A 72089-nucleotide genomic window follows, 5' to 3' on the forward strand; every position below is an offset into this window, starting at 1 on the left:
GTAGACACGTAGAATCTAGAGATTTGAGACAGTAGAATAATGATTGCTGTTTTGATCAGTCTACTACTTTTTCTACATGAATTTGGGACTAAGCACTTACTACATACACAGTGGTGTGAAAAAGTGTTTGCCCGCTTCCTGGTTTCTTATTTTTTTGCATGTTTGTCACACTTTATTGTTTCAGATCATCAAACTAATTTAAATATTAGTAAAAAATAACAAAAATTGTCAGGAATCCTCCTGCCATGCCCCTTTGGCGGCTGTCAAACCTCGGTGCGTCAGGAAAAGCCCTGCTCCTCATGGAGCTCATCTCAATCGGGCTTCATTCAGAACACCTGAGACCTGTTCCAAGCGCTCATCGCACCGCCTATATAAACCCCTCATTCACCCACACTCAGGGTCCGTTATTATATGTTCATGCATGTTCGTGTAGGTTCATGTACGTGTGTATAGGCGTATGCGCGTTTCCGCTATGTACCTGTTTTCTCGGACTCCTCTCTCTCCGTGGCTGCGCTTGCCCTTCCGGAGTGCACCCCGGATTACCCCGATCCTCCCAGTACGGCTGCATTTGTGTTCTCGGTGTGGATTAAGTTCCTGTGTTCCTGCCCAGCACCGCGCTTTCCGAAGCGCATCAGTGGATTACTCGTCCCGAGCGGATATTTACTTTCAGTTTGTGACTCTCCATATCCGTGTGAGTGTTTTGTGTTGGATTTTGCCTTTTTTTTAAAATAAACTTTGTTTGCTGTTAGTACAGCTTCCGCCTCCGTTTCCCGCATAACAGAATAATGGACCCCTGAAAAGGAATATACGAACAAAAGAAAAAACAAAAAATAAATAAATACAAAAAACCAAAAAAAAAAAAGAAAAAAAAAAAAAAAGGAAGAAGACATGATCGGATTAACGCCGTGGTCCCGGCGCGAACCGAACTTTGGAGGTCGGGTTTGCTCGGCCGCAATCACACGCAGCTGTTTCTCTGTCATGCTCGGCAGCGCTACACCATCTCGATGACGTCACGGGACTCCCGGCTCGCTTCTCCGGCAACAGGGCTGAGTGGAGCGTGTTTTTACGGAGTGTGGAAAGTTATATGGAGTCGGATCCGTCCAGCTTCCAGACGGAGAGAGCAAGGATCGCATTGCACATTTCTCTACTGACGGTGGAAACCCTCTCTCTCGCCAGGGAGTTGTGGGACGCGACTGGAGGTGAGTTTGGCTCATGTGCCCGGTTCCTCCAGCTTCTCACCAGGGAACTCGGGATGACCACGGCTGATCTCCAACTCCTCACCCCCGCCTCCGAGAGTGCCATTCCACACCAGAGGTTCCTGGAGATCTCCGCCCTGCTTCAGGCTCTCCAGGAAAGCTCCGCTCTGCTTTAGGTTCTCCAAGGGATCTCCACCGTGCTCCAGGCCATCCAAGACAGCTCCGTCCCGCTCCAGGACCTCCAGGAGCTCTCCACCCTGCTCCAGAATCTCCGAGATGGTTCCGTTGTGCTCCAGATTCCTGAGGAGAGCTCGGTCCCGTTTCAGAGAGTCCCCGAGAGCTCGGTCCCGCTCCAGCGTCCCGAGGAGAGCTCTGTTTTGCTCCAGAACCTCCGTGAGAGCTTGGCTCCATCCCAGAGAGTTCCCGAGAGTACCTCTCTGCTCCAGGGTCTCCAGGCGAGCTCAGTTCCGCTCCTAGGCTCCCAGGAGAACCCCTCTCTGCTCCTAGGCTTCCAGGAGAGTTCAGCTCCGCACCAGGTCTCCAAGGAGAGCTCAGCTCCGCTCCAGGTGTCCAAGGAGAGCTCAGCTCCGCTCCAGGTCTCCAAGGAGAGCTCCGTTCCGCTCCAGAGAGTCCCCGAGAGCTCCGTTCTGATCCAAAGTCCTGAAGAGAGCTCTGTTCTGCTCCAGGGTCCTGAAGAAAGCTCGGCTTCGCTCCAGAGTCCTGAAGAGAGCTTGGCTTCGCCCCAGGACCTCCAGGAGAGCTCGGCTTCATCCCAGGACCTCCAGGAGAGCCTGGCTTCGTCCCAGGACCTCCAGCCAAGCTCCTCTCCGCTCCAGGGTCTCCAGGCGAGCTCCTCTCCGCCCAAGGGGTCCCCCGAGCACACGAACCAGTTTCAGGACTACAAAGGGAAGTCGAACCGCTGCCCCCGGGCTCCACCGAAGGCGACGGCTCACCCCACAGTCCCTCAGAAGGCGAGGCCATGTCACAGAGTTCCCATGAAGGCGAAGTCATGCCTCCGAATCCCTCTCCGGCTGACGTCTCGCTCCTGAGCTCCGTCGACAGCAACGTCTAGTCCCAGAGCCACACTGGAGGTGACACCAGGCCTCCAGGAGCATGTAAGGATGGCCTGGCAGTCCCAAGGCCCTCAGAGAGGGAAGACACCAGCCCAGGTCAGAAGGAGGACACTATCGGTTGGCTGGACCTCTCCGAGGAGGAGGAAGTGGATAAAGGCCCTGTGGAAACATCACCGTCCAAGGCCCCTCTGACAGCCTCAGGCCGTTCCCAGAGCCACCTGATTGGGATGTCGCAGGCCCAGAGACCCCCAAGGGCAACCCCACAGACCGATGTCTCGCTCCTGAGCTCCACCCAAGGCGACGTCTTGCTCCCGAGCTACACCCAGGGTGACGTCTCGCTCCCGAGCTCCACCCAGGGCGACGTCTCGCTCCCGAGCTACACCCAGGGTGACGTCTCGCTCCTGAGCTCCGTCGACAGCAACGTCTAGTCCCAGAGCCACACTGGAGGTGACACCAGGCCTCCAGGAGCATGTAAGGATGGCCTGGCAGTCCCAAGGCCCTCAGAGAGGGAAGACACCAGCCCAGGTCAGAAGGAGGACACTATCGGTTGGCTGGACCTCTCCGAGGAGGAGGAAGTGGATAAAGGCCCTGTGGAAACATCACCGTCCAAGGCCCCTCTGACAGCCTCAGGCCGTTCCCAGAGCCACCTGATTGGGATGTCGCAGGCCCAGAGACCCCCAAGGGCAACCCCACAGACCGATGTCTCGCTCCTGAGCTCCACCCAAGGCGACGTCTTGCTCCCGAGCTCCACCCAGGGCGACGTCTCGCTCCCGAGCTCCACCCAGGGCGACGTCTGGCTCTCGAGCTCCTCCCACGGTGGTGTCTCGTCCCTGAGCTCCCCGGAGGGCGACATCGCACCCATATCCTCCGCCGAGGACCCATATCCTCCTTCCAGGCTCCGCTGAGGACGTGGTTCCGTCTCCGGGCTTTGCTGAGGGCGTCGCTCCTCTCCAGGCCTCTGTGGTGGGCGTCTCTCAGCTTCCTGTCTCCACCAGGGGCGTTGCTCTGTCTCTGGTCTCCATCCAGGGGGTTTCCCAGCCTGTAAGCCCCGTTCAGAGCTCCACCTCCGCCTCCGGTGATTGCCAGGGTGGTCGTTCCGTTCCAAGTCCCCGTGGGTGAAGAGGCTCCTGTCCAGACCTAGAAGACATCGGTCCATTCCAGGGCGCCGTGTTGGACGTCTCTTAGCTCCAGACCTCTGAGTACGTCATGCCGCCTCCAGTTTCCGCTGTGGGCGGTGCTCCGCTCCAGGTCTTTAGGGGGTCATCTGTCCGCCTCCAGTCTCAGCCGAGGGCGTCAGTCCGCTCCAGAGCTCCGTGGAGGACGTCTCTCCGCCTCTTGTCTCCGCCGAGGGCGTTGCTCCGCTCCAGGTTTCCAGGGGGGTTGTCTCTCCGCCGAGGGCGTCGCTCCACTCCAGGTCTCCAGAGGGGGTCGTCTCTCCGCCTCCTGTTTCCGCTGAGGCTGTCGCTCTGCTCCGGGTCTCTGCCTCTAGTCTGCGCCGAGGACGTCGCCCTATTCCTGGCCTCCGCGTGGGGCTGTGCTCTGTTCCGGGACCCTGCTGGGGTCGTTGTCCCGTTCCGGCTCTCCGCAGTGGTGGTCGCTTTGCCTCGGGCCCTTCCCTGCGGCTACGTGGTGGTTCCGGCCGGGTCCCCTTCGACCCTTGACGATTAGAGGGGCCCTCCTCCGAGTGCCCTGGCCCGCCGGGCTTTCTGTGGGTTGGGGGCGTCTGGAGCCGCCCCTTTGGCGGCTGTCAAACCTTGTTGCGTCGGGAAAAGCCCTGCTCCTTCGCTCTTGCGTGCCCCGCCCACATGGAGCTCATCGCAATCGGGCTTCATTCAGAACACCTGACACCTGTTCCAAGCACTCATCGCACCGCCTATATAAACCCTGTTTCCGCTACGTACCTGTTTTCTCGGACTCCTCTCTCCACGGCTGCGCTTGCCCTTCCAGAGCGCACCCCGGATTACCCCGATCCACCCGGTACGGCTGCATTTGTGTTCTCGGTGTGGATTAAGTTCCTGTGTTCCTGCCCAGCACCGCGCTTTCTGAAGCGCATCAGTGGATTACTCGTCCCGAGCGGATATTTACTTTCAGTTTGTGACTCTCCGTACCCGGTGTGAGTGTTTTGTGTTGGCTTTTGCCTTTTTTGGAAATGAACTTTGTTTGCTGTTACTACGGCTTCCGCCTCCATTTCCCGCATAACACAAATGAACACAACATGCAGTTTTTAAATGAAGGTTTTTATTATTTTGGGAAAACAAATCTCAAAACTACATGGCCCTGTGTGAAAAAGTTCATCACACCTGAGTTCAAATTACAATCTATTTTACTCCCGGTTTCTGACTCCTGGTCCATCTGTGACAGAAGATCGGACCTTAAAAAACCTACCTCGATGGATCCCCAACCAGCTCTAATCTCAGATCCATTCAAGGTACTCATCACCACTCTCCAGGAGGCATCCAGCTCATGCTAGCACGGCTGCACCGCTTGCCTTCTACAGCTCAATAGCACTTCCATTTTTCTACTCTGGCAAAGCGGCCAAGTGCAACAGCTTCCTGCGACAAGTCAGTCACTACGTCAAGATACAACCTGCAAGATACAACCTACCTTTCCTCATCTCGATACTAACTGGGAAGGCTCTGTCATGGACGAGCGCGATGTGGAATGCCGAACGGGACTTCATCAGTGCATACAGAAGACCTAACAGTTTCTGGAACTGCTTGACAGTGAGAGGCTGCCCTTCTTTGACCTTCCTGACAGGCATAAGGATGGCCACAATGTGGGCAGGGAAAAGCAGCGCACGCAAAGTAGTTGAATCCCATATGACACCAAGATAGGTGGTTCTCTGTAATGGAAAAAGCACACTCTTCCCGGCATTCAGCCGAAACCCCAACGCCTTCATGTGGGCGAGAACAACATCTCGATGCCGGACCGCCAACTGCTCTGACTGAGCTTGGATCAACTAATCGTCGATGTAGTTGAGGATGCAGATGCCCTGAGACCTCAGGGGAACCAGAGCCGCATCCACACATTTCGTGAAGGTACAGGGTAAAAGGGCAAGGCCAAATGGAAGAACCCGGTATTGGTAAGCTTTGGCCCCGCAAGCGAACCTCAGGAACTTCCTGTAAGAAGGTAGGATGGATACGTGAAAGTATGCATCCTTTAGATCTACCGTGACAAACCAGTCCTCGGATCTGATTTGAAGCACAACCTGCTTGAGGGTCAGCATCTTGAACCTGAGTCTCATAAGAGAGCACCCTGAGACGGCTCTAGGGGAGGCGAGATCTCCAGGACCACAACAATGCCGGGTGGAGACCAAGGAGAGAGCTCGTTGGAGCTGGTTGTGCCCTGAAGCACAGAGGGTAGCAGGGTTAACAAACCATTAACAGACCACCGGAACAGGAAGGGCAACGGATAGAGCGGTGTGGCATGCCCCTTCATAGCCAGATCCCCAGAAAGTTCTGTGTCAGGATCTCTTAGTCCAAGCCTTCCTGTTGAAGATGACAGTCCTCAGATCTGTCACCTCACGAGTCGCGACACTGTGTTTCTGCACCTCCCGATGGGAGAGGGAGGGCTGTGGTTGGGGTTGCGCCCACCGAACAGCCCCCTGTGAGCAGCGTGGGAGGTAACGCTGGAACGCTGCTACCTGTTTTTCATTTTCCTGAAACCTCTCGACCACTGAGCTTACGAAATCGCCGAAGAGGCCAGAAGGGGTTAGCGGGGCGTCCAGCAGTACGGCCATGTCCCTATCAGACATGTCTGACAGTATGAGCCACAGGTGCCTTTCTGTAGACAACAGGGCAGCCATAGACCAGCCAATGGCCCTAGCGGCCTCCTTAGTGGCTCTGAGAGCCAGATCCACCGTATGGCGAAGCTCATCAAAACGGCAGTCCACGTCACCTCCCACATCCAACTCATGCAGCAGGTCAGCCTGAGATGCCTGCAACACCGCCATGGTGTGCAGGGAAGCAGCGGTTTGACCTGCTGAAGCATAGGCTTTACCCACAAACGCTGATGTATTGCATAGGGGCTTCGTGGGTAATGTCGGGGTCTTAAGGGAGGAGACGATTCTGGGAGGGAGATAGGTGGCAAGCATCTCTTCAACCCGTGGCATCACCTCATAACCATATTCTTTCCGGCCCATAATGTGGTAATACACAGTAGAACTGGGGGTGAAGCGGCGGGCCGAATAAGGTTTAACCCATGACCTGGACACCTCGGTGTCAAGAACCGACTTCACATGCGCCGCTCCCAACCAAGCGACACACAAGCTGTCCCAATATATATAGCGGGGGCAGGGAGGAATGCACGTCCGAAAAGTGTGCTTAATTTTCTTGCTTGCTTTCATCTTTTTTGTCTTTTCTTTTTTTTTGACAAACAATATGACAAACAATATCACACAAACACACAGAACGCTTTCCGAAAAACGAAAACTGCTGCTGCCTTCACTTATATGTGCTTTATACTCCTGGTTGTGACGTCACCTCATCGGTGATGGCCAGCGTCCAATTTTTTACTAATTACACACATTATTTCAGAGCATGAACATTTAGGCATGTTCTCAAAGCGTTTCGAGGCAGCTCGAGTTCATGAAAGGGAACTGCAGGCCCCACTTGCCTCAGATAAGGTCAGTGTTCATGACTCCACTATAAGAAAGAGACTGGGCAAAAATGGTCTGCATGGCAGAGTTCCAAGACGATAACCGCTGCTGAGCAAAGATAACATAAAGGCTCATTTTAGATTTGCCAGAAAAAATCTTGATGATCCCCAGACTTTTAGGGAAATACTCTTGAGAAAATAATTGAGACAAAAGTTTAACTTTTTGGAAGGTGTGTGTCCCATTATGTTTGATGTAAAAGTAACACCGCATTTCAGAAAAAGACCATCATACCATCAGTAAAATATGGTGGTGGTAGTGTGAAGGTCTGGCTGTTTTGCTGCTTCAGGACCTGGAAGACTTGCTGTGATAAATGGAAACATGCTGTTTACCAAAAAATCCTGAAGGAGAATGTCCAGCCATCTGTTTGTGACCTCAAGCTGAAGCAAACTTGGGTTCTGCAGCAGGATAATAATTTAAAACACACCAGCAAGTCTACCTCTGAATGGCTAAAGAAAAACAAAATGAAGACTTGGCGAGGCCTAGTCAAAGTCCTGACCTGAATCCTATTGAGATGCTGTGGCAAGGCGGTTCATGCTCGAAAACCCTCCAATGTGGCTGAATTACAACAATTCTGCATAGATGAGTAGACCAAAATTTCTCCACAGCGCTGTAACAGACTTTTTGCAAGTTATCGCAAACGCTTGATTGCAGTTGTTGCTGCTAAGGGTGGCCCAACAAGTTATTAGGTTTAGGGGGCAATTACACACACAGGGCCATACAGTTTTTGATTTTGTTTTCCCTCAATAATAAAAACCTTAATTTAAAAACTGTATGTTGTGTTCGCTTGTGTTATCTTTTACTAATATTTAAATCAGATGATCTGATTTGATGATCTGAAACATTAAAGTGTGACAAACATGCAAAAAGTTAAGAAATGAGAAAAGGGCACTTTTTTATACCACTGCAATGTTGCAAGTAAAGAAAATTATTATGTTAGCACATGCAGGAAAAAAAACCAAAGTAAAGACAAAATAAAGAAAATTATGCCCAAAGACTCAAATCACAAAGTGGTAACAAGTCACTTACTATTTGGCTAGTAATCTTATTTTAAATAAATCAAACTTTTTTTAAGAGAATGTGCAAAGCATGGTAAAATGCCAAAAAAATGTGTGAACTTGCTGCACTAGTTCTCCATATGCATGAGCTCCCAAATGTCTTTAAATTGTTGGTCAAATTGTGATTGACAGGTGAGAGAGCAAATCAACTTCAATCTGGTTCTCCAGTTCTCAGACATCAGTGCATCAACCTTTTTGCATTTCATGTTTCCTTTTCAATTCATTTGCAACATAACCTTGACTGAAACAAAGCCACTTCCTGGACAGACCCTTCTAACTTATCATCATCTAACCTTGCCTTTGACCTCAGGAGCATATCCTGAACATGAAAACGTCTTTGAGCATGCTTTATACTTGCTGTTTACCTTGAGCTTCATAAATATATATTACGTTCGACCGCGATTTCATCCGTCGAGCTCTCGACGTGCGACAAGTTCCTTGTACCCGAAACAGATGAGGAAAGATGCAGAGTGACAGAGGGGACAAATTTCATTTCGCTGCCAGGAGCTTTTTCAATTTCTCCTGCCCTCGGCTGCTCACGCCTCTTGACCCTTGAGGAGTGTGTGTGTGTGTGCGTGTGTGTGTGTGCGTGTGTGTGTGTGTGTGTGTGTGTGTGTGTAATTGTGTGTATATGCACATCCTTGCCTCGCATGTCCAAATTGCTCAATGTACATTGTGGCATGTCTGCCAGAGTTCATTTATCAATTCATTGTGAGGAGTAAAAATGTGTCATTTAGATGAAGGAATACACACAAACAGACACAGCAGTCATTATTATCTACAATCCGAACACCATCTGCACCATCTGAATACAATCTCAACACAAAACAACACAACACAACAAACCAGGGTGCTGGCATAATAAAATCAGCAGTTCCAGCCTGGTACAATCAAGTGGAGTTGATTTTTAGCTTATATATTGTCAGTGTTTTATTCCATTTATATAATGGCAATTTGTCAATTATTACTATTTATTTAAAACCCCAATTCCAAAACAAGTTGAAATGTTATGAAGAATGTAAATAAAAACAAAAAGCAATTTATATACTAATCTCATTATTCTATATTTTTCCAGAAGAGAACATTGAAAACATGTACCTTTAAAAAAAAAATGGTAATTAAGATTTTAATAAAAGGTTGTAAAAAGCTTTCCTAAAAAAACAAAAAACAAAAAACAAAAAAACAGGTAAAGATTTTGCAACTAATTATGTTAGTTACCAACTGGTCAGTAACCAACATGACTGGGTATACAATGGGTATCTTGGAGAGCCAGAATCTCTCAGATGTAAAGATATACAGAGGTTTACCAATTTGTGAAAAACTGTCTACACCAATTGTGTAACAATTTCAGAATTATGCTAATTGATCACAGCCCTTCATAATTTAACCATACAAAGCCAACTGTCATCATGTTCATGTTTTTTGCATGACAGGACCATACAAAATCTTGTATTACAGCAGCTAAAATTGTTTGCTTTGAGGACAATTATCTCATACTGACCACTGTATGTTTGACCTGGCACCTCATGACAAAGAACCCTCTGGGGATTTGAGCATTAGTATTGTTGCTCTCCACAAAGATGGCCTAGGCAATAAGATGATCCTTAAAACCCTGAAACTAAGTTACAGTACAGTGGCAAGGGTCACACAAAGGTTTTCCATGATGGGCTTCACTCGGAAATCGCCCGTTCACTGTGGACTACTAATCCAGCTCAGCCAGCAGCGAGATCACACCGTTGGCACAGAGACTTTAAAGAAAGGTGGGGGATGTGAGTTGGCATTAGGGCTAGGCTAAGGCTAAACACTCATCAACCATCTCTCCTAAACATCTTCCTTGCTAATGTATAGTCTCTTGCAAACAAATTGCATGAACTGCTCAAGCAAGAATATCTATATATATCTATTTACTAGATATCTATATATCTAGTAAATTATATACACAAATTAAATATAAAAATTACTGCAATCTCCAAAGCTCCTCTGGACACACTGGGAAACCTCTTTACTGCCACTGTAATAGACAAAAATCACAGCTATATTTTAAAGCGGTGGTTCACCACATACCAACATATAAACATTAAACAATGCACACATCAGTAATGGCAAATATGAGATCAAGTATGCTTGCTTGAAGTATGAGGATGAATATTTGGTTCATAAAAAAATAAAAGCCTAAATTAAATATGTTCGTCATATAAAGTGCTTGATGAATATGAATTAGTTTTCTGATCTTTTTATGAACTTTTTGATAGCTGTGTAGACTGTCAATTGAGGGACAAAAATCATTTTATTTGTGTTTCTGAATTAAAGTCTTGTGGGTTTCGAATAACATTAGGTTGTACATATCTCATATGTAGGGATGCACCGATACTATTGTCTTCCAGAACGAGTCAAATACTTTTATTTTTTGTACTTGTCAATACTGATACCTGCATTTTCATAGCATTTGTTATAAAAAAAATTAATACTGGAAACAAAAACAAATAATAATAAAAACATAAACCATATTAGCTAACTTCATTTAGGAAACAGATATTTCCTTCAGTTTTTTTTACACTTAATTATACCAGTTATAATGGTTTCCACTCAGCGTGCTTTGCTACAGCTCCTTCACATAAGCTATACAGTCATGAATAGTGAATGTTACCATTAACAATTACATACATGTACATATAATCTTTAATTATTCCATGCTGCTCTCTGTTCTTCAGTTGTCTGTGTTTCTTTGTTTGGATATAGCACTGTTCACATGCTGTGTGGTATCGGTGCATACCAACTCATATGTATGCATGTATGTGAAAAACAGTAGGTCAACAGAGTAGCAAGTTCGAATTAACAAAATTATGTAAAGAAAGATTATGAATGGTAGGAAGGGATGCCAATGATGCTGGTAAGTCAAGTGACTAACAATGTGGCTAATTTAGTAAGTAGAAATTTTATTTGTATAGAATATTTTTTTTTTGTGGTTACATAGTAAGTTCAAATTGAAATGTAGCACCTACACACACAGTATGCGACTTTAGACGCACATCAAGTCTTCACTTACCATATGTAGCTGCCATGATTTTCTGGTCAAGAGCAGTCCTCCACTCAGCACCACTCTCAGTCCTCCTACAATAGACAAAACAAGAAGCATGAACATTTGAATAGGGTACAAAGGACATGCAATACTGTCTTCTGACTAATACAATTTCCAAAAAGTTTTGTTTATCTTAACATTGGAACTATACACATATAGATATGCTATTAGGAGATATTTTATGGTACCTTTTAGACATTAAAAGAGGAAATAAAAGAGAATTAGAATTTGCGTTTTTAAAGCACTTGGCTTGTTTACTACCGTCTCCTGTCTTCAGCCCTAAAGGTGGGAATTCGCACCTCAGGCAATAGTGAAATAAATAAATAAATAAATAAATAAATAAATAAATAAATAAATAAATAAATAAAAGAAACTTTTTTTATTTATTAAATTATTATTATTTTTTTTTTATATAAACAGAAATGTGGATTTTTTTTTGCATCTATATTACTTTCTTTGGGATTCCTTTAATATTTCCTTTTTTATTTTTAACATTTAATTTTAAAGTATTAATGTCACCAGGGCATTGTGCATGCGCAGACTCTGTTGCACACATTAACTTACAGATCTTAATGCAATGTGATATATTTTTACAAAGTGATTTCAAAGTAATTTATATATAACAATATTAATTCTGTCTTATCATTAAAAAAAACACAATTAATTTAATATTTAATGGCAAAAAGTCAAATACATTTCATAAACTTTGTATTTAAACAACTGGCTCTGTTTTATTTGTAGCCATTTTTATGTACATAAGATGCATATCTGTTACTGTACTGTTAACTATTTTACAGTGCAGTTTGTCTTTTTTAATTTTTTTTATTATTATTTTATTTTTTTATTACGTTAAAAACATTTTAAATAGTGGATACTTTGATCTCCAGCCTCGTTCTACTGTAAGGTTGGAAATGCATTTTCTTGAACCTAAAATATATATATTTTTAAATATATATTGGTTTTAATTAAATATATTTTCGATTTAAAAAAATATTTTATTGAGCATCACAACATACCACATATATTTAACATATATTTAAAATATCTTTTTACCAAATAAATATATATATATTTTACCGAACAGTTAATGTCATTAATTGGAAATGATTTTGGATATGGAAACATGGCTCAACAACAACATTCCCAGCAGCGCCATTTTTTGTTTCGGATCAACAGGATGGCAGTGGACTCTGGTAAGCGCAAGGGTATAGGTTTGTGCGTTTATGTTAACAAATCATGGTGCACAGACTCTATTGTTAATGAAAGTCATTGCTTTGCTTTAGCATCCAGAGGAATGTACACTGCAGTCACAGCAATGCCTGAGAAGAGTCTACACATCCCGAAAGAAGCTTTTATCATTGCTGGAGACTTTAACCCCTCAAAGCTAAGACCTGTACAAACAAAATTTTATCTGAATGTCTCCTGTTTTACAAGAGGGGACACCACACTGGATCAGGTATATGCAAACATACCTGAGGCATACACAACCATTTCCCTCCCCCATTTGGAACAGTTTGATCAGCTCTCTTTGTTCCTGTTACCCAAATATACACCACTGATCAAACAGGTGAAACCAGCTGTCAGGACAGTAATGGTACAGCCATTTCTTCTCTACAGCAATAGTTTCAGGATACTGACTGGAACGTATTTGCCTCACAGGCCACGCTGGACTACAAACCAACACCACAATCTCTACCAACCAGCAGTGCCCTTCTACCACACAAACTCAATCACTTTTTTGCTCATTTCAGTCAAGGCATAGGAAATTGCACTTCAATTGCTGACTGTTTTTTCTAGTCACAGCATGCTCTGGTCAGCTGGCAGAGGTCTTCACTGATATTTTCAATCTGTCACTGGCCCAAGCCATGGTTCCCACATGCCTGAAGACTACAACCAAAATGAAATGAAATACACAACAAAGTAGACATGGGCCTGAGCAGGTAGAATCCTGCATCAGACACAAATAGGACTATATCTCCAAAAACTTCAGCTACTAGTCAGTTCCCAAATGTACTGGATACATATTGTTCCCAGATGTACAGGGGGTGCTACACAATGGGAAAAATGGCTCTGTCCCAACTTTTTTGAGATGTGTTGTAGCCATTAAATTCTAAATTACCCAATATGTATAATGTTACATTTTCTCAGTTTACACGTTTGATATATGTTCAAAATTGGGCTGGTAGTAAACAATAAAATCTTTTTTCAATCAAATCACATTAATAGGAATCTTTAGGTCAATCAGAATTTAACAGTTCTGTGATAAATATTTGCAATGCAGTTATAATGATTATGATGATTAATCATTATTTTTCTTGCATGTGTAAAACAAACAGGGTGTATGATCTTATTTAGAGAAATATTTGGAGATACCTTCATGTTGGTGCTAATTTCGAAAAAAAAATCTCAAACATCGCTCAAAACAAATCTATTGAGAAAACATAGATCTTCTTTTCCTCCCCCTGCTTTCACCTTAAAAACTTTATCATCTCTTCCTCCTACAATCAAGCTTGTGCCATCGCATATTAATGATGGTCAAAATTATATCATTACTCTAAATCAGGTTTTACACCGACAGGATCGTTTTCTGTTTATTGCCTCTGCGAGGTAAAAGGCACAGCTGGACAAAAATGAGGGATACATTTCAACATTTTGAATAAGAGAAACATAAAGAGATTTTGTTTTAAGGACAAATCTTCAAAAAGCCACCTAACCAATGTAAATTTAATGTAAATCCAATCCAATTTGCTTTTTTAATAAATAATAATAAAAAAAAGGAATATTTAGTTACTGTTTCCCCCTTTAAAACATGACTTTTTATACCCTAATAATAACTTTAAGCATTATATGTAAAATCTTTAATGTTTAAAATATATTTAAATTTTATTATTTAAGTATTTACATTTGCTGAAAAATTGTGAAAATATTGTGGGCATTAGTGCTGTGATAGAGCATACTGCAAGTCACATGACATAGGTGTTGAATTAAATGTTAAATCAAATTAAGTATTGAGCTTTCCGGAAAGTCTGCTGTTACTTAACGTTAATAAAAGGCGCTTTAAATCAGAGTGTATAAAAGAATCCTGGCTCGGATCTTTTCAGTTCTTTCACTCTCTGTGATTTAACTCATCACCTAAAAGCAGCGTATTGATTTTCCTGTAATAGCTTTTAGAAATCTGTAAAACTTTCAGTGGGGCATTTAAAAGTGTGTGGTTATGATACATCATGTAAAGTTTTCAGCATCCAGGAAAAAACTACAGCAGGTTCAACTTAAAGTTGAAATAGTTAAAAAAAAGTTAAAATAAATTATTTTATATAAACTGCAAGCATACACTGGTAACTATAAAATAAGTATGCATAAGTATAATACAAAAATTTTGTTGAGTTGTGGAATAAATCATTGACGAATGTAACAACTTTCATGTCCTGGATTCCAACTTGACATATGGTTACAAACTGCAACTTAATTTTCTTTTGAGCTTGAGTTCTCTCTTAGAGTTTGTTGCCCTATTGTGCCCTATCTGTTTTGAGTTTAGTCCTTGGATTGTTTAGTTTACGTAAACTCAGTTGGGTTGTTGAAATGAAATGAGTCTTGGGTCTACTTAGGTTTTTTATGTTTTTTCACTGTTAATACAAAAGTTGATTAGTCAGACTGTGCTCTGTTGGTTTGTTAATTTTCTGGTACAGTAGCTCCTACAGTAGTGCTATAAAATTTTGTTACAAAATAAAACCAAAAAGATCTTTCTCATTTCTGAACAGAAAATTAAAGCAAAACCAAGGGGATGCCTGTGTGTGCATTTCGCAGCATCCTGTGAGACTAATGTTTCTGTAATATGTTGGAAATAAACCACCACAAGTAACTTTATTAGAGAAATAATTCCAGGACCTGCGATCCGTCGACTGAATAATTAAGCATTTTAAACCAGAGTCATTAAAGTCTGAATGCAGGGCCGGGGAAATGAGAGGAGGTAAATTACAGCAAAAAGAAACGTCTCCAAAGTTGACGAGGTGAAACCATGTATGATTCAGTGAATCATGAGTTTTAGCCCGTAGGATGTGGATATAATTATTTCAGAACGCTGCGCTACAGGCTGCATACATTTGCATGATCTGGATGACGAATGGACCTTTTAGTGCATGTCACAGGATCGTGAGAAGTGTGTGTATATGTGTGTGTGTGTGTGTGTGTGTGGAAATCCGCTCCCTCGTCCATGTCATAATTACATCAAACTGTGGAATTAGTGTTTCTCTGCAGGCATCTTTTCAATTTCTCACTTTCTACTCTGTAGATAAAGCACAGATCGACTCTATAAATTTACCAGCTCAGCTTTCACTCCACTCGTCATGCACACATCAAGTAAATCATTGAAATTAAACCCTGGCTGTAAGAGAGTAAGTGGAAATGTCTCATTTTTAGAACTTCAGGTTTCTTAAAATTCACAGTTTAAAGCATCAGGATTCTGTTCTTCAGGGTTTTATGCTTCAGGTTTCTGAGCTTTAGAGACTGATTTCCTTAAGAGACCATCTGACAAGCAGGCTCTGGTCATGGAACTGGAACCCTGACTCTCCTGAGGAAGGTGGCCATCAAGGCGGTCCCTTCATCAGACAGAGAGACCGGGTTCTACAAGCGGTACTTCATAGTTCACAAAAAGGACGGTGGGTTGCGTCCGATACGGGACCTGCATCAGCTAAACCGCTCACTTTTAAAACTCAGGTTCAAAATTCTGACCCTGAAGCAGGTCATGTCCCAAATCAGGCCCGAGGACTGGTTTATGACTATAGAAGGATATATTGAAGGATGTTTACGTTCACATATCCATCCTTCCAGCTCACAGGAAGTTCTTGAGATTTGCTTTCGGGCCGAAGCTTACCAGTATCGGGTCCTTCCGTTTAGTCTTGCCCTCTCACCCCGCACGATATAGACGATTGGTTCATATTGGCTCAATCACAGCAACTGGCAGTACGGCATCGAGATGTCATTCTTGCCCACATGAAGAAACTGGGGTTAAGGCTGAATGCAATCAGGAAGGGCAATCCACTTTGTACAAATAAGGTCATGCTGTGAGCCCTACATGCCTTACATATGTAGATAGACCGCCAGTTCCTGTCTCAGGTCCCCATGCTGGGAGTTCCTGGGCATCGCAAAACGATTACGACAGATGTGTTTCTCACAAAGTGGGGAGCGGTCATGAGTGGCCGCTACTCTCGAGGCCTCTGGGGGAGGTCACATCAAATGTGGCACATAAATTGCCTCAGGGTGCTGGATGTGCTTCAAGCTTTAAGGCATTTTCTCCATACCTCAGAGGTCACCATGTATTGGTCCATACAGATGACACCTCTGTTTCTGTATGCCTTTCCCCCTATTACACTGCTTCCAGAAGTTCTGGAAAGAGTTCACCAGGACGGAGTCCGTATCCTCCTGGTGGCCCCATGGTGGACGGGCAGGCTATGGATTGTGGACCTGGTAGCCCTTCTCGAACACCCTGACTGGGAGCTTCCTCTTAGGAGTTATCTTCTATCTCAGACAGGGGGCACAATAATACACCCCCACCCAGAGCTATGGAGGCTATGGCTATGCTAGACAATTTAGCTAAATACTTTTTTTGATAGCACTTTGTCTTCTTTTGCAACCCTTTAAACCTCTTAAACTTGAACAACCTTCTGATTGGCAACCCAACACCCTAACCACTGAGCTATCACTACCACTAACAAATAAATATACAGAACATTGAACAGTACTTGAGTTTTTTACTCATATTGACAGTAGGCCAAACAAGTCTTTGAAAAAAAAAGACAAAGAAATAAAGCAATCATTTAAACAGGTCTCTTCAATTAACAAATAAACCCCTGACCTTCTGATCAGTAACCAACACCTTAACCACTGAGCTACCATCCCCCACCTGTGCAAGCAGTCAATGGACCTAATGAACCAACATGACTTCTTTTCCATACTTTAACAGCATGTAATTCTGTCTGGACTGCGGCTATTCGGAACCAACTTTACCACAACCTGTGCTGTAAAGATTTTCTGACAATCCTACTTGTGTGAAACTATTAAAACCTTACTGCAAAACTTATTTCATTACAAGTTACCAATTCCAGTATGATGATGAAAATGTAGAGTATGTGATTTGAACAGTGTGGCAGCGGGGCGCGAGTGGAGGGCGGAGCCGGACGGAACGAGCGGTAAGAAACACCTGCAGCTGATGAGAGTAATCAGTGCGCTCTGTTTCAGTCCGGCAACACCAATAAAGAGGAGAGAGATGCCAACCTCGAGGAGAGTGCCACCAAGCAGAGAGACGTGAGGAAGGGTCACCGAACGGGGATTAAGCGTGAGCCAGTGGAAAGACGTGTCGGCCGGCGAGTGATCTCTGGTGGATGCGAGAAAAGGCGTGCCAGCCCGTGAGGAAACTCGGGCGGCGCTAAGAGAGAAAGCGGCCGATCCACGAGTGAGACGGGCGGACGCCGAAGGAAGCGCGTGTCGATCGGGAAGAGACTGCCGGCGAACGTCGGGAAGGAAGGGCGTCCCGAGCCGCGAGTATGTGGGTGAGCCCTGGCGTGAATACTGGAAGGGAAAGCGCCAGGGTGAAAACGAAAGTAAATAAAGACGGCTCTGCTTGGTGAACTATTGCCTGTCTGTCTTCCTTCCAGTCCGGGGTCATTGAGTTTGTTACAGCAGGTAAGCGGGGATTTGCCTCACCTGCAACTAATAAAACCTGATGTCTGTGCTCTCTTTTCAGTGATCAGAAGGCACATAAAAGCAGAGGGAGCGGAGTGCCGTGTAAGCAGACACCAGACACCAGTCTGACTAATAAACAAAGTATTGAATAAAGAACGGCGGTTACGCCTGTAAACCGACCTGTTGTGGCTGTCCTTTTTCTTCCCTCCCACTCGCTCTCCCACAAACAGTACTTAAATATTTAACTCATATTAAACATGGGGCAAACAAGTCTTTGAAAAAAGACAAAGAAATAAAGCAATCATTTAAACAGGTCTCTTCAATTAACAAATAAACCCCTGACCTTCTGATCGGTAACCAACACCTTAACCACTGAGCTACCATCCCCCACCTGTGCAAGCAGTCAATGGATCTAATGAACCAACATGGCTTCTTTTCCATACTTTAACAGCATGTAATTCTGTCTGGACTGCGGCTAATTGGAACCAACTTCACCACAATCTGTGCTGTAATGACTTCCTGACAATCCTACTTGTGTAAAACCTTACTGCAAAACCGACTCCATTTCAAGTTATGTGACTAACAGTATGACTTGAGTAAAATGTAGAGTATGTGATTTAAACAGTACTTGTGTATTTTATTCATATTTAAAGTACACCAAACAAGTCTTTGAAAAAGACAAAGTAATAAAGCAATTATTTAAACAGGTCTTTTTAACTAACAAATAAATGTAAAATTTAATGTCACAAAGTGGACAAATCATTAGAATTCAATAGACAAATGAAAATAAAGTAACTTAGGTTATATATAAAAATATAGTGAAATAAATAATACATATATTGAATCACAATTGCAGTTGAATAGAATTCAATGGACAAAGAAAAATAAATTAACAAAGGATAGATATACAAATATAGTGGATTAAAAAATACATATATTACATCACAATTGTAGTTTAATAGAGAGCACAGTGCAAATTCAGCAAAGGCAATTGGGTAGGCCTGCTGTGGGATCGGTGAACCCCATGAAGGTGCTGCTTAATAAAATAATCAGCTTCGATTGTTAATTGAGAACAACAAAAACAATGTACTGAAGCTTGGGTAATAGTGTTGGTCATAACTCTCAGTAAATGATCGAATCCATAATTAAAGATATTTAAATATAAATGAATTTGTTTTGAATATTAATATTTGTACATTTAATGAATAATTAGTTAGGTTTATATATATATAGTTTATGTGACTGAATAAATAAATCATTTGCATTTAAACTTGTGCTTATTATTTAAAAATAAAAATATTCTGTGGAAAGTTAGACAATTGGTGGTGAAGAATAAAATGAAAAGTTCTGGACAATATTAAAAGCTATTATATTTTTGGCTTAAAAAGAGAACAATGTCCATTGGAGGGAAGGCCCTCTTAAAAAACACTAAATCACCTTTGGCTTGCTCATAAGGATACACTTGTGAATGTAAAATGTGTTGTTGCTATTTTATAATTGTCATTTTTACAACATGTAACTGATTTTAATTTACAGCCTAGTCAATAAATCAGCATGCCAACATTGTACAGACCTGCAGCGCAACTAACGGTTTAAAAGTTTTCTCAGCAAGCCACATGGCAGGCAATGATTTTACTGCTCTCCATGATTAGGTGTGAAAAATATGAAAGGACTGTCTTGGAAACTGGTTCAGGCATCCAGGTTGCTTCCCTTACAGGAGACATATACACAATTTAGGGAAAATGGATGTTAAACAAAAAACTAAGCCTGCTGTTATAAGCTCCAACAGTTTAAAAATGTATGTCAATAAAGTGTTCAAATTCTTTATAATTTCTATAGTAACAGTTTGTTCTCAGGGGCTTTAAAAGATGCACAATCACTAAACAAAACATTTATAAAACGTAAGTCAGGACCCTGACCTTGTGCTGTTTCTGCAATTTGTATCGCACTAAACTATTTATAATATAATGAACATGATCTTCATGTTTGTTTTGAATTTCTTGATTGATTTGATATTCATTGTCAGGTCCTGCATTTATCTACAATCTATATATTTTCAGATCAAAAACAAATTGACAAGTACAGAAATGTCATGCATCCTACAGTAACTATGTTAGTAAAATTTTAATCAATTTTAATATCCACAGTTTTTCCAAGCTCAGAGGAAAATTCACAGTGAGTGATGACTAATTTGCACAACACCTGACAAGGTGAATTAACACAAGGGGCTTTTTTGTAATGCATGAGTCTCTCGCAGGTGTAATTAACCTTCCAGCTGCACTAATTAATTTGATTCCAACAAGGTCAAGCTCTTTAATTTTAACAATTAAGCTCCTTCCTGGTTTGCGAAAGTAACTTAGTTAGTATGTTGTTTTCATAATCCACAAATGAGTGAAAGTGTGTGTGTGTGGTGGGGGACGGGCAGCACAGTTGGCACTCATATCATGAGAGTTCTATCTTCATCCATCTGCTCAAAAAATGGCAATATTGCATGTGATGCTGGCACTGATGCATTTGAGTTTGATGGTGTTTGGAGAGTCAGGCCTGCTACACCAGGGTAATGAAGCAGTTGGGCACAAAAGTTGGGCAAAAGCGGTGCTAATAACTACATATCGTCTTCAACAGCACCCCCTTCAAGACCTACCCCAATCCTGTCTAACAGCGCGTAACATGCCAAATGTGACTGCCAACTGTTACTCAGGCTGCATCCCAATTTGGCTCCAATACAAAACTGGAACGTGACATAAACCTCCATTGTGGAATCGATACTGGTGCTTTTGGTCCTCCAGACCAGCCATGTTTTTATTTTGTGCACATCTTCCAATGACCTGGGGTTAAAAGAATGCCGCTGCTTTTCTATGGATTATTTTAGTCAGACTCATCCATTATGGCTATAAAAAAAATATGAATGAATGTCATGAATACACCATCCACTTCCTTTACAGACCTGAGCTGAACACAAAATGACCTGAAAATGTAAAGGTAAAGGGTTGATATCCTTCTGATGGCCAAGGGCAAGCACACATACTTTTTTGCATTCAGGCTGTAATGTTGCTTTTCATGGCGTGATTTATCATACGATAATCTGTCGCAGGACAACACGGGCTGTAAAGCAGTTCTTTTATGAACACGCCATAAATAAACCTGTGATGTTGCTTGGTATTCAGCACATAAAAGAAATTGAGGAGACGAGAGAAAAAAAAGTAAGGATAAGAGAAAAAAAGGAAGAAGACACAGACTGGTTACAATTTACAACAGATAATTATTTATATATTTCCACCATCACATTTTATTAGAAGAATTGCAGCAAGAAAAGTGAGACCCTGCAGATCTGTGGGTTAATTAGCTCATTACGTATTCATTTTAGAGAGAGAGCGAGAGAGAGAAAGAAAGGGAAAGATCCACTATTCCCAATCACTGTCCCTACTTTATTAAACACTACTTTAACACAACTTGAAAGATGGATTTGCACGTCCAGCACTGTATTACAAAATAGGAAGGGTCTCGTAAGAGTAATGTCCAGATTTCCCCAAGAAACTATGCATTTTCTAATTCGTACCATTTTCTGGTAGCACATGCATGATAAGATTAATGACATACAGGAACCAGTTGTTTAAAACCGAACACAATTCTGAGAGATGCAGGTTCATCAGTGAGAAAGACTAACAAACTGCCTACATAGCTAAATACCATGCATGAATATTAAAGGCCAGTGCTGCTAACAAGGCAAAGAGGGAGCAGGAATGTGATTAAGGATAGTGAAGGAATACAATTATAAATAACACAATAAACAGATACAGATAGCATTTGTATGCGTTTGTTTCAGAGCATGATAGTTAAGTTTTGCACTGAAAAGCCTCACATTTTATAATGTTTTTCTTAAAAGCTGCATGTTGGATTAATTTCCGGAAGTTGTTAATTTTCATTTCTTTTCATAGGTTTTTTCTCAGGTACACAGTCCAACCAAGAGTTTCATCACGTCACATCATGTGGTCAAAATAATCTGCCTTAAGCCTTCAGAATAAACACTGTGGGCACTCATAACTTACAAATCATGTTGCTTTAAGATGTTGCTTTAACCAATCAGATTATGATAAAATATTATTATTATATATGATTATTATATAACAGGTATACAACAAAGTGAACATTTTCATTTGACTGGTCCATTGATTGGATGGTTACTATTCAGTGGTTAAACTGCATCAATAGCAAAGTGCACAAGCTTAAATTGCTGTTTGTTTTTTTATTCCACAATGGCCATTTTTAAAATGGACTAATCGAAGAAAAAAAGACAAAAAAAAAAAGCTGGACATTGTGGGGAATGGTCAGATAAATCAATTGAAAACAGTTATTGAGCATTTACATTGAACCATTTATACATTTGCATGTTCTTTCCTGTAGAATTTGCACAACAAACACATTTTGCCTTAATTAAAAGTGCCAAAGAAAACCATAATGCATTGAATAATGCACAAATACACAGAAAATACTTTGAGGGTAAATTGAGCTTCAGCTAAAAATGATGTAGGGCAACTGTGGCTGCAGTAAAAGGAGACTTGGTGAATTGTGTTCATTGGGTTTCTTTCTTTAGTAATGGCATAATTCTCACTGCATGTAAGATACAAGATACTTGTACATACTTGTTTATGATGCAGTGCACTGTTATACTGTGTTTCTGTATATAATCGATGGTTTCTATAGCCATAGCATCATACTGACGGTATTAGGAGGTGGATTGATTCAATAACTTTTTCTAAAGTGAACATTTACTTTACAAAACTGTGGAGGTTGGTTAAAACTTGTTTGTTGGTTGTCCTCAGATTGAAAATCTTTATGGAATATACTATAATAAATAAAGATACCATTAGATATGTTTTTCTACATCAAACTTCAGTGGGTTTAACTTCTCAAATCAAATCAAATCAAATTGTATTCGTCACATACACATACATACAGAGTACGACATGCAGTGAAATGCTTTATACAACTGACCGGCATGAGGGAATAGGGTGGGGGGAAGAAATAAAACAAGGGAAAAAGAAGGCAGATAAATAAAACCAATAAACTATGTAAAATATAAAATATATAAAGATAAAGATACCCTGATACAGGTATGCTTATGATACAGGTATGCTTATGATACAGGGTATGCAGGGTATGCTTATGATAAAGGGTATGCTTATGATACAGGTATGCTTATGATACAGGGTATGCAGGGTATGCTTATGATACAGGGTATGCTTATGACACAGGTATGCTTATTATACAGGGTATGCTTATGTATAGTAAACAGTAATCACATAAGGTGGTTGATGTGATTGTCTTTAAAGTGAACACGTGCGGTATGGTGTGGTATAAAGTGCACTGTGCCATGCAAGTCCACAGTTAAAGTGACTGTCCAGGGTTTAAAGTGTTGTAGTGCGAGAAAAAAATAAAAATAAAAATATATGCAGAAGTGTGATGATGGAGAGATAGTGACCAGCTTTTAGATCAAGTTTTTAGATCCTGGGTGTTCCCTGGTTTAAACTCCGAATGGCCTGCGGGAAGAAGCTCCTCCTTATTCTCTCTGTGTTCACTTTCAGGGAGCGGAAGCATTTCCCTGAACGCAACAAAGAAAAGAGTCCATTGTTGGGATGGGAATTCTCACTTTTATTAGATTGGATATTTTCCCTAAACATTCCAAAACCATGGAGCATTTCTCCCCAGTGTGAGAACCCTTCGAAACTCCTTGATAACATATTTATTTACAGATTAGAGGATGTTGATCCCCATTATGTTTGTTCAGCTCAACTATATTCTTTAGAAATCAACATTTAAACTGAAAAATATTTAGCTTTACTTAAGATAAGTAAAATCAGATATTTTAAGATGGCCAAAAGGAACAACAAGACCTGGGGGCAGTGTGTATATGGCCATTAATGAATTAAAGATTTATTTTACATCCATAAAACATATCTTGGAAATATCTGATGTAATGTTATGCACGGTATGGGAATAATCTTACTCAGAAAACAAGTATGTATTTGCTGAGAGGAGGTTTTTTTTTCCCTTAAAAGGTCAGTCTACTGTAAAATAAACAAATTGCTTTAATAAAAGAAACTGCACACACACACACACACACACACACACACACACACACACGCACACACGCACCATGTGCCATACTCTCCATCTTTCTTTCTGCCAAATATTTATTGATTTTCATTCATATTTATTATAGTGACGGTCCTTTGAGATTTACACAAAATTGAGTTTTTATGGTTTCTGGGTTGTAAGGGCAGTGTTACTGTAAGTGTTGCTTTAAGCTAGAAACCAGAGTAACCCAGGGGCCAAAGTACTATCTTCTTCACCCAAAGTGCCTTCCTGTGAATTCCAGCACAGTTTTGTGACTTTTCACTTCTGCTGAATTTATTTTAGATAACGTCTTAGCTCTCAAGGATGCTGGGAAGCATCCTAGTCGTGAATCCAGAGCCATAATTTGTTGTCCAGCTTTTCCCACTAGCTAAGATCACTCATCTGTGATAAGAGCACTATAACTACCCATTTTTTGTAAAAGATTTGTTTACGTTCCTGGGTGGTGACTGGAGGAAAAACATTAAAAAAAATTCAGCACAAAATTAATTTCAGCACTGACATATTATTTATTTTGCTTATCAGTTTAAGCTCTATCTGGAACTCCAGTAGATGAAAGTCTCCCAGTAAGTTATTCAGAGAAGAGAATCCAATCCAACTTCTATAAAAAATGAACGATAAAAAGTTTACAAATTACCAAATGTAGGTTTAAAATATAAAGCAGGGTCTTCAACTAAAATTGCTTCAGGTCAAGTAAACAATCCCTCATTGCTAACTGAGGTCTGGGCAATTATATACCTAAAAACATAAATTAATGCTTTTTGTCACACTAAAGTAATGAGTATAAACAACATTTTTATATGACACATTATACATGAATTGATAAAAGAAAAAATAAAAGATAAAAAAAAAGCTAAAGTCCTTCTGCTTCTGCTAACAAAATGTATCTAATGTTTAACATTGCTATCATCTATGCTTCAAGTTGCATTGGTAAAATATCATCAGCAATATCATTCAGAAAGTGAAACAGGCAAAAATAAAATGCCTGTGTTGAAAAAATTTTAAAGTTCAAGAAACACTTGAAGAAATCTGTTCATTTGTACGGTTCCTTTAAGTCCATACATTTTAAATAACCTCAAATGAAAATTAAATAAAATCTGTAAAGGGCCTGTTATGTTTTCCTAAAAATTCACTGTATTCTCAGTGAACACTCATATGCTCACTATTGGGCTGTGAGTGAGTGAGTGAGTGAGTGAGTGAGTGAGTGAGTGAGTGAGTGAGTGAGTGAGTGAGTGAGTGAGTGAGCGAGCGAGCGAGCGAGTGAGAGAGAACCCATGTAGATCGCTTTGATCTCATTTATTTTCCGTGCCCTTATTTTGGACTGCTGAGGGTAAGTTTCTTCAGTGTCTATATTTAGATTCGTAATGGCGTTTAATGTTTCCACTTTTGACAACCGCAACAGACTCCGAGCAAATGAGTCACACAGGCCTCGTACAGCTCGATGCAGAAAGAATAAATGCGTATTTTTCCACCCATTCATCTCGAAAAACTCGTTTTTTAGCATCAACTTTCCTTATTTTTGGGAATTGCATTGTTTTTCACTCACTGAAAGTTTTATCTGTGCATCGCTCTCTGCTGTCTTCACTGCACGCACAGCTGCACGTCTTATTGTAGCACCGGTGAGCATCGTAATTGTAGTAACCACCAGTGGCACCATAGAACCCAAACGGCTCAACTGAGCTGACCTTGATGTGTCTGATATCAATGTGATTTCATTAGAAAATAGCGTTTGGCATATATTTATTTCATTATGTGAAAAGGCTTCGCAATCCGGCTGGCGACCCCTGAATAGAGGAAGATTCCGTGAATTACTCGCATATAGTGATGATTTCACCCTGCAATTCCACACAGCAGTATTTCACAGGACTCCAGATGTTTATAAGTTATGCAGAATTTGCACATGTAGATGTCTCATATATGCAGAATTATAACCTTGAACTATAGCAACATTTTTTATACAACTATTTCACAATTACATGCACAGAGAACATTGTAGGTGATGTGTTAAATATATTTTTATTTGGACAAAACAATGAATTTTCTAAAACTGATCAACATCAGGCAGCCTTCAATGGTTTCTGAAATGGTGGAAACCTAGTTGTGTTTCTTATCCAATGTGCTTAACTGATAGATGAAGATGAAAGATATAAAACTGTTTATGGGTTTTCATTCTCCAAATAGATTCTGTATAAAATGAAGGACAAACTAAATAACTTCCTTATGGTGCTAGATAGAGCCTTTGTTCTATCTTAGAGTTTAAGGTTCTCCATAAATGCTAAGAAAAATGGATCATAAGAGGGTTTTTTAATTGATCTTGTTTAATGATCATTTTGCTCCTTCAGGCTTGAAGGTCCTCCCTCAAATGGCCATCTCAAAACAATGATTGCTGAAGAGGGACTCCTGGGTCTTGCATGGTGTCTGGCCCAATTATTTAATGGAGTACAAAGTTTGTTTAATTCAATGATCCTAGCAAGGATCTCACATGAGTATAGGTTGATCTCAAATCCATAAAGCTTAAAAAGCCTTTTTTTTCCCCAGCTAATTTGGTGGAGACATTTATTTAACATTAGTGTTTTTGTTTTTTAATCTATGCCAATCAGAAATGTAGAACAATCAGAAAAAAGTCAAGCAACAGAAGGTTTTGGAGTGTGTGGAGTGTGTGTGTATGTGTGTGCATGTGTTGGAGATTTGTAACTCAGCACCAGGATGTTTTATCAGGATGGAAGATTGTGTGGCTTGCAATACCACCTACTGACCGAGTGATTTATGGTGCTGCGGAAGTCTGAGTTGATCCACGGCAAATTAAAGGTTTCCACTGAAAGTTCTTATCTGGGAAAGAAACCTCTCTCTCTCTCTCTCTCTCTCTCTCTCTCTCTCTCTCTCTCTCTCTCTCCCTCTGCTAAAAGATTTGTCAGGCAGCATGTGATTTAAGCCATGCCATATCAGATGGTGGAAATGCCCAGGGACTGGGTGTGAGGTATGAACGCCTTTCAGCAGGGGGTACAGGAGGAATAAATAAAGTTGCTGAGTTATGATGAGATCACTCACATCATTATCAAGCATCTCGGGCCATGTTGCACATGCTGCCTACCAACTCCTGATGATTCTGTCAAAGGAATGCAAGTTAATGTTGCCAACTTAGCAGATCGGCCTTGTGTTTTGCTGATGCACCAAGCATAAAAAAAACTCCTAATAAAAAAGAAAAAACTTCGGTTGACAAGTCATTACTGTGAAATGAGCTTCATTGTTCCCAGGAAATGACAAGAGAAATAAGTTCATTTATTCATTCATTCATTCATTATCTCTCTCTCTCTCTCGTGCTTGCAATATGAGCTGAAAAGGAAGTAGAAAATTGCACCACAGAGTGCAATTAGAAAAAAGAAACATTTGGATTTTGTTTTAGACATACACAAAAAAGACTGGTCAGTTTTTCATTCAGGCTAGGCTATTTCATGGCTATCTAAACTATGTTTAATGAACTCTAAGCATAAAAATATTTAACTTCTGTTCTATAACCACCTGCTTTGCAAATCTGAACTGAATTTCTACTCCCAGCTTATACCTAGCTATACAACAGATGATTTCTGCATGGATTCTGACTGTTCGAAAGGTGTTCACTACTTTTTAAAACATCAGCTCTATGTGTTAGAGAAAAACGGGTGATTGAGTGTTTTTAGCTGCTATACCGTGTGTAAACACAGGAACTAACTTCAACAGGAAAGTTATTCAAGAAGAGACTTTTTTTCACAGGTAATTATTATATTTTTTTTCACATGCCAAACAGGCAATCACAGCACATCACAGTTAATGCTTTATAACCAAGAAGGTTTCAAAAGCTGACATTTAAACCCAAAGCTGAGGCTGATTTGCAATTTGTGGCTTAATGTGACCTGGCGTCTTCAGATGATCATTATTCTTCCTGTGCTTATGAAGTTCTCGCATGAACTTGAAATGTAAATGTGATGATAATCAGGCTGTGGGTCCACACCTGAAAGTGTCTTGTCATATCAGAGGTCACAAACAAATTGGACAAAGCCACCAGAGTAAACAGCCCTCCATGCCTCATTAGGACTTGAGCAGGTCCACTGTTCAAATGAAACGAATTGACCCAGAGTTGATGTTTCCTCTCTGAGAAATGCAGGATGAGTTTTAAAAAAGTGTTAACGTGTGATTTCCTAATTGTTCTCATTTCCCTGCCTCAATTTGCATCTCATCATCAAGGGCTGTTTGTTAAAATGTAGAAATAGGTTATTTAGACAGAACAGTTTTGTTTTATTAAAGGAGGAAAATTTGCTCTGGTTAGGACACACAAAAAAAAAACCCCTTTACAAAGAGGTTCGACTTACTGGTTCCCCTTCAGGACTTGAGCTGTGTCAACAATGGTTTAGGGATGTTTCCATGTTGTACACCTCCACACCGGTCACCACCATCATGCCGGGGTCTGCCTTTTCTTCAGTCCTAAGGTCTCACTATATGCTAACATAGTTAAACTTACAGAGTGCGGTTATTGGATGACGCCCAGAGTTGAAAAGACGCTGACTGGCTATCTCTCCCCGGGTGTCACATCGACCCTAAAGACCCCGGCACTGACCACCAAGCTCCTTCATACTACCTAGGTGTTGGTGGGCAAGGCTTATGCCTCAGCAGTTCAAGCCATGGCTGCACACCATGGCTGTGCTCCAAGCTTATCAAGCCGACCTGTTATAGGAGCTTGACGTGGGAGACAGCCTTGGTAGTCAGGAAGTCTGAAGCTTCGTTGAGCTTCAGACGTGGTTTTCAACGCATCAAAAGAGACCACTAGGGCCATTGACTCGTCCATGTCCACTCTGGAGTCCACCGAAAGGCATTATTGGCTCACCCTCTTTCCGGGGCCCCCCCTGGTGCCAACTGTTCGGCGACGCGCTTAATACAGTCGTCGATAGATTTCAAGTGGCCAAAAAGCAGTCGGTGGTGTTCTATCGCTTTCTCCCGCTTGTAGGGGCTGCTCAACGGGCACAGCCCCAACCCCAACCTAGCACCTCTAGGGCACAGAGAGCACCAGAGATCAATCTCTAGAGACTGATTCCCTTAAGAGACTATCTAGCAGCCTGACAAGTCCGGTCAGATGTGTCTCAATCAGACCTGCACATTGTAGACAGAGGCTATATGATTTAGTTTGTTGAACCCACCCTACGTCAGCTGAACCGCTCACTTTTGAGACTTTTGGAGTTCAGGATGCTGACCCTGATTGACACTTTGTAACAGTCAGAGGAAAACCTATAACCTATAAGCCATTTTATAAGCTTTAAAAACGTTAGCAATATACAGCTTTAAAATCTAAATGAAAGTTGTTTACTATGTGTTACATACTCGACTGCATACTAGCTGCAGTCTCAAGTCAAGTCAAGTCAAGAAGCTTTTATTGTCATTTCAACCATATATAGCTGATGCAGTACACAGTGAAATGAAACAACGTTCCTCCTGAACCCAGGTGCTAAATAAAACAACATAAAACAACAGTCACAGAACAGAAGAACACAGGGCCAAGAACTAAGATCCTCGCAAAATAAAGTCCATGTGTGCAACTGGTGCAAACAGTGCAAAAGACAACACAAGACAGTGCAAGACAACACAGGACAATACACAATACACAAAATATAAAAATAAAAACAGCAATAACTCCACCAGTAAAACCTGTCGTGACAGAATAAGGTGCACAGTAGCAGAAAAATGTAAACAGAATTGTGCAATTCTACAATAGCAGAAAAATGTAAACAGAATTGTGCAATTCAACAATAGCAGCAATCAAAATAAACTAAACAGTGACCAAAGGATTGGAAAGAATATTGTGCAAAGAGAGCAAGTCCTGGAAGATCAGCAACAAACGGCATGTAAACATTTTGCGATAATGAAAGGTGTTAATGGTGCTGAAACCTGGGTGTGCGAAGTGTATGATGTGTGTTGAGTCCGGTTGTACAGATCAGTCACACAGTTGTGTGTGTGTGTGAGTGTGTGTGTGTGTGTGTGTGTGTGTGTGTGTGTGTGTGTGTGTGTGTGTGTGTGTGTGTGTGTGTGTGAGAGAGTTCAGTTCAGATGTTTGTTGAGGAGCCTGATGGTTTGCGGGAAAAAACTGTTGCACAGTCTTGATGTGACGGCCCGAATGCTTCGGAACCGTTTCCCTGATGGTAGGAGGGTGAAGTGTGTATGTGACGGGTGTGTGTGGTCATCCACAATGCTGTCCATGATAGAGGGGAGAGAGACTCCGATGATCTTCTCAGCTGTCCTCACTATCCTCTGTCGGGTGTTGCGATCCGAGACGGTGCAGTTCCCAAACCAGGCAGTGATGCAGCTGCTCAAGATGCTCTCGATGGTCCCTCTGTAGAACATGGTCAGGATGGGGGGAGGGAGATGAGCTTTCCTCAGCCTTCTCAGGAATTAGAGACGCTGCTGGGGTTTCTTGGTGATGGAGCTGGTGTTAAGTGACCAGGTGAGGTTGTCCGCCAGCTGAACACCAAGGAATTTGGTGCTCTTGACGATCTCCACTGAGGATCCATCGATGATCAGTGGAGAATGGTCACTCTGTGTTCTCCTGAAGTCAACAACCATCTCTTTAGTTTTGTCGACGTTCAGAGACAGGTTGTTGGCTCCACACCAGGCTGTTAACCGTTGCACCAATCCTCAATATATTGGCAAATAAAATAATTTGTACATTTGTCTTGTATTTCTGCAGAACTGTTTGCTGGTTTACATACCTAATCAGCTCTAATTGTGATGCTTAAATTTGTTGTCACATCAACAAAAATAGGTCTTCCTTTACTTTTAGCTGCTTTATACTATATAAACTATTAAACAGTATAGACAGCGGTTGCTCAATGGGGAAGATGTAAAGATCATCAGCACTACCAAGCTGCCACTGCTGAGCTCTTAAACAAGGCCCTTAACCCTCTATGCAAATAATTTAAATGCATGATGCTCTACATAAGGGAGTCTGCCAAGTGGAGTAAATGCAAAAAAAAATTGTAATGTTAGCAATTAAGAGTACATTTTACATTTTGAGTTAAGATTATGCACTAATATTTAAAGCTCATGAAATCAGAGTGGGAGTTAAGGGTTAGGGTTAGGGCTAGAAATAGGCCATGCAGTTTCAAAGTCTCTTTTTAGGCCATGCAAGTCTTTTTTTTTTTTCATCTTTTATAGTTTTTTTTTTTTTTTTCTTATAGTCATAACAAACTGACAATACCAGTCTGTAATGTTATATTTATCTTTAAACCTTTGTAATGCTATACAGTTATACTGTTATATTGCACTACACTACACTCACATGCACAATGCTTCCATAAATATAAAGAGAGTGAGTGTGATGTAGCTGCTGGTGTTGCTGTGCGTCCACCGATAGGTTTTCCATCACACTGATTGCTCGCTGAATTAAAGAAGCTGCTCACTGCACCATCGTCCATCTTTCAGGATGCCAGCAGATGATGAAGCTTCAACCTCTGCTGTGATTTATGAGCTAAACACCACCATGTTCCTGAGAAAAGGAGAAATCATTGAAGGAAAAATTAAAAGGGGATAAAAATTTATGTAGCAGACATTATATAACATTTTCATCCAAATAATATTTAAATTATCATCTTTATTAAAAGGATATACATAGTTGTAATACAATGTAATACATTGTTATTAAATGTAATATGGTGTCAGGGATCCAGCAGCCACACCCACACCAACCCCTCCAATCACTCCAAGCAGCTCACCAACTTACTAATCATCCACACCTGGTCCATATCAGTCACCACACTATAAAGACCCTGTTTTTCCACATTCCCACCGTCCGTTCTACAGCTTAGGCTTATGAACCTACCGGACTGCCCAAAACTACTCAGTTATAGTTGTGTTCCAGCTTACTTGCTTCAGTGTGTTTCGTCTGTGTTTTCTGCCTTGCCCATTTTGCTTTTTTCATTAAAGAAAAGCCCTTTTTGGAATTCAATCGGTCTCAGAACATTCTTTGCGCCTGACAGAAGAACGGACCGACACAAAACAAGAGAAAGAACCGCGTTACCTCAACATGGAGGACCAGCCCGCTGCTGCGTCTGGTCTCGTGGAGGACCAGCCTGCTGCCATGTCCGAGTTCGTGAGGGAGCTCACCGCCGCGCTCCGGGAGGCGTTCCGACCGGCGACCGCCAACCAAGCTCCACCACCTTCCGGCGGCCCGATGGCTCTCCGGCGTCTTTTCCGGAGAAGCGGCGGAATGTCATGGATTCCTGCTCCAGGTTTCCTTTATATCGAGATGCACCCTCACAGCTTCCCGAACGAACGGGCTAAGGTTGCGTTCCTGATCTCGCTGCTCACCGGAAGAGCGCTAGCATGGGCTAGAGCGCTCTGGAGCGCAGCAAGCCCGGCGCTGACGACATACGCGGCCTTTACGAGACACTTCACCGAGGTCTTTAGCACCGCCCCCGGGGATACGTCGACTGCCGATCAGCTGCTGAATATCCACCAAGGAAGAGACAGTGTGTCGGGTTACAGCCTCCGCTTCCGCACTCTGGCGGCATCTGCTGGCTGGAACGAGAAAGCGCTGCTGGCTGTATACAGAAAGGGATTGAATCAGGAGCTCAGGCTGGCAATGGCCACATATGATGATTCTCTGGGGCTTGAGGCTTTCATCCAGAGATCCATCCGTGTTTCTCAGCACCTGGCGGCCTGCAAATCCCCAGAGGTCGAATCAGTTCCAACTACTGCAGTCTCATCGGCTCCTGAACCTGAACCCATGCAACTCGGTTCACAGCGGCTGTCTCGTCAGGAAAGGGAGCGTCGGTGGGCGGCTGGAGCTTGCCTCTACTGCGGTGAGGGAGGACATCGTGTGGCCCAATGTCCTGTAAGGCCTCCTCGTCGGACGGTGAGTACGGTTACGCTTTCTTCTGACATCACTCACCTGTCCACGCCATGGTCACCCTGGTAACCCCTGCTCTTTCTCTGTCTGCGGTTGCCCTAGTCGACTCTGGATCCGCGGGGAACTTCATCTCCCAGGCGTGTCTAGAACGCCTCCAGCTACGCCGGCAGAGGGGATCTCAGGAACTAGCTGTTCAGACCATTCAGGGACGACCCTTGGGAAAAGGCAAGGTGAAGTACTGCGCACCACTTCTTGTCCTCCAAGTCGGGGTTCTACATCAAGAAGAGATACAACTTCTCATACTGGAGGATTCGACCGTGGATGTGATCCTGGGTCGTCCCTGGTTGGCCAAGCACTCCCCCATATGTTCCTGGGACCCGTGTGACATCTTGGAGTGGGGCCCCGCCTGCCGGCAGAAGTGTTTACTCCCACTCCCGACTCCCATCCAGAAGACCCTGACCCTGGCAGCTACTCAGGTGGAAGGAGCTCCCAGCCTGTTCAGGTGGACGTCCCACAGGAATACCAGGCTTTCTCAGATGTCTTCAGTGAGGAAGCAGCCACTCTGTTGCCCCCACACCGGCCATGGGACTGCGCCATTGATCTGAAACCGGGGGCCAAACTGCCTAAGGGTCGGGTTTATCCCCTGTCAGCTCCAGAACACCAAGCGATGGAGAGCTACATCCAACAGGCCCTCCGCCAGGGCTTTATCACCCAGTCCTCCTCCCCGGCAGCTTCTAGCTTCTTTTTTGTGTCAAAGAAGGACGGAGGATTACGCCCCTGCATCGACTACAGGGCCCTCAATGCACTGATCTCCCCGCTTCCGTATCCGCTTCCACTGGTCCCCGCAGCTCTAGAAGATCTACGTGAGGCCCGCATCTTCACCAAGCTGGACCTCCGTAGTGCATACAACCTGGTGCGTATCCGTAAAGGCGATGAATGGAAGACGGCGTTCATTACCCCCTCTGGTCACTATGAGTATCGGGTCATGCCGTATGGCCTTTCCATTGCTCCGGCGGTTTTTCAGAATTTCATGAATGAGGTGTTCCGCCCCTTCCTCCATCGGTTTGTGATTGTCTACATTGATGACATCCTGGTCTACTCGAGGTCGCTGCAAGAACACCATCAGCACGTCACCCAGATCCTGGCACTGCTTGAAACACCGACTGTATCTTAACCTCCCTAAGTGTGAGTTCCACCGTTCAGAGATACAGTTCCTGGGTTACGCCATCGACGCAGCAGGCATCAGGATGGATGAGAGGAAGGTGGCTGCCGTACGGGACTGGCCAGTTCCCGCCTCAATAAAGGAGCTCCAGAGGTTTCTCGGATTCGCAAACTTCTACCGCCGGTTCATTGGAGGCTTCAGCCTGGTTTCCACTCCACTTACGCCTCTTCTGGGAAAAGCCAAGACCCTCTCCTGGACCCCAGAGGCTCAACGGGCATTTGAGGAGTTGCGCAAGAGGTTCTGTGCCGCCCACTTTACGCCATCCAGACCCCAGCTCCCGTTTGTCGCCGAGGTAGATGCATCGTCCACAGGCGTAGGGGCCACCCTCTCAGCAGGTGGAACCCCCGCTGCTCCATCCCTGCGCCTATTTCTCCAAGAAACTGTCCCCGGCCGAACAGAACTATGACATCGAACAGAGAGCTCCTAGCCATCAAGCTGGCCCTGGAGGAATGGAGACACTGGTTGGAAGGAGCCGCTCATCCTTTCACAGTAATCACAGATCACAAGAACCTCCAGTACCTCCGTGAAGCCAAGCGACTAAACCCACGACAAGCACGGTGGGCTCTCTTCTTCACGCGGTTTAACTTCAGCATTACCTATCGGCCAGGGACAAGGAACTGTAAGGCTGATGCCCTCTCCAGGATCTATGGGCCCGAGGAACCCGCCGAGCCGGACCCATCCTGCCTCCGGCGCTCATTCTGAGCCCCATCGTCTGGGATTTGGACGAGGCTATTCGCACGGCCACACGACGAGAACCGGCACCCCCTGGTTGTCCTAGGAACCGAACCTTTGTTCCTCGAGAATGTCAACAGGCCTTACTAAAGGCGGTTCATGAAGTCCCCGGCTCAGGGCACCCGGGCAGAAGGCAGACTCTACGCCTGGTGCAGGGGCGGTACTGGTGGCCAGGAATGAGCAACACGGTGGCCGAGTTTGTCCGGGCTGTAACATCTGCGCCATCTCAAAGACTCCTCGGCACTTACCGGTGGGCAAGCTCATCCCCCTGCCTACTCCACAGAGGCCATGGTCACACATCGGCATTGACTTCGTGACCGACTTGCCACGGTCGGAGGGCTTTACCTGTATTCTAGTGGTCGTCGACCCGGTTCTCAAAGGCCTGCAGATTTGTTCCTCTCCGAGGCCTCCCACGGCTCTGGAAACAGCAGAAGCGCTCTTCCACCATGTCTTCCGCAACTTTGGCCTCCCGGAGGAGATAGTATCAGACCGGGCTCTCAGTTCACCTCACATGTCTGGAGGGCGTTTTCCAGCTGCTGGGAGTGACCGTCAATCTGTCGTCCGCTACCACCCCAGTCCAACGGCCAAACCGAGCGGAAGATCCAAGAGCTGGGAGGTACTTGAGGACGATTGTCACCAAGAGGAGGAGAGTGAGGACTGAAAGAAGAATAAGATGGTGGAAACTGAAGGAGGAAGAGTGTAGTGTGAGGTTCAGGGAAGAGGTCAGAGAGAGGCTCAGTGGTGTTAAGGAGGTGTTGGATGATTGGGCAACTACTGCAGGAGTGATGAGGGAGGCAGCTAGAAAAGTACTTGGTGTGACATCTGGAAATAGAAAGGAAGACAAGGAGACGTGGTGGTGGAATGAGGAAGTGCAGGAGAGCATAAGGAGAAAGAGGTTGGCAAAACAGAAGTGGGATAGACAGAGTGATGAGAAAAGTAGGCAGGAGTACAAGGAGATGCGGCAGCAGGTTAAGAGGGATGTGGCGAAAGCCAAGGAAAAGGCATATGAGGAGCTGTATGAGAGGTTGGACACTAAGGAAGGAGAAAAGGATTTGTACCGATTGGCCAGGCAGAGGGACCGAGCTGGAAAGGATGTACTGCAAGTTAGAGCAGTAAAGGATGGAGAGGGAAATGTGTTGACTAGTGAGGAGAGTGTGTTGAGAAGGTGGAGGGAGTATTTTGAGCAGCTGATGAATGAGGAAAATCAGAGAGAGAGAAGGTTGGATGATGTGGAGATGGTGAAGCAGGATGTAGATAAGATTAGTAAGGAGGAAGTGAGAGCAGCGATTAAGAGGATGAAGAGTGGAAAGTCGGTTGGACCAGATGACATACCGTGGAAGCGTGAGATGTTTAGGAGAGATGGCAGTGGGGTTTTGACCAGATTGTTTAACAGGATTTTGGAAGGTGAGAAGATGCCTGAGGAATGGAGAAAGAGTGTGCTGGTACCGATCTTTAAGCATAAAGGAGATGTGCAGACCTGCAGTAACTACAGGGGTATTAAGTTGATCAGTCACACCATGAAGTTATGGGAAAGAGTAGTGGAAGCCAGGCTGAGAGAAGAGGTGACCATCTGTGAGCAACAGTATGGTTTCATGCCGAGGAAGAGCACCACAGATGCCATATTTGCTTTGAGAATGTTGATGGAGAAGTATAGAGAAGGACAGAAGGAATTGCATTGTGTATTTGTGGATTTAGAGAAGGCGACGACAGGGTGCCAAGAGAGGAGTTGTGGTACTGTATGAGGAAGTCAGGTGTGTCGGAGAAGTATGTAAGGGTGGTGCAGGACATGTATGAGGACAGTGTGACGGCAGTGAAGTGTGCAGTAGGTACGACAGACTGGTTTAGAGTGAAGGTTGGACTGCATCAAGGATCGGCCCTGAGCCCTTTCCTGTTTGCAGTGGTGATGGACAGGTTGACGGACGAGGTCAGACAGGAGTCTCCTGGACTATGATGTTTGCGGATGATATTGTGATTTGTTGTGAGAGTAGGGAGCAGGTTGAGAAGAGCCTGGAGAGGTGGAGATATGCACTGGAGAGAAGGGGAATGAAACTCAGTAGGAGTAAGACAGAGTACATGTGTGTGAATGAGAGGGAGGGCAGTGGAGTGGTGCGGTTGCAGGAGAAGAGCTTCAGAAGGTGGAGGAATTCAGGTACCTGGGTTCAACAGTGCAAAGTAATGGAGAGTGTGTTAGAGAAAATTGAAAGGGAAAGTTTATAGGACTGTGGTGAGACCTGCGATGTTGTATGGTTTAGAGACAGTGGCATTGAGTAAAAGACAGGAGGTGGAGCTGGAGGTAGCAGAGCTAAAGATGTTGAGGTTTTCGTTGGGAGTGACGAGGATGGATAAGATTAGAAATGAGTTTATTAGAGGGACAGCGCATGTAGGATGTTTTGGTGACAAGGTGAGGGAGGCGAGATTGAGATGGTTTGGACATGTGCAGAGGAGGGACATAAATTATATTGGTAGAAGAATGCTGAGGATGGAGCCACCAGGTAGGAGGAAAAGAGGAAGGCCAAAAAGGAGGTTCATGGATGTGGTGAGGGAAGACATGCAGGTAGTTGGTGTAAAAGAGGCAGATGTAGAGGACAGGGTGGTGTGGAGACGGATGATCCGCTGTGGCGACCCCTAATGGGAGCAGCCGAAAGAAGAAGAAGAAGAAGAAGAAGATACTATATAAACTATTAAACAGTATAGACAGCGGTTGCTCAATGGGGAAGATGTAAAGATCATCAGCACTACCAAGCTGCCACTGCTGAGCTCTTAAACAAGGCCCTTAACCCTCTATGCAAATAATTTAAATGCATGATGCTCTACATAAGGGAGTCTGCCAAGTGGAGTAAATGCAAAAAAAAATTGTAATGTTAGCAATTAAGAGTACATTTTACATTTTGAGTTAAGATTATGCACTAATATTTAAAGCTCATGAAATCAGAGTGGGAGCTAAGGGTTAGGGTTAGGGCTAGAAATAGGCCATGCAGTTTCAAAGTCTCTTTTTTTTAGGCCATGCAAGTTTTTTTTTTTTTTTTTCATCTTTTATAGTTTTTTTTTTTTTTTTCTTATAGTCATAACAAACTGACAATACCAGTCTGTAATGTTATATTTATCTTTAAACCTTTGTAATGCTATACAGTTATACTGTTATATTGCACTACACTACACTCACATGCACAATGCTTCCATAAATATAAAGAGAGTGAGTGTGATGTAGCCGCTGGTGTTGCTGTGCGTCCACCCGATAGGTTTTCCATCACACTGATTGCTCGCTGAATTAAAGAAGCTGCTCACTGCACCATCGTCCATCTTTCTGTGGATGCCAGCAGATGATGAAGCTTCAACCTCTGCTGTGATTTATGAGCTAAACACCACCATGTTCCTGAGAAAAGGAGAAATCATTGAAGGAAAAATTAAAAGGGGATAAAAATTTATGTAGCAGACATTATATAACATTTTCATCCAAATAATATTTAAATTATCATCTTTATTAAAAGGATATACATAGTTGTAATACAATGTAATACATTGTTATTAAATGTAATATGGTTACTGTAAAATTATAAATGTAATATTGATGCTGCATCAACCCAGCCATTAGGGTTGCACAAGCCAGTACACTCTGACTTCGAAGATTTACGTAATTTAAAACACTGTAATTACTTTAAAACCTTTACGAGAACATTTTGTTTTCATGCTCTATGTTAAGTTTGGTTTCTCTAATAATAAACATAGATTTGCATAAACCATCAATATTGGAATTGAATATTTGAATTGAAAATTTAATATTTAAGAAAATTTGAATATTGTGAAAAAGTTCTATATTGGAGACTCTTGGTGTAACACTCTAATCAGCTAATTAAACCCAAACACCTGCAAAGGTTTCCTGAGCCTTTAAAAGGTCTTTCAGTCTGGTTCAGGCTACACAATCATGGGGGAAGACTGCTGACTTGACAGTTGTCCAGAAGAAGATCATTGACACCATGCACATGGAGGGAAAGACACAAAAGGTCATCACTAAAGAAGCTGGATGTTTACAGAGTGTTGTGTACAAGCACATTAATGGAAAGTTGAATAGAAGGAAAATATTTGGTAGAAAAAGGTGAAATGAAGCCCATTCAAGAATTTGGGGGAGATTCACAAAGAGTGGACTGCAGCTGGAGTCAGTGATTCAAAAGCCACAACGCACAGATGTATTTATGGGCTACAACTGATGCACTTTTTGTGTCAAGCCACTGCTGAACCAGAGACAACATCAGAGGTTGACAAAGGACAAAAAAGACTGGACTATTGCTCAGTGGGCCAAAGTTTTCTTTTCAGATGAAAGGAAATACATTTTTTATTTCATTTGGAAATCAAGGTCCCAGAGTCTAGAAGAGAGGAGGAGAGGCACAGAGTTGCTTAAGGTCTACAGGGAGTGCAGAATTATTAGGCAAATGAGTATTTTGACCACATCATCCTCGTTATGCATGTTGTCTTACTCCAAGCTGTATAGGCTGGAAAGCCTACTACCAATTAAGCATATTAGGTGATGTGCATCTCTGTAATGAGAAGGGGTGTGGTCTAATGACATCAACACCCTATATCAGGTGTGCATAATTATTAGGCAAATGAGTATTTTGACCACATCATCCTCGTTATGCATGTTGTCTTACTCAAGCTGTATAGGCTGGAAAGCCTACTACCAATTAAGCATATTAGGTGATGTGCATCTCTGTAATGAGAAGGGGTGTGGTCTAATGACATCAACACCCTATATCAGGTGTGCATAATTATTAGGCAAATGAGTATTTTGACCACATCATCCTCGTTATGCATGTTGTCTTACTCAAGCTGTATAGGCTGGAAAGCCTACTACCAATTAAGCATATTAGGTGATGTGCATCTCTGTAATGAGAAGGGGTGTGGTCTAATGACATCAACACCCTATATCAGGTGTGCATAATTATTAGGCAAATGAGTACATTTTACATTTTGAGTTAAGATTATGCACTAATATTTAAAGCTCATGAAATCAGAGTGGGAGCTAAGGGTTAGGGTTAGGGCTAGAAATAGGCCATGCAGTTTCAAAGTCTCTTTTTTAGGCCATGCAAGTTTTTTTTTTTTTCATCTTTTATAGTTTTTTTTTTTTCATCTTTTATAGTTTTTTTTTTTTTCATCTTTTATAGTTTTTTTTTTTTTTTCATCTTTTATAGTTTTTTTTTTTTTTTCTTATAGTCATAACAAACTGACAATACCAGTCTGTAATGTTATATTTATCTTTAAACCTTTGTAATGCTATACAGTTATACTGTTATATTGCACTACACTACACTCACATGCACAATGCTTCCATAAATATAAAGAGAGTGAGTGTGATGTAGCCGCTGGTGTTGCTGTGCGTCCACCCGATAGGTTTTCCATCACACTGATTGCTCGCTGAATTAAAGAAGCTGCTCACTGCACCATCGTCCATCTTTCAGGATGCCAGCAGATGATGAAGCTTCAACCTCTGCTGTGATTTATGAGCTAAACACCACCATGTTCCTGAGAAAAGGAGAAATCATTGAAGGAAAAATTAAAAGGGGATAAAAATTTATGTAGCAGACATTATATAACATTTTCATCCAAATAATATTTAAATTATCATCTTTATTAAAAGGATATACATAGTTGTAATACAATGTAATACATTGTTATTAAATGTAATATGGTTACTGTAAAATTATAAATGTAATATTGATGCTGCATCAACCCAGCCATTAGGGTTGCACAAGCCAGTACACTCTGACTTCGAAGATTTACGTAATTTAAAACACTGTAATTACTTTAAAACCTTTACGAGAACATTTTGTTTTCATGCTCTATGTTAAGTTTGGTTTCTCTAATAATAAACATAGATTTGCATAAACCATCAATATTGGAATTGAATATTTGAATTGAAAATTTAATATTTAAGAAAATTTGAATATTGTGAAAAAGTTCTATATTGGTTACTGGTGTAACACTCTAATCAGCTAATTAAACCCAAACACCTGCAAAGGTTTCCTGAGCCTTTAAAAGGTCTTTCAGTCTGGTTCAGGCTACACAATCATGGGGGAAGACTGCTGACTTGACAGTTGTCCAGAAGAAGATAATTGACACCATGCACATGGAGGGAAAGACTCATGGACACATGGAGGGAAAGGTCATCACTAAAGAAGCTGGATGTTTACAGAGTGTTGTGTCCAAGCACATTAATGGAAAGTTGAATAGAAGGAAAATATTTGGTAGAAAAAGGTGAAATGAAGCCCATTCAAGAATTTGGGGGAGATTCACAAAGAGTGGACTGCAGCTGGAGTCAGTGCTTCAAAAGCCACAACGCACAGATGTATTTATGGGCTACAACTGATGCACTTTTTGTGTCAAGCCACTGCTGAACCAGAGACAACATCAGAGGTTGACAAAGGACAAAAAAGACTGGACTATTGCTCAATGGGCCAAAGTTTTCTTTTCAGATGAAAGGAAATACATTTTTTATTTCATTTGGAAATCAAGGTCCCAGAGTCTAGAAGAGAGGAGGAGAGGCACAGAGTTGCTTAAGGTCTAGTGCAGGGGTCACCAATGTGGTGCCCGCAGGCACCAGGTAGCCTTTCTAAAAATAGCTGTTTCCTACTTTGTTAAATCATTGTTGATAATTATTGTAAGTAATCATTAACATGATCAGTGTCTTCACATAGATGAATATCCTTAATTATTAATAATAACATATAATAAACAGTAAATTAAGCAAATTTGTTATTTCACATCAAACTAAAAACTGTGTATCAAACAGGTAGCCCTTCACATTATTCGTTACCCAAGAAGTAGCTCTCAGTTTCAAAAAGGTTGGTGACCCCTGGTCTAGTGTAAAGTTTGCACAGTCATTGGTGGTTTGGGGAGTCATGTCTGCTGGTAGTGGTCCAATGTGTTTTATCAAGTCCAAGATCAGCAAAGCCATCTACAAGAAACTTTTAGAGAGCTTTATGGAGATGCTGATTTAATTTTCCAGCAAGATATGGCACATGCCCACACTGCCAAAGCACCAAAAGTTGGTTAATTGACCATTGCATTGTCTGCTTGACTGGCAGCAATCTTACCAGACCTGAACCCCAAAGAGAACCAAAAAATGCAAACGAGCTGAAGGCCACTGTCAAAGAATTCTGGGCTTCCATACCACCCCAGCAGTGCCACAGAATGATCACCTCCATGCCACACCAAGTATTGAGTGCATATAAGAAAAATGAACATACTTTCCAGAAGGCCAACAATTCAATTTTTTTTCTTTTTATATTTATTAAGTATTCACATTTTTTGAGATTTTGTTTTCCTTTAATGTAAGCCAAAATCACACAGTCTGTGTGTGATGAATCTATAAAATATATGGGTTCCACTTTTTGTATTGAATGACTAAAATGAATAAACTTTTAAATGATTTTCTAATTTATTGAGATAAACCTGTATATATATTGAAATACAGTACATACCAAAAGTTTGGACATACCTTCTCATTCAAAGAGTTTTCTTTATTTTCATGACTATGAAAATTGTAGAGTCACACTGAAGGCATCAAGGGCTATTTGACCAAGAAGGAGAGTGATGGGGTGCTGCGCCAGATGACCTGGCCTCCACAGTCACCGGACCTGAACCCAATCGAGATGTTTAGGGGTGAGCTGGACCACACAGTGAAGGCAAAAGGGCCAACAAGTGCCAAGCATCTCTCGGGGAACTCCTTCAAGATTGTTGGAAGACCATTTCAGGTGACTACCTCTTGAAGCTCATCAAGAGAATGCCAAGAGTGTGCAAAGCAGTAATTAAAGCAAAAGGTGGCTACTTTGAAGAACCTAGAATATGACATTTTCAGTTGTTTCACACTTCCAACGGCAAGGCGCAACATCACCGGCGGGGTGAAGTCACGATCAGGACGCTGCAAAATGCACATGAAGTGGAGCTGACGCTAGCTTCTGAAAAATGAGAAGGGAAGCACGGCAGGGATGTAGGGACTGTGGCTTGGAGACACATTGTCCTGTTTCCTCAGGAAACTAAAGTAACATACATAACCTAGAGACGTTCCCTTTTGGGAACTCGAGCCGCATCACAACGCTTTGGAAATGAGTGTCCAATCATGCCACACTGACCAGTATGTGAGAGCACAACCAGAGCACAGGACAGAGGAGCCGAAGGTCAGCGGGATGGACAAGCAGACTCTCAATAGGTGGATTGTGGATGCTATTTCATCTTTATATGAGCCCTCTGGTCTCCCCACTCCTTTTGGGGTCAAGGCTAACTCCACTCAAGAGTGTGGCGGCCTCTATGGAGTCACAAACAGATCCACTCATGACCGCTCCCCACCCCGTCCATTGTTAGAATTACATGAGACAGAGCGGAATCCCTCTGGATGCTGCTGCCATGTGTCCCAGCAGCCTCTGGAGCTGCTTCACAGTGAGTGACTAACCTTCTCTCACTCACTTGACTGTCGATTGGGTATCATCAATCCAAGTTGGAGACAGTTGTGCCCACATAATCGTTGAGTCTCCCACCATTGCAAAAAGGGTGTTTCTCTGTACTGGAGAAAGCACACTCTTCTTGGTGTTTTAGTCTTAACCCCAGTTCCTTCATACAGGTGACAATGACTTCTCGATGCCGGATTGCCAAAATCTCTGATCAAGCTTATATCAATCAATCATTGACATAGTTCCGAATGCGGATGCCCCGAAGCCTGGGCAGGGACAAAGCCGCATAAGTGCATTCTGTGAAGGTGCGGGGTGAGTGCCACATTGAGACAGGAACACAGTTTTTTCCATATCGAATGCTCTTGATAGTAAAGAGTGGATTGCCCTATCTGGAAAATCCTCTGTCTCTAAACTAATGGGTTCTCGTGTGCAGGAGACCGAGTGGAAACACCATGATTCCATAAGTCCCAGCCTCTGGGTCTGCTTTACAGTGAGTGACTGACCTTCTCTCACTATCTTGACTGTCGTGGGGATAGCTAAGAAGGTGGTTCTCTGTACTGGAGAAAGAACACTCTTCTTGGTGTATAGTCTTAACTCCAGTTCTTGACAAACTGGTCCTCATGCCTGATCTGAGACACAACCTGCTTAGGAGTGAGCATCCTGAAACTGAGCCTCATAAGCGAGTGGTTCCAGGAGCATGGATCTAGAACTGAATGCAAACCCCAAACCCCAGGCTGCAGGAAGTCTTTTAAGGGAACCAGTCTCTCAAAGCTGCTCTTTGGCCCTTCCAGAGCAGCTGAAGCATTGCCCTGCAGCCATTGGAGCCTTCTAAAAGAGGCGGCAGGTCTTCTCCATCTGCTACGAGACCAGGCGGAGTTGGAGGAAGACACCCGCTGGAGGTGGGTGTGCCCTGAAGCACATCCTGTGGCAGGGTCTTCTCCATCTGCTACGAGACCAGGTGGAGGTGGAGGTGGAGGGAGACACCCGTTGGAGGTGAGTGTGTCCTGAAGCACATCCTGTGGCAGGGTTAACAGCCTGACCTTTTGGTGGTGCTAAGGAGGAACGGGCACTGTGTAATCTCCCTCCTAAGGCTGAGGCTTTCTGGTTGTCTGGGCCTGCGTGTGACGGCTCACTTGCTGGAGAGGCGACCCTTAGGTCCGCTGGCTCCTTGGTCTTGGGCCTAGAGCGTCGCTGAGGGCTCTTGGGCCCCTCTGGAAACCCGCTGACCCGCTGACGCGTAAGCCTTGCCCACGAGAACCGAAGTGCTCGCAAAGGTTTAGTGGGCAGTACTGGGGCCTTAAGGGATGATGCTACACCCAGGGAGAGATAGCTAGCTAGCATTTCTTGCACTCATGGCATCATCCCATAGCCGCACTCCTTCGTCCCCACGACGGTCACATACTTCGAGGTTTGTGGGGTAAAGAGGTGGGTCGCATATGGGCTATTGACACCTCAGTGTGCAGTTCCGGGGGAAAAAGGCAAACCCCGGTGTGGAGACGGGGTGCTGCTACACACGGCTGTCACACCCCCAAATGAAGCAGGGGCAAGGAGTAACACACAGTCGGAAATTCTGCTTCCTCTAAAAGCTTAGGCCGGATTTCACACGTGATTTAGAGCATGAGCAACATGGAGGCGTTCCCAAATTGTTGTGATGCAGCTCGAGTTCCTGAAAGAGAACTCTACCCAAAAGATTTAAATAAACAATGAAAAGTAATTCTTAGTGAACAGGCCCTAAGAATTAATTCCAGTGTAATATTTTGAAGTAAAATGTAAAATGAATGTAAAAAAAAAAAAATAGGTTTAAATAAAAATTACAATATGTGTGAAATTATTTTTGCATCCTTGTTTATTACAAGTGCAGATCTCATGGCTAATAAAGAGGCAGCTCAGAGTGTTTGGCTTTAATCTGTTTTTTTTTTTTATTCAGAGTAGCTGAAGGTGGCAATTTTATCAGCTTCTGCTTCATTGCACTGATGCAGAGCAAACACAAACACACACTTACGCTGTGTGTGTGAAACTACTAGCTAATTGCACAACTAATTAATTTATTACATTTATTTGCAAAAGTGTCAATTTGACTTATGTCTAGGTAAAAAAATAATATTAACAACAAACTATATTTGCATTATTGCAGCTTGAAACAGCTGATATGTCAGCAGCCTCGCTTACCTAGATTAAAAATACATATATTTTAACTGTAAATGTCAGTATAATTTGGGAAAACTTATTTTAAAATGTGCTGTTACTATCAAAATGATACATTAGAATAAGTGCTTTAATATAAACCTGTGATTTGCATTTGCACTAGTTTTAGAAAATTAATCAACACCTCAATACACTGACCATCAGAATGTGCTATAATTATAGTAAGAGGCGTCACAGCGATATATTGTCACACACATTCCGAGATGCTGTGAAACAGCTGGAAGCCAGATGCAGAGTCAAACAAGCGGAAAGTACATTTTTATGTAAATTTGATGACAATTTGACAAATGAGCCAAAACCAGACAAGAATGTCATTCGAGGAAATATAATGCGGTGTCTCACTCAGCCTGAGGAGTTAAATAACCAGGAACTGTGATGAAGACCAATAAAATTCTATTTCTTAAAAAAATAATATTTTAAATAAAATTTAAATAATTTTATTTTACACAACATTAAAACCCACTGAGTTCTCATCAATAGAGAGTTTTAAATAATATGATGCTTTGTGCATTGTGTTCATTCTTCCCTTTACTTTAGTTGCCTCAATGGGGAAACCTTTAAATGTTCTGTAAAGAACAGTTTCCACTTTTTTATATTTTTGTTGGAAGAGATGTGCCCTTATTTATCCAATGAACCCATAATTAACCCTTTCAGAACCATTTGTACACTATTAAAACATGGAGAGCCATTACATTCTTTGTTTTATTGGGTTGTATGGGTTCCAAAGAGATCTCTCTAATCACGTAACCCTTAACCCTTGTTTAAACAACCCTTAAAATATTCACAAACTAGGAATGCTTAACATTGCTACAAAAAACCCAACGTCAATGGTTCAAGGCCTAAACTTCATATAGAACCCCTTTTTTGGAATGCTAAGAACCATTAGCCAAACGTTTTGAAAATGTACTGTAGAACCTTTATATGTTTCTAAGTAAAACCCTATAAGGGGTTGGAAAAGGTTCATTTCGGATGGAAAGGACCCTTGATTATCCAATGAACCCTTAAAGAGCTCATTTTGTTTTTATTAGAAAATATAAACTCGTGTTTTTTACAGATGTCCCTCTTTAGAAAAGTAAGAAAGAATCTGATTATTTAAGAGTGACTTAGTTTTTAATCATTTATTTTTACCCTAAATTACTAAGAAATTATTCAGGACCTTCTGATTGTTTGATAACATTTCAACACCGCTATTTTAGATTTTCTAGAAAGAAATAATCATAGTGAACAACCTTGTTAATTGTAAGTGATTTTTTTTTTCATTGAGGTTTTTTTTGTTGTAAATGCAATTATTTTTAACAAAGCTGTCTCAGTAAACTGATGCAAAAATTCAGAATCCCTGATGACCGCTTTCCGAGAGCTTTCATGTTTCTAGACTTCTGAGTGTGATGGGTTCTGACAAGACTGACCTCCAAACAAACACACACACACACACACACACGAAGGCGGCTGCAGGCTGGTCACTAAATATTCTTAATTTCTGCTATACAAGATAATAATTTTAAATTAATCATGCAGATTATTTGTAGAACCCTACAATTGATTTTGTTTCCCTAAATGTTTTGGAAGCTACAAAATTCATTGAAGAACACTTGTTTATGAGTTTAAACTGCTAGAACATTTAGAACCTTTCGAATGACTTTGTGATAAAGATTCCATGCAAAACAAAAAAAGATTTCATTAAAGAAGGTTTAATGTTGAAGTCTTTTTTAAACTTCTCCAATGAAATAAACCATTTTATATAGTCTATTTTATCTTACATTTACATTTACATTTGCAGCATTAAGCAGACGCCCTTATCCAGAGCGACGTACAAAAGTGCTTTGAGTCTCTAGCAATGAATACATTTACACTGGTATGCAAGATTTACAAACTAAACATAAATATAACTCTTAAATTCTACAAAACAAACCTGGAAAGTGCTAATTTAAGTATTTCAGGAAGAGGTAGGTCTTCAATCATCACTTTAAGATAGCCAGGGACTATCTTATGTGGACATCTCATGTGGAGAAATGCATATTCCTAAAAGTGTTCAGATTTCAAAGTTTAGATAATTTTATACAAAACTGGGGCTGGTCTCTGTCATGGCATAAAGGGGGGGGGGGGGGGGATTTCTCCTTTAATCTCTCTTTCTCTGCTTTGGATTTGTCCTGTCAATAAGGCATTTATTTTCCAGAAAGGTCTCAAAAGTTGGTCATCCATCCACTCTGGAATCCAGGAAGGCTTCTGGTAAAATCTCAGCATAATCCACTCTCATATGGAAAATTCCAAATCAGATGGAGCCCTGCATCAAAGGTTTCCATTTTGGACAGAATTACAACTCATCCACAGAACCTGCTGTGAAACAGAAGCTGTGAAGTTTCCTTTATGACTCCATCCTTTCTAATAAAGGCACCCAAAAATTCCTAGTATTTGCATTTCCAAACAGACCAGTCAGGTGTTACCCATCTAATGTCTAGCGAAAGAGCAGGATGAAATATAAAAACAAGGTTGCATAGTTATGTTATCTCTTTTTTGTCTTTCTCGCTCTGTTTTTAGAGAGACCATATTATTCTTCTTAGTTGATTTTGGCTGTAACTGTTTTTTTTTTTTGTTTGTTTCCTTTCTACTTCCTCCATGTCTTTTTCTTCCTCTCTTGTCTTACTTTCTTCAAAAAACTGCAAATTTGTTTTAATTGTGAATTTGACCTGCTTTTTCTTTTAGCTTATATTTTGTCCAGTATCTTAGTTTAGCAAAGTTTTTCTTTCTTTTCGTTTTACCACCCATTTCTTTATTTTTTCTTTCAGTTCCCTATGAAAACTTCTTTAAATATAAAAACTATAATTTCTTTCTCTATCTATTCCATTATTGTTTTGGTTCCTCAGTTTGTTTTTAATGCATTAACTTTTTTAAAAGTGATAATCAACATTGTAAATCCATAAAATTTGATCTCTGACTGTTTATAACAAAAGAAATAAAAGCAGCCAAAAAATGCAAATAGGCGACATAAGATAGCAAATTAGGGCTGCCAAGTTACCATGGTAACCAGGCCAGACTCAACAAACGCTAAGAATGACGCTGAGCATGTCTGCCTGAATCCGCATGCGTGCACACACACACACACACACACAATTGCACTGATATTAGCATATTGCATATCAACTTTATTTGTACAATTTATTAAATATTAACATTAACAACAGTGTGCACAGGTAGTGTGGACTGTATGTATTGCTGGTAGTGTGTACTGTGTGTTCTGAATAAGCGTGTCGTCTAGCTGATAAACACATGGTTAATGAGAAGCAGAAGAAATTAATATAAATAGAGAAATTAGCATAAGTGTAACAGAAGGGTTTAGCTGTTTGATTTTTATTTTAGCAACAAAGTCTAACAAATGTAACAATAATAATAATAATTAAAAGAAGAGAAGAAGAATTCCCTTTTTGCTTAAAAATACTCTCAGAGAAAAAAGCTAAAACAGAGGGAAAGATAATAGAAGAAAAAAGGTAGAAAAGAGCAAGAAAAAGAAAGAAAGAAAGAAAGAAGAAGAATTCCTTTTGCTTAAAAATACTCTCTTAGAGAAAAGAGCTAAAACAGAGGGAAAGATAATAGAAGAAAAAAGATAGAAAAGAGCAAGAAAAAAGAAAGAAAGAAAGAAAGAAAGAAAGAAAGAAAGAAAGAAAGAAAGAAAGAAAGAAAGAAAGAAAGAAAGAAAGAAAGAAAGATTGTTCACTGAATATCTTATTATTTGTCTTTACCTCCTCCTTCCAGTCTTTTTCTCTGTCCATCCTGCTGCAGGTGTAAATACATACCTCTTCTTCCCTTGGAGGTAAAGAGAGAGGGAGAGAGAGACCCTCAACCCGAGCCTTCAGTGTTCACATGGTTGTAGTTTTAACAAGCGCCAGCGGGGAGAGTGTCTGTGCTCAGCTGTCTCCTCACTGATAGAGAAAGCATTGTCTCACACATTAAGGGGAGGTTTGTATGGTGAGGTTACAGGGGTCACACCAGGGTCATGGGGGGTTGCACAATCTAGGCACTCATCTCATGTTCTGGCCTCCAGGTGATGTCATCCATCTGCCACTAATTTGATCCAGATTTTCCACCAATTTTCCTCCTAGGTCACAAGGTGTGATGGCTTGCTCACTTTCTTTGGGTTGCCCTTGTTCAGAGACTGCACACACCAAACACAAACACAAACACACACACACACACACACACACACACACACACACACACACACACGCACACACACACATACTTGTTTTTGCTACATGGTGGGGACTCCTGACTGGGTGGTTACTCGTGGGAACACCGATTTCTAAATACATTAAGGCCACAAATTTTTTTTTCTTTATTTTCAGAAATACACAAGTTTAAAGAGCTAAATTTTTGTCAGTTTTTTCTATTCTGGTGGGGACATCCCTATTTTTTCTTACCACCTCTAGGTATCACTATTATACATTATCTGCAGATTATCCAATTTATATGCAATTATAACTGTGTATAACATTAACAAAGATGAAGATAAAAAGGGAGAATTTAACTGTTTTTATCTTTTTATTTTTTTTTTATTATTTCGCTTTTCACTGTTTCCCATTACCTCTTGTATTTGAATAGACAATTTCTAAGAAAGTAAACAGTAAAAAAGCCTTACCTCTCTTCCTGTTTAACACATTCAATTCTCTTCAATTCTGAGAGTCTGCAAAGTTCCACATTTTGGTATCTACAACAGTCATGTTATATGACAAGCAGGAAATGTTAATGTTCATTTACACCATCATGGTCTAAAATAAATAATGATCTGTGCATACTGGAATCTATTTAAATTAAAACAGAACATGCATGTGATCAACTGTGTTGCGAGATATATTGCTATATAATATATCTATATAAATATTAGGTAGAAGTAGAAGATATTTGATGTACAACCATTATTAACAACCACCTTGAACTAAAATGTTTATGAACATGTTGCCTTTAACATACATGAAAAAAAAAAAACATCCATTAAAGATTTCTACCTTTACATTTTTCATTTCATGGAATCAATGCGATTTTTTACATTAAATTTGACTGCCTCCCAACCTCTCCCTTGAAGTGCTGCTGGGGATTTTCCAATGCACTTCATGCACTGGCCTTTAACAGGAACCTTGCTAGAACTGATGTAGTCCATTAGAGTCTTTTCCACAGCCTGGACCTCCTCTGTTTCTCCATGGGTTTTGTAAATATGCTGAATAAAATGAAAGTGATTAGTAATTGTGATAAAAGTGACTCATAACATATTATATCATTTTGCCTCTAGCTTTCCCATAATTCCCTACATTAGCTGACTACATACCTGCAGAATTTGAGGGTGGAGGTGAAGCATCGTTTTCTTTATCATTTTCAGAGTCTGATCCTTAATTGTCCATCAGTACTCTCTCTAGTAAACACAGCAACCACAGGGAAAATGATTACAGCTAAATAAGTGGAAAAATATTTTTTAAACTGCTACATCCATCAAATAATCTATAACCAACATGGTGTTCCTGTTAATCATAACATGGAATTTTAGATTTTTAAAACATCTTTATTTACTCAGGCCTGTTTTACCTTGTTTCTAGATTCCTTACTTTGAATTGAGATAGTTGTCCTCTCTCCATAGCAAGAAGAACTGTACTTATCTTCGCCAGCTGTAATGTAACTTCAGGTAGCCTGTAGTACTGCCGATGCACCCTGATGTTGTGTCCTAAAAAAGTCAGCAAGGTCATCCATTTCATTGTCTTTCAAATTAAGGACCTTGGACATAGTGGCCATGTGCTTTCTCAGTCCAGTGGAGGATAACGCTTCTGTTGTTCTGCTCCACAGCTTTGAGACGAATTTCGAGACTAATTAATCTGACGAATAATAAGGGAAGAAGTTGCAAAGAGTTCCACTTTGCCTTGCTCAAATTTCAGAGGGCCTGGAATGAGACACACTCACTCCATTTAGTTTTGCAGATTTGTTTAAAGGCTTGCACATTGCTAAAGGTGTTCTTATCAGCGGACATCATCGCCTCACATTCCATTCAATAATGTTTGCCATATTCTTGAGGTTGTGCCCAAGCTTCAGTGCTAAAGATGGTGTTTTGTAAGTGCTTGTCTCTTCATTCAAACCAGCCACACTGTGAACTGCTTCCACCATCCCTTTTCAACTCAAGCATCATGACCTCCACATTTGAATTAATTGGTGAAGATGATTCGCCACTGTCATGTTTGTCAGATGTAGAAGACTGTCCAGTGTCTGTGTTCAATGAAGAGTATTCTTTGGTTCCACTGTTCACCAATGAACTAGAACCTTGAAACCTCAACGTTGTGGGGACCTGCTGATCGGTAACCCAACATCTTACCCACTGAGCTACCTGCTCCCACGGGTCCAAGCGGTCAATAAGCCTAATGTACCAACATGGCTTCTTTCCATACTTCAACACCATGTAACTTATATTAAAAGTAGGCCAAACAAGTATTTCAAAAAAGACAAAGAAATAAAGCAATCTTTTGAACAGGTTTCTCAAAGTAACAAATAAATTTACAGTTTAATGTCACAAAATAGACAAACTATTAGATTTCAAAAGAGAAATCTTACCGTGGCGATGGTGGGGCTTGAACCCACAACCTTGTGTGAACATGCTAAACGGTATACCAACAACTAACCCACTGAGCTACCTGCTCCCGTGTATCCAAGCAGTCAATAAGCCTAATGAACCAACATGGCTTCTTTTACATACTTCAACACCATGTAACTTATATTAAAAGTAGGCAAAGCAAGTCTTCAAAAAAAAAAATAAATAAAGCAATATTTTGAACAGGTCTCTTTAATTAACAAATAGATTTACAGTTTAATGTTAAAACATCGACAAACTATTAGATTTCAAAAGGAAAGTTAACATTTTCCCTTGGCGATGGCAGGGGTTAAAACACCAAACTTGTGGAGACCGGCTGAATGGTAAACCTACAACTTACCCACTGAGCTATCAGATCTGACCTGTGGCAACAGTCAATAAGCCTTATGAACCAGCATTGCTTCTGTTCCATACTTCAACACCATGTAATGCATATTTAAAATAGGCCAAACAAGTCTTTAAAAAAAGACAAATAAATAAAGCAGTCATTTAAACAGTTTTCTTTAATTAACAAATAGATTTACAGTTTAATGTCACAAAATAGACAACTATTATATTTCAAAAGAGAAAATATTATTTTACATTGGCAATGCTGGGGTTTGATCCCACAACCTTGTGGGGACCTGCTGATCGATAAACTGACACCTTAATCACTGAGCTATCAGTTCTGATGTAAGCAAGCAGTCAATAAACCTAATGAACCAGCATGGCTTTTGTTCCATACTTCAACACCATGTAACTCATATTTAAAATAGGCCAGACAAGTCTTTCAAAAAAGACAAATAAATAAAGCAGCCTTTTAAACAGGTCTCTTTAATTAACAAATAGATTTACAGTTTAATGTCACAAAATAGACAAACTATTATATTTCAAAAGGGAAATAAGATTTTTACCTTGGCAATGCTGGGGATTGAACCCACAACCTTGTGGGGACCTGCTGATTAATAACCCAACACCTTAACCACTGAGCTATCAGATGTGACTTATGCAAGCAGTCAATAAGCCTAATGAACCAGCATTGCTTCTGTTTCATAGTTCAACACCATGTAACTCATATTTAAAATAGGCCAAACAAGTCTTTCAAAAAAGACAATAAAATATAGCAGTCATTTAAACAGGTTTTTTTAATTAACAAATAGATTTACAGTTTGATATCACAAAGTAAACAAACTATTATATTTAAAAAGAGAAAATATTATTTTACATTGGCAATGCTGGGGTTTGATCCCACAACCTTGTGGGGACCTGCTGATCGATAAACTGACACCTTAATCACTGAGCTATCAGTTCTGATGTAAACAAGCAGTCAATTAACCTAATAAACCAGCATGGCTTTTGTTCCATACTTCAATACCATGGAAAGCATATTTAAAATAGGCCAAACAATTATCTCAAAAAAAGACAAAAATATTAAGCAATATTTTGAACAGGTCTCTTTGATTAACAAATAGATTTACAGTTTAATGTCACAAAGAAGACAAACTATTAGATTTCAAATGAGAAATTATAATTTTACCTTGGCAATGCTGGGGCTTGAACCCACAACCTTGTGGGGACCTGCTGATTAATAACCCAACACCTTAACCACTGAGCTATCGGACCTGACTTGTGCAAGCAGTCAATAACCCTAATGAACCAGCATGGCTTCTGTTCCAAACTTCAACACCATGTAACGCATATTTAAAAAGGGCCAAACAAGTCTTTCAAAAAGACAATAAAATATAGCAGTCATTTAAACAGGTTTTTTTAATTAACAAATAGATTTACAGTTTGATATCACAAAGTAAACAAACTATTATATTTAAAAAGAGAAAATATTATTTTACATTGGCAATGCTGGGGTTTGATCCCACAACCTTGTGGGGACCTGCTGATCGATAAACTGACACCTTAATCACTGAGCTATCAGTTCTGATGTAAACAAGCAGTCAATTAACCTAATAAACCAGCATGGCTTTTGTTCCATACTTCAATACCATGGAAAGCATATTTAAAATAGGCCAAACAATTATCTCAAAAAGACAAATAAATTAAGCAATATTTTAAACAGGTCTCTTTAATTAACAAATAGATTTACAGTTCGATATCACAAAGTAGACAAACTATTATATTTCAAAAGAGAAATTATAATTTTACCTTGGCAATGCTGGGGCTTGAACCCTCCACCTTTTGGGGATCTGCGGCTCGATAAACCCGACACCTTAACCACTGAGCTATCAGATATGACTTATGCAAGCAGTCAATAAGCCTAATGAACCAGCATTGCTTCTGTTCCATACTTCAACACCATGTAACTCATATTTAAAATAGGCCAAACAAGTCTTTCAAAAAAGACAAAGAAATAAAACAGTCTTTTAAACAGGTCTCTTTAATTAACAAATAGATTTAGAGTTTAATGTCACAAAATAGACAAACTATTTTTTTTTTTCAGAAGAGAAATAAGAATTTTACCTTGGCAATGCTGGGGATTGAACCCACAACCGTGTGGGGACCTGCTGGTTGGTAAACCTACACCTTACCCACTGAGCTATCAGACTTGACTTCTGCTAGCAGTCAATAAACCTAATGAACCAGCATGGCTTCTGTTCCATGCTTCAATACCATGGAACGCATATCTAAAATAGGCCAAACAATTATCTCAAAAAAGACAAATAAAAAAAGCAATATTTTAAACAGGTTTCTTTAATTAACAAATAGATTTACAGTTTAATGTCACAAAATAGACAAACTATTATATTTCAAAAGAGAAATAAGAATTTTACCTTGGCAATGCTGGGGTTTGAACCCACAACCTTGTGGGGACCTGCTGATCGATAAACCAACACCTTAACCACTGAGCTATCAGATCTGACTTATGCAAGCAGTCAATAAGCCTAATGAACCAGCATGGCTTCTGTTCCAAACTTCAACACCATGTAACTCATATTTAAAATAGGCCAAACAAGTCTTTCAAAAAAGACAAATAAATAAAGCAATATTTTAAACAGGTTTCTTTAATTAACAAATAGATTTACAGTTTGATATCACAAAGTAGACAAACTATTATATTTCAAAAGAGAAATTATAATTTTACCTTGGCAATGCTGGGGCTTGAACCCACAACGTTGTGGGGACCTGCTGATTAATAACCCAACACCTTAACCACTGAGCTATCAAATCTGACGTATGCAAGAAGTCAATAAGCCTAATGAACCAGCATGGCTTCTGTTCCATACTTCAACACTATGTGGTTCATATTTAAAGTAGGCCGAACAAGTCTTTCAAAAAGACAATAAAATATAGCAGTCATTTAAACAGGTTTTTTAATTAACAAATAGATTTACAGTTTAATGTCACAACGTAGACAAACTATTATATTTAAAAAGAGAAATAACAATTTTACCTTGGCGATGTTGGGACTTGAACCCACAACCTTGTGTGGACCTGCTGATCGATAAACCGACACCTTAACCACTGAACTATCAGATCTGACTTATGCAAGCAGTCAATAAGCCTAATGAACCAGCATTGCTTCTGTTCCATACATCAACAACATGTAACTCTTATTTAAAATAGGCCAAACAAGTCTTTTAAAAAAGATAAAGAAATAAAGCAATCTTTTACACGTCTTGTTAATTAACAAATCAATTTACAGTTAATGTCACAAATTAGACAAACTATTATATTTCAAAAGAGAAATTATAAATTTTATCTTGGCAATGCTGGGGCTTGAACACACAACCTAGAGGGGACCTACTGACACGTAACCCTACGCCTTACCCACTGAGCTATCAGACATGTGCAAACAGTCAATAAGATTAGATTAGATTAGATTAGATTAGATTAGATTAGATTAGATTAGATTAGATTAGATTAGATTCGATTCAACTTTATTGTCATTACACATGTACAAGTACAAGGCAACGAAATGCAGTTTGGATCTAACCAGAGTGCAATAACAGCAAGTGCAGGATATATAGCTTTTACATGAATTTACATAGTTAAATAAAATAAAATATAGTCTATAAACAGTAATTTAAAGATGAATATGTACTATAAATGTAGTATACAGATGAATATATATGTACTGAAAACAATATACAGATGAGTATATATATGTACTATGAATATAATTACAGATGAATATATATATATGTACTATGAACAATAATATACAGATGAATATATATATATATATATATATATATATATATATATATATATATATATATATATATATATATATATATATATATGTATTATGAACATGCTATACAGATGCCTATTACTATACACAGAGATTTACAGAAGGATGTAAGCGGTGGACATAATAATATTGCTATAGCTATAAACAGAAAACGGGTATATGTACAGTGGTGATACGTTTATGGTGAGCAGCAATACAAAAAAGAGCAGTGTGCAAATGAGCAAAGGTTTGTGTAAACAGTCCGTGCAATAACAAAGTGTGAGGTGAGAAATGATCAGTGTCTTGGTGAGCATAAGTTTTTGTTCAGAGAGTCCATTAGCAAAGAGTGTGAGGTGTGGGGGGAATGTGGTAGTGTATCAGTGAGTGTCAGAGTTCAGTAAAGAGACAGCTCTAGGAAAAAAGCTGTTCTTTAGTCTGCTGGTCCTGGTCCGGAGGCACCTGTAACGCCTGCCGGAGGGCAGAAGAGAAAACAGTCTATGGGCGGGATGAGAGGAGTCCTTAAGAATGCTACGAGCTCGATGCAGACAGCGTTTCTTTTGGATGTCCTCCATGGCTGGGAGTGGAGTCCCTGTGATGCGCTGGGCAGTTTTCACCACCCGCTGCAGTGCCTTACGCTCTGCAGCAGAGCAGCTCCCATACCAGACTGTAACACAGCTGGTCAGGATGCTCTCTACTGCGCAGCGGTAGAAGTTCACCAGGATATCCGAGGAGAGCTGATTTTTTTTAAGTGTCCTCAGGAAAAAGAGGCGCTGGTGAGCCTTCTTGACCAGGCTGGAGGTGTTGATATTCCAGAACAGGTCTGCCGAGATGTGGATCCCCAGGAACTTGAAACTGGAGACACGATCAACAGCCATGCCGTTGATGTGGGTGGTGTCATGTGTGCCTCTTGCCTCCTTCCTGAAGTCCACAATAAGCTCCTTTGTCTTGGAGGTGTTAAGGAGCAGGTTGTTGTTGTTGCACCATGTGGCTAGGTGCTGAATCTCCTCCCTGTAGGCAGTCTCATCATTGTTGGTGATGAGACCAATCACGGTAGTGTCATCTGCAAACTTGATGATGGAGTTAGATCCATTCACAGGCCTGCAGTCGGAGGTGAAGAGGGAGTAGAGGAAGGGGCTAAGCACATAGCCCTGTGGTACACCAGTGTTGAGTGTGATGGTGTTGGAGCAGATGGAGCCAGATCTAACTTGCTGGGGTCTTTTGGTCAGAAAGTCCATGACCCAGTTGCAGGTGGAGGTGTTAATGCCCAGATCTAGAAGTTTGGCTATTAACTTAGATGGAATGATGGTATTGAATGCTGAGCTAAAGTCAACAAACAGCATACGTGCATAGGTGTTCTTATTGTCCAAGTGTGTGAGCACAGAGTGCAGTGCCATGGAAACTGCATCTTCTGTGCTTCTATTGCTCGTAGGGAAACTGGTGGGAGTCAAATGTGGTTGGCAGAGAGTCCTTCAGGTGTGCCAGGACCAGCCGCTCAAAGCACTTCATGACAATGGGTGTCAGTGCTACAGGGCGGTAGTCGTTCAGGCATGTTGGGTTGGAGTGTTTCGGCACTGGCACAATGGAGGTACATTTAAAGCAAGTGGGAACAGCTGCTTGGGCAAGAGACAGGTTGAAGATGTCAGTAAAGACCCCAGCAAGCTGCTCAGCACATGCCCTGAGTACGTGACCAGGGATGTTGTCTGGTCCCGCGGCTTTGTGAGCGCTAATCCGGCTCAGTGCATTGCAGACATCTGTGGAGGAGAGTTTGATTGGAGAGTGATCAGCCGAGAGTTTGAGCTTGGTGGCAGTTTCTTTGTTGTCTCTCTCAAAGCGAGCATAAAAGTCATTAAGCTCATTCAGAAAGAGGACATCAGTGGCAGCGGGGGTGGAGTGGGAGGATTTGTAATCACTGATGGCCTGGATGCCTTGCCACATGCGTCGAGGGTCAGAGTTAGAAAAATGCTCCTCTATCTTTAGCTTGTAGCAGTGCTTGGCCTCTTTGATGCCCCTCTTCAGGTTAGCTCTGGATGTGCTGTAGGCCTGAGCGTCACCTGACCTGAAGGCAGTAGTGCGTGCCTTCAGCAGGAGGCGCACCTCCTTGTTAATCCATGGCTTCTGATTTGGGTATGTAATGATCTGTTTCTGGGTAGTAACACTGTCTGTGGTGGAACTGATGTTATCCAGAACAGAGGAGGTGTAGCAGTCAATGTCTGTGTGAGCGTCACTGGTGGCCTGAGAAGCAAATGTACTCCAGTCTGTGTGTAAAACCTTTCCTGGAGTGTGAAATCTGCGTCTGGGCCACACCTTGATGGTTCTCACTGATGGCTTTACCCGGTTGATGAGGGTGCATATTTGGGGTGAGAAACAAAGAAAGGTGATCTGACTGTCCCAGGTGGGGGAGGGGGGTTGCAACGTAAGCTCCAGCCATGTTTGTGTATACATGGTCTAAAGTTTTGTTCCCTCTGGTGTGACATGAAACATGTTGATGAAATTTTGGAAGAAATGCCTTTAAGTTTGAGTGATTAAAATCTCCGCAAAATAAACGCAGCTTCGGGTGAACAGTCTGTTATTTACTGATGGCCGCATAAAGTTCTTTCATAGCGAGCTTAGCATCAGCATCGGGGGGAATGTAAGCAGCAGTAATAATGGTGGAAGTGAACTCCCGCGGTAGATAAAACGGTCTACATTTAACCATGAGAAACTCCAGGTTAGCTGAACAATGACTCTCGACAATAACAGAGTTCGTGCACCAAGCTTTGTTGACATAAATGCACAGTCCACCGCCTCTGGTCTTACCGGAGCCATCTAATGTCCTATCCGCCCGGAGTGTGTGTCGTCCCGCTAGCTCAATAGCGTTGTCCGGAATGCCGCTGTGTAGCTATGTTTCCGTGAAAATCATGACATTACAGTTCCGAAGTTTCATGCTGTGAGTGATGCTGAGTCGAATCTCCTCCATTTTGTTCACCAGCAACCAAACATTGGCGAGGAAGATGCTGGGTAAAGAGAGCCGGTGTGGTGTTAGCTTTAGCTTAGCTTTCACTCCACCACGCTTCCCCCGCCTTTGTTTACGATCTCGACGCCGCCTGCGAGCACTTCCACCCGGCCGGGTAGAGTGAGCTGCCTCAGGTGCTCTGGTGATCTCAGGAAGGAGATGAAGGTTGTCCATAAAACTGTCGGGGAGTCGTAAACCAATATCCAAAAGCTCACATCGTGTGTACGATGTATATGCACAGCTGTTCTGCACAAACAGACCCGATACGAGCAACAGAAATACCGCAAAATTGCAGATTCTGGAGAGACCCTGAGCCTCGCGATGTGCTCGCGCTGCCATGAACCAGCGTGGCTTCTGTTCCATACTTCAACACCATGTAACTAATAATAAAAGTAGGCCAAACAAGTCTTTTAAAAAAGACAAAGAAATAAAGCAATCTTTCAAACAGGTTTTTATAACTAACAAATAGATGTACAGTTTAATATCACAAAGTATACAAACTATTACATTTTAAAAGAGAAATAAGAATTTTACCGTGGCACTGCTGGGGCTTGAACCCACAACCTGGTGGGGATCTGCTGGTCGATAAACCTACAACTTACCCACTGAGTTATCAGACCTGACTTGTGCAACCAGTCAATAAGCCTAATGAACCAGCATTGCTTCTGTTCCAACCTTCAACAACATGTAACTCTCATTTAAAATAGGCCAAACAAGTCTTTCAAAAAAAGGCAAATAAATAAAGCAGTCTTTTAAACAGGTCTTTTTAATTAACTAATAGATTTACAGTTTAATATTACAAAGTGGTCATAAGGAGCCCAGCTCTCAGGCTGAGGGTGACCAGCAGTGGGTGAATGATCTTAATCTATACTTTAACAGATTTGATCAGCTACCCTCCCCTACCCCCATCCAGTCCCCCCTGCTGCAATCCCCCTTCTCTGGTTCCACAGCAAGCAGCTCCAGCCCCACCTCTCTCTGCACTGCTATCAGCTCACAGTCAATATACAACACACCTAACTTCCCCCCCTGCCGATTCCCTCCAGCCAACACTCCATCAATACACACTGCCCCTTACAGAAGCCCAGGTGAGAATGGAGCTCAGGAAGATCAAAGCGAAGAAGGCTATGGGCCCAGACAGCATCAGTTCCAGGCTACTAAAGACCTGTGCAGACCAGCTGTGCGGCATATTGCTGTACATGTTTGACCTGAGCCTGAAGCTGGGGAAGGTGCCACAGCTATGGAAAACATCCTGCGTGGTGCCTGTTCCAAAGACGTCGCACCCAAAAGATTTTGGGGACTACCAACCAGTAGCACTGACCTCCCATCTGATGAAGACATTGGAGAGGCTGGTGCTCACTCATCTCCGACCTCTGGTGAGCCCATCAATGGATCCACTTCAGTTTGCCTACCAACCTGGCATTGGAGTGGAAGATGCAGTCATCTTCCTCCTAAATCGGGCTACTTCACACCTGGAAAAGGCTGGGAGCACTGTGAGAGTCATGTTTTTTGACTTCTCTAGAGCTTTTAACACCATCCAACCTGTGTTCCTGAGGGATAAGATGGTGTACATGGGAGTGGACCATCATCTGTCAGCCTGGATACTGGACTACCTCACAGACCGACCACAGTATGTGAGGACTCGTGACTGTGAGTCTGACATGATTGTCTGCAACACTGGAGCCCCGCAGGGAACAGTTCTTGCCCCGTTTCTCTTCACCATCTACACTGCAGACTTCATGTTTAGCTCAGCAACCTGTCACCTACAGAAGTTCTCTGATGACTCTGCCATTGTCGGTCTGATCACGAATGATGATGACAGAGAGTACAGAGGACTGATACAGAACTTTGTGGACTGGTGCCAACGGAGCTGCCTCCAGATAAACGCGGGGGAAACCAAAGAACTGGTGGTGGATTTTCGTAGGCACAAGCACACTTCATCACTTCCATTGGTAAACATTCAGGAAAAGGACATTGTGAGAGTGGACTCTTACAAATACCTGGGTGTTCACCTAAACAACAAACTGGACTGGACAGACAACACTGAGGCAATCTATAAGAAAGGGCAGAGCAGACTCTTTCTGCTGAGGAGACTAAGGTCTTTTGGAGTGCAGGGAGAGCTACTGAAGACCTTTTTTGACTCTGTTGTGGCATCAGCCATATTCTATGGAGTGGCCTGCTGGGGTAGCAGCATCTCTACTGCAGGCAGGAAGAGACTAGACAAGCTGATCAGGAAGGCCAGCTCAGTCCTGGGGATTCCCCTGGACACTGTACAGGAGGTGGGAGAAAGGAGGATGGTAGCAAAACTATCATCATTACTGCAGAATGCCTCCCACCCCCTGTATGAAACTGTTACCTCGTTGAGCAGCTCCTTCAGTGACAGACTGCGTCTTCAGTTACATCCTAAGTGTCTGAAGGAGCGATACAGAAGGTCTTTTCTCCCTGCTGCTATTAGACTGTACAATAAAAGCTGCTCCCAGTAAACCATTAACCAAAATATACACTGTTATTACTGTTCAATGGTGTAATAGTTACTGTTTTTACTGTTTTACTATTTAATAATACTACCTGTGTGCAATATTACCTGCAATATGTGCAATATTACCTGCAATATGTGCAATATCACCTGAAATACGTGCAATATCACCTGCAATACGTGCAATACCACCTGTGTGCAATACAACCTGCAATACATACTTTCCCTCATCTGTATTTATACATTGTGTTGTGTATATACTTGTATATTATAGTATGTCTTATTCGTCTATTTGTTTATATATTTGCATTTATTTTTTATTTTTTTCATGCTGCGGTAACAAAGAAATTTCCCCACTGTGGGACGAATAAAGGTTTATCTTATCTTATCTTAAGTAGACAAACTATTAGATTTCAAAAGAGAAATTAAAATGTTACCTTGGCAATGCTAGGGGCGCATAGATTACACAGTCACACAGGTTTTGTCTTTAAAATGGACCCCATGGGGTCTTTAGAAAAACCCTCACTGGGCATGTCTAAACACTGTTTGGGAGGTGCTTGTATGGCTTTGCCGGTGGGGACCTCAGTTTAGGTCCCCCCGGTGACATGGGTCCCCATGAATCAGTGTGCATTCAGGTCGAAGTCCCCAACGATATAGGAGAACAAGAACACACACACACACACACACACACACACACACACACACACACACACACACACACATTTTAACATTAATTATAATACTTCTGCAGCTTTGAATGTGTTGTAAATCGTAGACTGAACTTTTCATTTTAACACACTTTACTAAAAAATTCCTTAATGAGTTTGTTTTATTCATCACATTAATGTACTTATTGTTTACTGTTATGTCACAATTACATACAATGTTACATAAGAAAGAAAGAAAGAAAACACACACACACACACACACACACACGCACACAGCCCGAGCACTACAGATGGCAGGCTGTGATCATTTATTTATGAAGTTCACAGAGTTCTTCCAGCCTACACTCGGACCTCCACCTCACATACACACTACTTCAGCAAACAAAATGGCAAAAAGCATTCATTTGGCTAGCTGTCAATGCTAAGTGTTATTTCAATTTAATCATAAATTGTTTAAGTTTTCAATTTACTAGTTGTCAAGAAACAGCATTCTTAGAACCTGTGCCCCACTGTTGATGCTTTTAATACAGCCAAAACGATGGATATTAGAATTTAATTTATGAATTACAATGTAATTTCTGTTGTAGTTGTTTCTCAGTCATTTAAAGGAACTTTTAAAAATCAATGTAATTTCTGAGGTAAATATCATTGTTCCCTATAGTTTTTTCCTGTTTATATAGTAATTCACAGTGTAAATGAAAAGAAATCACTAAAACCTTTGTCATAGAAAGCATTGTTTTATTAATATACCAGCACCAGTGTTTTTACATTGCCCACACATTAAATCAGCCTGGGTTATGGTTGTGTAACAATACTCAGTAGTATAGTATAATTAGTATAGTTGCAGTATAATTATGTGTAATGTTAACTTTAGGTATTTATTTGTATATCTGAGGTAAATATTAATGTTCATAGGAGTTTCATATTATTCAAACTTTTGTGCATTATTCATACTGTTTGTGTAAGTGTTGAACAATTATTTGTTAGCTAGATAAATCTCACAATACATTTTTTATACCAAATAAGAAATAAAAGGCTGTCCACACGCACACTGCCTTCCATTTATAAGAAAGAAATCTACAGTCTTGGGTGGAGAAACATCCATCATTTTCTCGTATGCAGGCTCAAATATTATGTACACTCAAACACATCACACACACCTAGATGTTTAGATCTACAGTACTGCCAGTAGCGTGCCAATTAGATTAAACTCTTTGAGGGTGAAGAGGCCAAGGTTTAAACATACATCTGTATATTTTGCCAGATTTAGCATGATAAAATTTAGGAGGGATGAGAAACCTGTACACTTGTACACTGTTCAGTTTCGTCAGATTCAAGTTTTAACACGTTTTGTTTTTGGTTTTCTTTCACACCACATAATAAACCTTTAGCAAAAGAACACTGTATGTATTGATATGTTATTATAATTATTATTAGTAGTAGTAGTAGTTGCAGTAGAAGTAGAAGTAGCATCAGCATTCTTGTGGTTATGATTATTAGTGTAGATCATGATAATCCTTGTCTGTTAAAATCATAATATTCTATAAAATCATTTGTAAATATCTATAAACATTGCAATTTTATTATTTTAGCTATTCTGTATTATTTTAGATTAATTAAAATGGGTTGGGTTCTAAAGAAAAATAAAACCCATCTGTCGATCCATATAAACTTCAATTTTCACAAAAAATTTCACAAATTACAAAGGAATTTCATTACACTCTCTCTCTCTCTCTCTCTCTCTCTCTCTCTCTCACACACACACACACACACACACACACACACACACACACACACACAAGCTTCTGTCTCTTTGTAATGTAAAGTTTTTCATTGCTATGCAGAGCCCTTCAGTAGCCCTGTGTAATAAGTGTTATATAAATGACATTTATGTTTATATTGCGGTTTTCCCTGAGGCAGTTGCAGACTCAGCAGTTGTGCCAGCCATTAGCACAGATTTGAAAACTCCTTCAGAGTCAAATCTAAATCAGAAACCCTGTGCTGTTCCTTTCCATTTCCACACAAACAAAATCATAACGCGTTTGTATACAATTATGGGCAAGTAGCCGCAGTTTTAGCGGGTTAATAAAGATTGAATGTTTAGAGGGAAGAGATTTAAACAGCCGTGTCTTTTACGAGTCAGTATAACAGGTGGAGGAAAATGTGCTTAATGCAGCCCAAGAGCTGTTAAAAAAATTATTTTCATGAAAGTTCCACCATTAACAAGTCCATAAAGAAACGTTAGGTGGGTGTGTGTGTGTGTGTGTGTGTGTGTGTGTGTGGTGTGTGTGTGTCTTTGCTTTGATTAACAACTGAGGAAAAGACCTGCAACACACTCAAGTATATCTAAACTTTACACATTTTCAAGCAAATTTGGAGTTGTAACTATCAATTATGTTAACAGTTAAATTATATTGAAGACTGAAAAACTCAGTATGATGCTCTTATCATATAAAGCACACTGGAAAGTTTCTCTTTACTTCAAACTGTAAATGTACTCATTCTACAAAATGTTTATGACTTCATTTTAACCCTTTACTGCACATATTTTGCTGGTTCATGATACAAATAATTCCACATCATTTCTTGGTTCGTTTTGCGATATTTTATTGATAAAAAAATGTTTTCGTTTTTTTTCGAAATATTTTTTTGTTGTCTAGGTGCAATGTTGTGCAACAATGGTACAGAATCACAGAGAAAACTGTGAATTCACAGATCATAAAACAAAACTCGAGTGTAACACGTTTACAAAATCCCTTAAAAACTTAACAAAATCATTCAGGGCAAACATTTAAAGCACTTTAAACATATTTACATATTGGATTTAATCCAGGTGTGTGTTTGTATCATGTAGTGTGTTCTGTTATTTTATGTTCTTTGTTCTGTGTGAAATTTAAAAAAACAGTTCTGTGCTGTGTAAATTACACCTTTTATACGTCACTTTGGGGATTCCCAAAGTGCACATTCTCTACTTGTCACTCATTATTGGCCAATGTTAGGTATTGTAGAAGCAGACACCCGGGTTAGAAATGGGAGCCATGGGCCCCTGCCCCTGCCCCTGCCCCTGCTTCCTATCATCTTTTTAGGATTTGCACAGACTATGTGGTAATTCGGACTTAAAGGCATTCAGACAAATATGGTCACCTATAGTCATTCCATTGTTAGCACAATCCCGTCTGTAGATTAGCCAACATATCACCACTGCCATATTAAGCACAGTTTCAATGAGTAACAATAAAACACAACATATTAAAGCAATGCCTTACTGCACTGTAATTTATAAGATTATAGATAACAATTATTTGTTTTGTCATTTCCATACATCATTACATACTTTATTAAAAATAATTTATCCAATAAGTTATTATTTTCTAATCAGGTGAATCCAGTAGCAACTTATTTTTTCATATGTGCAGGTTTACTATCAATTTACTATTTATGTGCAGGCTACTATCAAGAATAGTAACAAAATTATTAAATACAAATATAAAGATTAGCAAAGTTTTACTTTAAATAGTCACATTAAACATATCAAGGTTATGTCTTCCATGTAACCTATGGAAAAGATTCACTGTAATATTACAGAGCTCCGCTCCAGGTCCCCGCCATAGGCGTCACCCCGTTCTGGGTCTCCGCAGTGGCCGTCTCTGAGCTCCAGGCCTCCACCAAGGACCCCGCCCAGCCTTGGGTCGTCGCCAGCCTTGGGTCATCTCCGGTCTCCGCTGGGCGCGTCGCCCCACCTCAGGTCCTTACTGGGGGCGTCATTCCGCTCCTGGTCTCCATGAGGGCCGTCTCTCCGCCTCCGGTCGGCGCTGAGGACTTCGCCCTGCTCCTGGGTTTCAAGTTGGGCTGTGCTCCGTTTCGGGACCCCGCTGGGGTCGTTGTCCCGTTCCGGCTCTCCGCAGAGGTGGTCTCGTCGCCTCTGACCCTTCCTGGCTGTTCCTGGCTCAGCAGCGGCTCCGGCCGGGTCCCCTTCGAACCCTGGGAGATCGGTTGGGCCCTCCTCCGAGTGCCCTGGCCCACCGGGCGTGCTGTGGGTTTGGGGCGTCAGGTGCCGCCCCTTTGGGGGGGGTGTCAGGAATCCCCCTGCCACGCCCCCTTCGGCGGCTGTCAAACCTCTGGTTTGACAGCCAGATTTACTTTCGGTTTGTGTGGATTTTCTGTTTGCTTTGCCTTTTGCATGAATAAACTCTGTTTGCTGTCACTACAGCTTCCGCCTCCGTTTCCCGCATAACATATACATAGTATATATTGTTAATTGTTTTTGGGGATGGTTACTGTTTTTACAATTAGATTTCATGATATAAGAATTATTATTTGGCAGATGTAATGGTAAACTTAGAAACTACATGACTATATCAAATCTACATGACATGCATAGATATTTAATATAAATTAGAAATTATAATTGACAACCAGTGGTTGAGTTTTCAGTGGCCACAACATTTTTCAAATTGCATACCTTTTAAGCACCTACCCTTTTCTAACCTTTTTTATTTTTTTAAGTTTAGATTTTTTTCACAGTGCAAGTTTTCTAGTTTTCTAGTTTTTTGGCTTATGGAACAATTAGATATTTGTGTAAAAAAAAAAGGGCAAAAAAAAAAGAAAAACCTCCACCATCCTCCTTCTGCACAATAAAGAATGATGAGGCCTTTGTCTGGAAATGAGACAAATGCCAAAGGTCATTATAGTGTGGACTTGTGGCTTTTCTGAGTAGTTTGCCCATGATGCACTGCAATTGTCTGCCAAGTCCTGCTTAGGCCTGGGTGACCATAAGGAATGTAGCTCTGGTACTTCCTTTAAAGAAGAAATAAAAGAAAGGAACAATAAAGTTAAGTAAAAGAAAGGTGCTTTGAAAGGAGAATTGTTTTTGCAGTTTGTGTTCAACAATTGCAATTGCAAAAAAACACTAATGCTAAACTGAAGTTTAAATTGTAAGTGCTTCACTTGCTGGTTATTGGCTTACTTGAGAAAAAAATATATATACAGTGAGGAAAATAAGTATTTAAACACCCTGCTATTTTGCAAGTTCTCCCACTTAGAAATCATTGAGGGGTCTGAAATTGTCATCGTAGGTGCATGTCCACTGTGAGAGACATAATCTAAAATAAAAAAAAAAATCCACAATATATGATTTTTAAACTATTTATTTGTATGATACAGCTGAAAATAAGTATTTGAACACCTGTCTATCAGCTAGAATTCTGACCCTCAAAGACCTGTTAGTCTGCCTTTAAAATGTCCACCTCCACTACATTTATTATCCTAAATTAGATGCACCTGTTTGAGGTCGTTAGCTGCATAAAGACACCTGTCCACCCCATACAATTAGTAAGAATCCAACTACTAACATGGCCAAGACCAAAGAGCTGTCCAAAGACACTTGAGACAAAATTTTACACCTCCACAAGGCTGGAAAGGGCTACGGGGAAATTGCCAAGAAGCTTGGTGAAAAAAGGTCCACTGTTGGAGCAATCATTAGAAAATGGAAGAAGCTAAACATGACTGTCAATCTCCCTCGGACTGGGGCTCCATGCAAGATCTCACCTCGGGGGTCTCAATGATCCTAAGGAAGGTGAGAAATCAGCCCAGAACTACACAGGAGGAGCTGGTCAATGACCTGAAAAGAGCTGGGACCACCGTTTCCAAGGTTACTGTTGGTGATACACTAAGACGTCATGGTTTGAAATCTAGGATTAGATTTCAGATTTTAGATGCATGGCATGGAAGGTTCCCCTGCTTAAACCAGCACATGTCCAGGCACGTCTTAAGTTTGCCAATGACCATTTGGATGATCCAGAGGAGTCATGGGAGAAAGTCATGTGGTCAGATGAGACCAAAATAGAACTTTTGGGTCATAATTCCACTAAACGTGTTTGGAGGAAGAAGAATGATGAGTACCATCCCAAGAACACCATCCCTGCTGTGAAGCATGGGGGTGGTAGCGTCATGCTTTGGGGGTGTTTTTCTGCACATAGGACAAGGCGACTGCACTGTATTAAGGAGAGGATGACCGGGGCCATGTATTGCGAGATTTAAGGGAACAACCTCCTTCCCTCAGTTAGAGCATTGAAGATGGGTCGAGGCTGGGTCTTCCAACATGACAATGACCCGAAGCACACAGCCACGATAACCAAGGAGTGGCTCTGTAAGAAGCATATCAAGGTTTTGGCGTGGCCTAGCCAGTCTCCAGACCTAAACCCAATAGAGAATCTTTGGAGGGAGCTCAAACTCCGTGTTTCTCAGCGACAGGCCAGAAACCTGACTGATCTAGAGAAGATCTGTGTGGAGGAGTGGGCCAAAATCCCTCCTGCAGTGTGTGCAAACCTGGTGAAAAACTACAGGAAACGTTTGACCTCTGTAATTGCAAACAAAGGCAACTGTACCAAATATTAACATTGACTTTTCCAGGTGTTCTAATACTTATTTGCAGCTGTATCATACAAATAAATAGTTAAAAAATCATACATTGTGATTTTTTTTTTTTTTTAGATTATGTCTCTCACAGTGGACATGTGGGCACCTACGATGACAATTTCAGACCCCTCCATGATTTCTAAGTGGGAGAACTTGCAAAATAGCAGGGTGTTCAAATACTTATTTTCTTCACTGTAAATATACCACTGTTCACTGAATAAATTCTGTGAAAAAAATCGCTAGATACTAAACTAAAAAAATAATTTAACTTTTTAATTTAACTGAGGTCCAGTCAGTATTCCAATTAAAAAATTGGAAAATGTAATGCTACTACATTCAAAGACCCGGAAAATTGTGTGCCTGCAACTTTGTGGAAACAGTTGGATGAACAACCACATATGGCTTGAAAAAATCAGGTGTACCAATATTTTTGTCCATATAGCTAACAGAAACAAGAAACAAAAATTTCAAGGCAAACAATATTTAAGTTTGTACAAACATCACTGTCTGTGGGATATGTGGACATTTTTGTGAATGTTAGATTAAATCTTAGAAAGTAATTATCATTTAGCTAGTTCAATAAAGCTTAATGTGATGTAAAATCCTAGAAAAGGTGTTATTCAGGAAGTTTATTTGTATAATTACCAAAATCCTTTACCAAAAAAAAACCAAAAAAACCACTCAAAACCTTTGCTTTTCCAGCAAGCCCTGCCAGAATGCTCATTGCTTCACAATTTTGACAATGATGTCATCACTTCAGTCATCCTTCAGGCATCAAAGTGTGAAATAACTTCAGCTTTAAATGTGGGGGTATGGTTCTGTGGTGGAGGAACCACCTCTGTGACGTACAAACGGCTGAGAACATTAACCACAACAAAAGAGGTTCATGAGGTTGTATATTAAGTTTGTATTCAGTTCTCAGAGGGTTCTGTGCCAGGATTTAATCAGATGCATAAGTTTGTGGGGTTTTACACACATACAAACACACACACACACACACACACACACACACACACACACACACACACACACACACACACACACACACACACACACACAGTTTTACATTACTTTTGCCTGCATTAAGTAGGAAAAGTCTGATACTTAATCAAACACTTATTTCATCTATTTTTGTGTTTTATCTGAGAAATAACAAATTTTCACTTAACAAAAACATTTAATTTACTGAGTTTTTTTCTAGAACAGTAAAACACATCACAATGTAACATAGAACTGTACAGAATTTGAAATAAAGTAAGAAATAACGATTAACACACATTCATTATACTGAGTGCATAATTCTACAATCCTCTTTGTAATTTTTCCAGAAGACACAATGCAGAATTAAATTCTTAGATATGAAGGATGCGATCAACCTTAATTTGGCTGAACACTGTTCCAGCTGTGAAAGGAAAAGCATTTTGCAAAATCCCGCAGGTAAGCAGGTGATGAAATGTTGGGAATGCCATGATGCTAGATCATGCTTCATTGCTCAGGTAGTCTATATGACATGTACATGGTTTTTTTTGTTTGTTTGTTGTTTTTTTAAGTATGAGAGAATACGTTCTGCCATGTGCTTATGCCATCAGCTCATTTGTCAAAATGTCAGGAAATTTACATAAAAATGTAGTTTTGCTTGAGCATCTGGCTCCCAGCTGTTATCCACAGCTGTTTGTGTTGCAGAGGTGCTATGATACTGTATGTATGCATGGATATATATATATATATATATATATATATATATATATATATATATATATATATATATATATATATATATACAGTGAGGAAAATAAGTATTTAAACACCCTGCTATTTTGAAAGTTTTCCCACTTAGAAATCATGGAGGGGTCACACACATATTTATATACACAGACACACACAGAGTTTCTTTTGAGTTAGCCAATATTAATTTTATAAAATAATGTCATATAAAGTTCACAGAATCTTTGTCTTTTCAATAAAACCTCATTATGAGACCTGATTCCCATCCAAACACAATTAAACTTAAGCCACAAAGGAATAAAGTAAAGCTTGTTAATACGTTTCCTTACTGCACTTGTGACTATATTAAATCTAATAATACAATATGAAAAGTGTGTGTGTGTGTGTGTGTGTGTGTGTGTGTGTGTGTGTGTGTGTGTGTGTGTGTGTGCATGGGTCATGGACCTGCCAGCTTCTCAAGAATACAAAATTATTTTTTTCTCATTGCGCAGTCGAAATCAGACTCCTTCAGCCTCTCAGTGGTATGTCAATAACAAACAAACTTTAAAGTGAATAAAGATCAGATTTGTGCATTTTGGCTGGATAGGCAAAAAGAAAAAAATTCAACATTTTTATCACAGATTATGATCAACAGCAGCTCTATGCAATGAGCCACAACATGGAGGAATGAAGGGCATCATAACATCATCTGACACCTGAAAAATGCCACTGCGGAAACATCAGGAATTTGGACAGAAGGCAAAACAAACCAGCCTAAAGTCATTTACTGTCAGTTAAGGTTACAAAAAAGTATGAAAGAAGCAGAGCGATGTGGATGGCACCAGATGCATCAAGATAAATTGAATAAAAAGAAAAAAGAATAAATAAATCAAAAGGTTTTGAATAAGTGGACTTATCATAAACAGTATGTTTTGATATAAACAAATGTAAGGATTGAACCAATTTCTAAAGAATTTTACACAAAAAAAATGCGGGTGCATGTGATTGGTATATTTTACTGCCTTCTGCTGGCTGAGAGGTGAATTACAATTTACAGGGCTTCTTAATATCCGTAACCTGATGGATGGATGGATGGATGGATGGATGGATGGATGGATGGATGGACGGATCAATGCTTGTATGGGTGGATGGATGGATGGATGGATGAATATATGTAAACTATGTTTAAAAGCAATGATGGACAGATTAAAAATGTATGTAAAAAAAGATGGGGGTGATTAGAAAACTGGGTAAAAATAAGATGTATGAATGGATGGAGGGATGGTTTAACAGATGGATGAATAGACAGACAGACAAGATGCATGGATAAATAGATGAATAAATAAATAAAAAAGAAAGTATATAAAAAAATACAACCTCAAATTGCCTTTATGTATTACCTATACACATAAATATTATAAACAGCTGGATCTAAAAAAAAATATAGAGAAGATAAAAAAGATAGAAAGATACCAGAATCAGTCTAAGTCATGTTCGGACGCTGTTTCTTTACATTTCCTAACTATTTATATTTAAATAAACTCCCAATTCTTATCAGTAATGGTAAAAATATAAATAATACCTCAATAAAAAAATTACAGACCTCCACAAATGACCTTTATATTTTTTACTGCATTACATTTTACTTCAGGTAACAAACCTGGCTCTCTTTTTAATCATCATCTATCACTGCTGTGCTAAATCTGGAGATA

General features: G+C 41.1%; 1 long non-coding RNA gene across 4 annotated transcripts; it reads right to left on the reverse strand.

The window, feature by feature from the left end:
- Window positions 1-37274: 37274 nt before the first annotated feature.
- LOC124384472 lies at window positions 37275-52474 on the reverse strand. 4 transcript variants are annotated; one of them, XR_006925405.1, is made up of 5 exons: window positions 50657-52474; window positions 50340-50548; window positions 49973-50041; window positions 49077-49489; window positions 39879-40213 (listed from the first exon to the last, which is right to left on the reverse strand). It is a non-coding gene; the product is annotated as an uncharacterized LOC124384472 (long non-coding RNA). The 4 variants fall into 4 exon arrangements; XR_006925407.1 differs by having other exon boundaries at window positions 49077-50548; window positions 50657-50740; window positions 50931-52474; XR_006925406.1 differs by lacking the exon at window positions 39879-40213 and adding an exon at window positions 37275-38069 and having other exon boundaries at window positions 49077-50548.
- Between the last annotated feature and the right edge of the window lie 19615 nt (window positions 52475-72089).

This window comes from Silurus meridionalis, chromosome 4 (assembly GCF_014805685.1).
Source record: "Silurus meridionalis isolate SWU-2019-XX chromosome 4, ASM1480568v1, whole genome shotgun sequence".
Taxonomy (NCBI): domain Eukaryota; kingdom Metazoa; phylum Chordata; class Actinopteri; order Siluriformes; family Siluridae; genus Silurus; species Silurus meridionalis.